We start from the raw sequence: 67340 nt of genomic DNA on the forward strand, positions 1-67340 counted from the left end.
GGCCATGCTGGGTCCTGCCCCTGGCCTGTGGGGCCTCTGAGCACAACCGGCCCTCTCCCGCTGGAAGACCTCCCCGGCTGCCTCCAAAGGCCGGTTTGCAAGCACTCTCGCCCGCTGTTCCCGCCAGCCCCGCACAATGCTCCCAAGCCCGGGAGAAAAGCGCTTCGGGGTGGTGCTCTCTCCGGGCCCTTGCCCCTGAGCCTGGGGGCCACCCAGGGGTTCCAGACTCCCAGGCCAAGCAAGAACCACATGCACACGTCTGTTCCTGCCCCCGGCACCGGCAGAGAGCTCGGGGGAGCCAGAGTCTGTGAGGCAGCTGCTGGGCTGGCCACCTGTGTGGGAAGGGGCAGAGCCGACCTAGGGGCACAGTGGACCTCTTGCTCTCCCTGCTGCCCTGAGGCTGCTGGGCCAAAGAGGTCTTGGGCATCCAGCCCCTTGCTGGTCCCTTCCCTCTGACGAGGCCCTCTGAGCTCAAGCACCTTGCAGTGTGGAGACAGCCCCTGCCAGCAACCTCCTCTCCAAGGAGGCCTCAAGCGAGGCCTAGGCCCAGGGGAAAGGCACCAGCGGGGATGAGCCTGGGGAGGCGCCTGGGCATGTCTGGACACAGTCCCCGCAGCCTGCCCCTTGGTGGGGCAGTACCCTCGGAGGCCAGGAAGGTCTGGGCAAGGCTGGCCAGGGGCAGGGGCCCTGCTGGGTCCTGCCCCTGGCCTGTGGGGCCTCTGAGCACAACCGGCCCTCTCCCGCTGGAAGACCTCCCCGGCTGCCTCCAAAGGCCGGTTTGCAAGCACTCTCGCCCGCTGTTCCTGCCAGCCGCGCACAATGTTCCCAAGCCCGGGAGAAAAGCGCTTCGGGGTGGTGCTCTCTCCGGGCCCTTGCCCCTGAGCCTGGGGGCCAAGCATGGGGTCCACACTCCCAGGCCAAGGCAGAACCACATGCACACGTCTGTTCCTGCCCCCGCACCGGCAGAGAGATGGGGGAGCAGGAGTATTTCAGGCAGCTGCTGGGCTGGCCGCCTGTGTGGGAAGGGGCAGTGCCGACCTAGGGGCACAGTGGACCTCTTGCTCTCCCTGCTGCCCTGAGGCTGCTGGGCCAAAGAGGTCTTGGGCATCCAGCCCCTTGCTGGTCCCTTCCCTCTGACGAGGCCCTCTGAGCTCAAGCACCTTGCAGTGTGGAGACAGCCCTTGCCAGCAACGTCCTCTCCAAGGAGGCCTCAAGCGAGGCCTAGGCCCAGGGGAAAGGCACCAGCGGGGATGAGCCTGGGGAGGCGCCTGGGCATGTCTGGACACAGTCCCCGCAGCCTGACCCTTGGTGGGGCAGTACCCCCGGAGGCCAGGAAGGTCTGGGCAAGGCTGGCCAGGGGCAGGGGCCCTGCTGGGTCCTGCCCCTGGCCTGTGGGGCCTCTGAGCACAACCGGCCCTCTCCCGCTGGAAGACCTCCCCGGCTGCCTCCAAAGGCCGGTTTGCAAGCACTCTCGCCCGCTGTTCCCGCCAGCCGCGCACAATGCTCCCAAGCCCGGGAGAAAAGCGCTTCGGGGTGGTGCTCTCTCCGGGCCCTTGCCCCTGAGCCTGGGGGCCACCCAGGGAGTCCAGACTCCCAGGCCAAGGCAGAACCACATGCACACGTCTGTTCCTGCCCCCGCACCGGCAGAGAGCTTGGGGGAGCAGGAGTATTTCAGGCAGCTGCTGGGCTGGCCGCCTGTGTGGGAAGGGGCAGAGCCGACCTAGGGGCACAGTGGACCTCTTGCTCTCCCTGCTGCCCTGAGGCTGCTGGACCAAAGAGGTCTTGGGCATCCAGCCCCTTGCTGGTCCCTTCCCTCTGACGAGGCCCTCTGAGCTCCAGCACCTTGCAGTGTGGAGACAGCCCCTGCCAGCAACCTCCTCTCCAAGGAGGCCTCAAGCGAGGCCTAGGCCCAGGGGAAAGGCACCAGCGGGGATGAGCCTGGGGAGGCGCCCGGGCATGTCTGGACACAGTCCCCGCAGCCTGCCTCTTGGTGGGGCAGTACCCTCGGAGGCCAGGAAGGTCTGGGCAAGGCTGGCCAGGGGCAGGGGCCCTGCTGGGTCCTGCCCCTGGCCTGTGGGGCCTCTGAGCACAACTGGCCCTCACGCGCTGGAAGACCTCCCCGGCTGCCTCCAAAGTCCGGTTTGCAAGCACTCTCGCCCGCTGTTCCCGCCAGCCGCGCACAATGCTCCCAAAGCCCGGGAGAAAAGCGTTTCGGGGTGGTGCTCTCTCCGGGCCCTTGCCCCTGAGCCTGGGGGCCAAGCATGGGGTCCACACTCCCAGGCCAAGGCAGAACCACATGCACACGTCTGTTCCTGCCCCCGGCACCGGCAGAGAGCTTGGGGGAGCAGGAGTATTTCAGGCAGCTGCTCGGCTGGCCGCCTGTGTGGGAAGGGGCAGAGCCGACGTAGGGGCACAGTGGACCTCTTGCTCTCCCTGCTGCCCTGAGGCTGCTGGGCCAAAGAGGTCTTGGGCATCCAGCCCCTTGCTGGTCCCTTCCCTCTGACGAGGCCCTCTGAGCTCAAGCACCTTGCAGTGTGGAGACAGCCCCTGCCAGCAACCTCCTCTCCAAGGAGGCCTCAAGCGAGGCCTAGGCCCAGGGGAAAGGCACCAGCGGGGATGAGCCTCGGGAGGCGCCCGGGCATGTCTGGACACAGTCCCCACAGCCTGCCCCTTGGTGGGGCAGTACCCCCGGAGGCCAGGAAGGTCTGGGCAAGGCTGGCCAGGTGCAGGGGCCCTGCTGGGTCCTGCCCCTGCACTGAGGGGCCTCTGAGCACAACCGGCCCTCTCCCGCTGGAAGACCTCCCCGGCTGCCTCCAAAGGCCGGTTTGCAAGCACTCTCGCCCGCTGTTCCCGCCAGCCGCGCACAATGCTCCCAAGCCCGGGAGAAAAGCGCTTCGGGGTGGTGCTCTCTCCGGGCCCTTGCCCCTGAGCCTGGGGGCCAAGCATGGGGTCCACACTCCCAGGCCAAGGCAGAACCACATGCACACGTCTGTTCCTGCCCCCGCACCGGCAGAGAGCTTGGGGGAGCAGGAGTATTTCAGGCAGCTGCTGGGCTGGCCGCCTGTGTGGGAAGGGGCAGAGCCGACCTAGGGGCACAGTGGACCTCTTGCTCTCCCTGCTGCCCTGAGGCTGCTGGGCCAAAGAGGTCTTGGGCATCCAGCCCCTTGCTGGTCCCTTCCCTCTGACGAGGCCCTCTGAGCTCCAGCACCTTGCAGTGTGGAGACAGCCCCTGCCAGCAACCTCCTCTCCAAGGAGGCCTCAAGCGAGGCCTAGGCCCAGGGGAAAGGCACCAGCGGGGATGAGCCTGGGGAGGCGCCCGGGCATGTCTGGACACAGTCCCCGCAGCCTGCCTCTTGGTGGGGCAGTACCCTCGGAGGCCAGGAAGGTCTGGGCAAGGCTGGCCAGGGGCAGGGGCCCTGCTGGGTCCTGCCCCTGGCCTGTGGGGCCTCTGAGCACAACTGGCCCTCACCCGCTGGAAGACCTCCCCGGCTGCCTCCAAAGTCCGGTTTGCAAACACTCTCGCCCGCTGTTCCCGCCAGCCGCGCACAATGCTCCCAAGCCCGGGAGAAAAGCGCTTCGGGGTGGTGCTCTCTCCGGGCCCTTGCCCCTGAGCCTGGGGGCCAAGCATTGGGTCCACACTCCCAGGCCAAGGCAGAACCACATGCACACGTCTGTTCCTGCCCCCGCACCGGCAGAGAGCTCGGGGGAGCCAGAGTCTGTGAGGCAGCTGCTCGGCTGGCCGCCTGTGTGGGAAGGGGCAGAGCCGACCTAGGGGCACAGTGGACCTCTTGCTCTCCCTGCTGCCCTGAGGCTGCTGGGCCAAAGAGGTCTTGGGCATCCAGCCCCTTGCTGGTCCCTTCCCTCTGACGAGGCCCTCTGAGCTCCAGCACCTTGCAGTGTGGAGACAGCCCCTGCCAGCAACCTCCTCTCCAAGGAGGCCTCAAGCGAGGCCTAGGCCCAGGGGAAAGGCACCAGCGCTGATGAGCCTGGGGAGGCGCCCGGGCATGTCTGGACACAGTCCCCGCAGCCTGCCTCTTGGTGGGGCAGTACCCTCGGAGGCCAGGAAGGTCTGGGCAAGGCTGGCCAGGGGCAGGGGCCCTGCTGGGTCCTGCCCCTGGCCTGTGGGGCCTCTGAGCACAACTGGCCCTCACCCGCTGGAAGACCTCCCCGGCTGCCTCCAAAGTCCGGTTTGCAAGCACTCTCGCCCGCTGTTCCCGCCAGCCGCGCACAATGCTCCCAAGCCCGGGAGATAAGCGCTTCGGGGTGGTGCTCTCTCCGGGCCCTTGCCCCTGAGCCTGGGGGCCAAGCATGGGGTCCACACTCCCAGGCCAAGGCAGAACCACATGCACACGTCTGTTCCTGCCCCCGGCACCGGCAGAGAGCTTGGGGGAGCAGGAGTATTTCAGGCAGCTGCTGGGCTGGCCGCCTGTGTGGGAAGGGGCAGAGCCGACCTAGGGGCTCAGTGGACCTCTTGCTCTCCCTGCTGCCCTGAGGCTGCTGGGCCAAAGAGGTCTTGGGCATCCAGCCCCTTGCTGGTCCCTTCCCTCTGACGAGGCCCTCTGAGCTCAAGCACCTTGCAGTGTGGAGACAGCCCCTGCCAGCAACCTCCTCTCCAAGGAGGCCTCAAGCGAGGCCTAGGCCCAGGGGAAACGCACCAGCGGGGATGAGCCTGGGGAGGCGCCCGGGCATGTCTGGACATACTCCCCGCAGCCTGACCCTTGGTGGGGCAGTACCCCCGGAGGCCAGGAAGGTCTGGGCAAGGCTGGCCAGGGGCAGGGGCCCTGCTGGGTCCTGCCCCTGGCCTGTGGGGCCTCTGAGCACAACCGGCCCTCTCCCGCTGGAAGACGTCCCCGGCTGCCCCCAAAGGCCGGTTTGCAAGCACTCTCGCCCGCTGTTCCCGCCAGCCGCGCGCAATGCTCCCAAGCCCGGGAGAAAAGCGCTTCTGGGTGGTGCTCTCTCCGGGCCCTTGCCCCTGAGCCTGGTGGCCACCCAGGGGGTCCAGACTCCCAGGCCAAGCAAGAACCACATGCACACGTCTGTTCCTGCCCCCGGCACCGGCAGAGAGCTCGGGGGAGCAGGAGTATTTCAGGCAGCTGCTGGGCTGGCCGCCTGTGTGGGAAGGGGCAGAGCCGACCTAGGGGCACAGTGGACCTCTTGCTCTCCCTGCTGCCCTGAGGCTGCTGGGCCAAAGAGGTCTTGGGCATCCAGCCCCTTGCTGGTCCCTTCCCTCTGACGAGGCCCTCTGAGCTCCAGCACCTTGCAGTGTGGAGACAGCCCCTGCCAGCAACCTCCTCTCGAAGGAGGCCTCAAGTAAGGCCTAGGCCCAGGGGAAAGGCACCAGCGGGGATGAACCAGGGGAGGCGCCCAGGCATGTCTGGACCCAGTACCCGCAGCCTGCCCGTTTGTGGGGCAGTACCCTCGGAGGCCAGGAAGGTCTGGGCAAGGCTGGCCAGGGGCAGGGGCCCTGCTGGGTCCTGCCCCTGGCCTGTGGGGCCTCTGAGCACAACCGGCCCTCTCCCGCTGGAAGACCTCCCCGGCTGCCTCCAAAGGCCGGTTTGCAAGCACTCTCTCCCGCTGTTCCCGCCAGCCACGCACAATGCTCCCAAGCCCGGGAGAAAAGCGCTTCGGGGTGGTGCTCTCTCCGGGCCCTTGCCCCTGAGCCTGGGGGCCAAGCATGGGGTCCACACTCCCAGGCCAAGGCAGAACCACATGCACACGTCTGTTCCTGCCCCCGCACCGGCAGAGAGCTTGGGGGAGCAGGAGTATTTCAGGCAGCTGCTGGGCTGGCCGCCTGTGTGGGAAGGGGCAGAGCCGACCTAGGGGCACAGTGGACCTCTTGCTCTCCCTGCTGCCCTGAGGCTGCTGGGCCAAAGAGGTCTTGGGCATCCAGCCCCTTGCTGGTCCCTTCCCTCTGACGAGGCCCTCTGAGTTCAAGCACCTTGCAGTATGGAGACAGCCCCTGCCAGCAACCTCCTCTCCAAGGAGGCCTCAAGCGAGGCCTAGGCCCAGGGGAAAGGCACCAGCGGGGATGAGCCTGGGGAGCGCCCGGGCATGTCTGGACACAGTCCCCGCAGCCTGACCCTTGGTGGGGCAGTACCCCCGGAGGCCAGGAAGGTCTGGGCAAGGCTGGCCAGGGGCAGGGGCCCTGCTGGGTCCTGCCCCTGGCCTGTGGGGCCTCTAAGCACAACCGGCCCTCTCCCGCTGGAAGACCTCCCTGGCTGCCTCCAAAGGCCGGTTTCCAAGCACTCTCGCCCGCTGTTCCCGCCAGCCCCGCACAATGCTCCCAAGCCCGGGAGAAAAGCGCTTCGGGGTGGTGCTCTCTCCGGGCCCTTGCCCCTGAGCCTGGGGGCCAGCCAGGGGGTCCAGACTCCCAGGCCAAGCAAGAACCACATGCACACGTCTGTTCCTGCCCCCGGCACCGGCAGAGAGCTCGGGGGAGCAAGAGTCTGTGAGGCAGCTGCTGGGCTGGCCGCCTGTGTGGGAAGGGGCAGAGCCGACCTAGGGGCACAGTGGACCTCTTGCTCTCCCTGCTGCCCTGAGGCTGCTGGGCCAAAGAGGTCTTGGGCATCCAGCCCCTTGCTGGTCCCTTCCCTCTGACGAGGCCCTCTGAGCTCAAGCACCTTGCAGTGTGGAGACAGCCCCTGCCAGCAACCTCCTCTCCAAGGAGGCCTCAAGCGAGGCCTAGGCCCAGGGGAAAGGCACCAGCGGGGATGAGCCTGGGGAGGCGCCCGGGCATGTCTGGACACAGTCCCCGCAGCCTGCCCCTTGGTGGGGCAGTACCCTCGGAGGCCAGGAAGGTCTGGGCAAGGCTGGCCAGGGGCAGGGGCCCTGCTGGGTCCTGCCCCTGGCCTGTGGGGCCTCTGAGCACAACTGGCCCTCACCCGCTGGAAGACCTCCCCGGCTGCCTCCAAAGTCCGGTTTGCAAGCACTCTCGCCCGCTGTTCCCGCCAGCCGCGCACAATGCTCCCAAGCCCGGGAGAAAAGCGCTTCGGGGTGGTGCTCTCTCCGGGCCCTTGCCCCTGAGCCTGGGGGCCAAGCATGGGGTCCACACTCCCAGGCCAAGGCAGAACCACATGCACACGTCTGTTCCTGCCCCCGGCACCGGCAGAGAGCTTGGGGGAGCAGGAGTATTTCAGGCAGCTGCTGGGCTGGCCGCCTGTGTGGGAAGGGGCAGAGCCGACCTAGGGGCACAGTGGGCCTCTTGCTCTCCCTGCTGCCCTGAGGCTGCTGGGCCAAAGAGGTCTTGGGCATCCAGCCCCTTGCTGGTCCCTTCCCTCTGACGAGGCCCTCTGAGCTCCAGCACCTTGCAGTGTGGAGACAGCCCCTGCCAGCAACCTCCTCTCCAAGGAGGCCTCAAGCGAGGCCTAAGCCCAGGGGAAAGGCACCAGCGGGGATGAGCCTGGGGAGGCGCCCGGGCATGTCTGGACACAGTCCCCGCAGCCTGCCCCTTGGTGGGGCAGTACCCTCGGAGGCCAGGAAGGTCTGGGCAAGGCTGGCCATGTGCAGGGGCCCTGCTGGGTCCTGCCCCTGGCCTGTGGGGCCTCTGAGCACAACCGGCCCTCTCCTTTGGAAGACCTCCCTGGCTGCCTCCAAAGGCCGGTTTGCAAGCACTCTCGCCCGCTGTTCCCGCCAGCCGCGCACAATGCTCCCAAGCCCGGGAGAAGAGCGCTTCGGGGTGGTGCTCTCTCCGGGCCCTTGGCCCTGAGCCTGGGGTCCAAGCATGGGGTCCACACTCCCAGGCCAAGGCAGAACCACATGCACACGTCTGTTCCTGCCCCCGCACCGGCAGAGAGCTTGGGGGAGCAGGAGTATTTCAGGCAGCTGCTGGGCTGGCCGCCTGTGTGGGAAGGGGCAGAGCCGACCTAGGGGCACAGTGGGCCTCTTGCTCTCCCTGCTGCCCTGAGGCTGCTGGGCCAAAGAGGTCTTGGGCATCCAGCCCCTTGCTGGTCCCTTCCCTCTGACGAGGCCCTCTGAGCTCAAGCACCTTGCAGTGTGGAGACAGCCCCTGCCAGCAACCTCCTCTCCAAGGAGGCCTCAAGCGAGGCCTAGGCCCAGGGGCAAGGCACCAGCGGGGATAAGCCTGGGGAGGCACCCGGGCATGTCTGGACACAGTCCCCGCAGCCTGACCCTTGGTGGGGCAGTACCCCCGGAGGCCAGGAAGGTCTGGGCAAGGCTGGCCAGGGGCAGGGGCCCTGCTGGGTCCTGCCCCTGGCCTGTGGGGCCTCTGAGCACAACCGGCCCTCTCCCGCTGGAAGACGTCCCCGGCTGCCCCCAAAGGCCGGTTTGCAAGCACTCTCGCCCGTTGTTCCCGCCAGCCGCGCACAATGCTCCCAAGCCCGGGAGAAAAGCGCTTCGGGGTGGTGCTCTCTCCGGGCCCTTGCCCCTGAGCCTGGGGGCCACCCAGGGGGTCCAGACTCCCAGGCCAAGCCAGAACCACATGCACACGTCTGTTCCTGCCCCCGGCACCGGCAGAGAGCTCGGGGAGCCAGAGTATTTCAGGCAGCTGCTGGGCTGGCCGCCTGTGTGGGAAGGGGCAGAGCCGACCTAGGGGCACAGTGGACCTCTTGCTCTCCCTGCTGCCCTGAGGCTGCTGGGCCAAAGAGGTCTTGGGCATCCAGCCCCTTGCTGGTCCCTTCCCTCTGACGAGGCCCTCTGAGCTCCAGCACCTTGCAGTGTGGAGACAGCCCCTGCCAGCAACCTCCTCTCGAAGGAGGCCTCAAGCAAGGCCTAGGCCCAGGGGAAAGGCACCAGCAGTGATGAGCCAGGGGAGGCGCCCACGCATGTCTGGACCCAGTACCCGCAGCCTGCCCCTTTGTGGGGCAGTACCCTCGGAGGCCAGGAAGGTCTGGGCAAGGCTGGCCAGGGGCAGGGGCCCTGCTGGGTCCTGCCCCTGGCCTGTGGGGCCTCTGAGCACAATCGGCCCTCTCCCGCTGGAAGACCTCCCCGGCTGCCTCCAAAGGCCGGTTTGCAAGCACTCTCTCCCGCTGTTCCCGCCAGCCGCGCACAATGCTCCCAAGCCCGTGAGAAAAGCGCTTCGGGGTGGTGCTCTCTCCGGGCCCTTGCCCCTGAGCCTGGGGGCCAAGCATGGGGTCCACACTCCCAGGCCAAGGCAGAACCACATGCACACGTCTGTTCCTGCCCCCGCACCGGCAGAGAGCTTGGGGGAGCAGGAGTATTTCAGGCAGCTGCTGGGCTGGCCGCCTGTGTCGGAAGGGGCAGAGCCGACCTTGGGGCACAGTGGACCTCTTGCTCTCCCTGCTGCCCTGAGGCTGCTGGGCCAAAGAGGTCTTGGGCATCCAGCCCCTTGCTGGTCCCTTCCCTCTGACGAGGCCCTCTGAGCTCAAGCACCTTGCAGTGTGGAGACAGCCCCTGCCAGCAACCTCCTCTCCAAGGAGGCCTCAAGCGAGGCCTAGGCCCAGGGGAAAGGCACCAGCGGGGATGAGCCTGGGGAGGCGCCCGGGCATGTCTGGACACAGTCCCCGCAGCCTGCCCCTTGGTGGGGCAGTACACTCGGAGGCCAGGCAGGTCTGGGCAAGGCTGGCCAGGTGCAGGGGCCCTGCTGGGTCCTGCCCCTGGCCTGTGGGGCCTCTGAGCACAACCGGCCCTCTCCCGCTGGAAGACCTCCCCGGCTGCCTCCAAAGGCCGGTTTGCAAGCACTCTCGCCCGCTGTTCCCGCCAGCCGCGCACAATGCTCCCAAGCCCGGGAGAAAAGCGCTTCGGGGTGGTGCTCTCTCCGGGCCCTTGCCCCTGAGCCTGGGGGCCAAGCATGGGGTCCACACTCCCAGGCCAAGGCAGAACCACATGCACACGTCTGTTCCTGCCCCCGCACCGGCAGAGAGCTTGGGGGAGCAGGAGTATTTCAGGCAGCTGCTGGGCTGGCCGCCTGTGTGGGAAGGGGCAGAGCCGACCTAGGGGCACAGTGGACCTCTTGCTCTCCCTGCTGCCCTGAGGCTGCTGGGCCAAAGAGGTCTTGGGCATCCAGCCCCTTGCTGGTTCCTTCCCTCTGACGAGGCCCTCTGAGCTCAAGCACCTTGCAGTGTGGAGACAGCCCCTGCCAGCAACCTCCTCTCCAAGGAGGCCTCAAGCGAGGCCTAGGCCCAGGGGAAAGGCACCAGCGAGGATGAGCCTGGGGAGGCGCCCGGGCATGTCTGGACACAGTCCCCGCAGCCTGACACTTGGTGGGGCAGTACCCCCGGAGGCCAGGAAGGTCTGGGCAAGGCTGGCCATGTGCAGGCGCCATGCTGGGTCCTGCCCCTGGCCTGTGGGGCCTCTAAGCACAACCGGCCCTCTCTCGCTGGAAGACCTCCCCGGCTGCCTCCAAAGGCCGGTTTCCAAGCACTCTCGCCCGCTGTTCCCGCCAGCCGCGCACAATGCTCCCAAGCCCGGGAGAAAAGCGCTTCGGGGTGGTGCTCTCTCCGGGCCCTTGCCCCTGAGCCTGGGGGCCACCCAGGGGGTCCAGACTCCCAGGCCAAGCAAGAACCACATGCACACGTCTGTTCCTGCCCCCGGCACCGGCAGAGAGCTCGGGGGAGCCAGAGTCTGTGAGGCAGCTGCTGGGCGGGCCACCTGTGTGGGAAGGGGCAGAGCCGACCTAGGGGCACAGTGGACCTCTTGCTCTCCCTGCTGCCCTGAGGCTGCTGGGCCAAAGAGGTCTTGGGCATCCAGCCCCTTGCTGGTCCCTTCCCTCTGACGAGGCCCTCTGAGCTCAAGCACCTTGCAGTGTGGAGACAGCCCCTGCCAGCAACCTCCTCTCCAAGGAGGCCTCAAGCGAGGCCTAGGCCCAGGGGAAAGGCACCAGCGGGGATGAGCCTGGGGAGGCGCCCGGGCATGTCTGGACACAGTCCCCGCAGCCTGCCCCTTGGTGGGGCAGTACCCTCGAAGGCCAGGCAGGTCTGGGCAAGGCTGGCCAGTTGCAGGGGCCCTGCTGGGTCCTGCCCCTGGCCTGTGGGGCCTCTGAGCACAACCGGCCCTCTCCCGCTGGAAGACCTCCCCGGCTGCCTCCAAAGGCCGGTTTGCAAGCACTCTCTCCCGCTGTTCCCGCCAGCCACGCACAATGCTCCCAAGCCCGGGAGAAAAGCGCTTCGGGGTGGTGCTCTCTCCGGGCCCTTGCCCCTGAGCCTGGGGGCCAAGCATGGGGTCCACACTCCCAGGCCAAGGCAGAACCACATGCACACGTCTGTTCCTGCCCCCGCACTGGCAGAGAGCTTGGGGGAGCAGGAGTATTTCAGGCAGCTGCTGGGCTGGCCGCCTGTGTGGGAAGGGGCAGAGCCGACCTAGGGGCACAGTGGACCTCTTGCTCTCCCTGCTGCCCTGAGGCTGCTGGGCCAAAGAGGTCTTGGGCATCCAGCCCCTTGCTGGTCCCTTCCCTCTGACGAGGCCCTCTGAGTTCAAGCACCTTGCAGTATGGAGACAGCCCCTGCCAGCAACCTCCTCTCCAAGGAGGCCTCAAGCGAGGCCTAGGCCCAGGGGAAAGGCACCAGCGGGGATGAGCCTGGGGAGCGCCCGGGCATGTCTGGACACAGTCCCCGCAGCCTGACCCTTGGTGGGGCAGTACCCCCGGAGGCCAGGAAGGTCTGGGCAAGGCTGGCCAGGGGCAGGGGCCCTGCTGGGTCCTGCCCCTGGCCTGTGGGGCCTCTAAGCACAACCGGCCCTCTCCCGCTGGAAGACCTCCCTGGCTGCCTCCAAAGGCCGGTTTCCAAGCACTCTCGCCCGCTGTTCCCCGCCAGCCCCGCACAATGCTCCCAAGCCCGGGAGAAAAGCGCTTCGGGGTGGTGCTCTCTCCGGGCCCTTGCCCCTGAGCCTGGGGGCCAGCCAGGGGGTCCAGACTCCCAGGCCAAGCAAGAACCACATGCACACGTCTGTTCCTGCCCCCGGCACCGGCAGAGAGCTCGGGGGAGCAAGAGTCTGTGAGGCAGCTGCTGGGCTGGCCGCCTGTGTGGGAAGGGGCAGAGCCGACCTAGGGGCACAGTGGACCTCTTGCTCTCCCTGCTGCCCTGAGGCTGCTGGGCCAAAGAGGTCTTGGGCATCCAGCCCCTTGCTGGTCCCTTCCCTCTGACGAGGCCCTCTGAGCTCAAGCACCTTGCAGTGTGGAGACAGCCCCTGCCAGCAACCTCCTCTCCAAGGAGGCCTCAAGCGAGGCCTAGGCCCAGGGGAAAGGCACCAGCGGGGATGAGCCTGGGGAGGCGCCCGGGCATGTCTGGACCACAGTCCCCGCAGCCTGCCCCTTGCTGGGGCAGTACCCTCGGAGGCCAGGAAGGTCTGGGCAAGGCTGGCCAGGGGCAGGGGCCCTGCTGGGTCCTGCCCCTGGCCTGTGGGGCCTCTGAGCACAACTGGCCCTCACCCGCTGGAAGACCTCCCCGGCTGCCTCCAAAGTCCGGTTTGCAAGCACTCTCGCCCGCTGTTCCCGCCAGCCGCGCACAATGCTCCCAAGCCCGGGAGAAAAGCGCTTCGGGGTGGTGCTCTCTCCGGGCCCTTGCCCCTGAGCCTGGGGGCCAAGCATGGGGTCCACACTCCCAGGCCAAGGCAGAACCACATGCACACGTCTGTTCCTGCCCCCGGCACCGGCAGAGAGCTTGGGGGAGCAGGAGTATTTCAGGCAGCTGCTGGGCTGGCCGCCTGTGTGGGAAGGGGCAGAGCCGACCTAGGGGCACAGTGGGCCTCTTGCTCTCCCTGCTGCCCTGAGGCTGCTGGGCCAAAGAGGTCTTGGGCATCCAGCCCCTTGCTGGTCCCTTCCCTCTGACGAGGCCCTCTGAGCTCCAGCACCTTGCAGTGTGGAGACAGCCCCTGCCAGCAACCTCCTCTCCAAGTAGGCCTCAAGCGAGGCCTAAGCCCAGGGGAAAGGCACCAGCGGGGATGAGCCTGGGGAGGCGCCCGGGCATGTCTGGACACAGTCCCCGCAGCCTGCCCCTTGGTGGGGCAGTACCCTCGGAGGCCAGGAAGGTCTGGGCAAGGCTGGCCATGTGCAGGGGCCCTGCTGGGTCCTGCCCCTGGCCTGTGGGGCCTCTGAGCACAACCGGCCCTCTCCTTTGGAAGACCTCCCTGGCTGCCTCCAAAGGCCGGTTTGCAAGCACTCTCGCCCGCTGTTCCCGCCAGCCGCGCACAATGCTCCCAAGCCCGGAGAAGAGCGCTTCGGGGTGGTGCTCTCTCCGGGCCCTTGGCCCTGAGCCTGGGGTCCAAGCATGGGTCCACACTCCCAGGCCAAGGCAGAACCACATGCACACGTCTGTTCCTGCCCCCGCACCGGCAGAGAGCTTGGGGGAGCAGGAGTATTTCAGGCAGCTGCTGGGCTGGCCGCCTGTGTGGGAAGGGGCAGAGCCGACCTAGGGGCACAGTGGGCCTCTTGCTCTCCCTGCTGCCCTGAGGCTGCTGGGCCAAAGAGGTCTTGGGCATCCAGCCCCTTGCTGGTCCCTTCCCTCTGACGAGGCCCTCTGAGCTCAAGCACCTTGCAGTGTGGAGACAGCCCCTGCCAGCAACCTCCTCTCCAAGGAGGCCTCAAGCGAGGCCTAGGCCCAGGGGCAAGGCACCAGCGGGGATAAGCCTGGGGAGGCACCCGGGCATGTCTGGACACAGTCCCCGCAGCCTGACCCTTGGTGGGGCAGTACCCCCGGAGGCCAGGAAGGTCTGGGCAAGGCTGGCCAGGGGCAGGGGCCCTGCTGGGTCCTGCCCCTGGCCTGTGGGGCCTCTGAGCACAACCGGCCCTTTCCCGCTGGAAGACGTCCCCGGCTGCCCCCAAAGGCCGGTTTGCAAGCACTCTCGCCCGTTGTTCCCGCCAGCCGCGCACAATGCTCCCAAGCCCGGGAGAAAAGCGCTTCGGGGTGGTGCTCTCTCCGGGCCCTTGCCCCTGAGCCTGGGGGCCACCCAGGGGGTCCAGACTCCAGGCCAAGCCAGAACCACATGCACACGTCTGTTCCTGCCCCCGGCACCGGCAGAGAGCTCGGGGAGCCAGAGTATTTCAGGCAGCTGCTGGGCTGGCCGCCTGTGTGGGAAGGGGCAGAGCCGACCTAGGGGCACAGTGGACCTCTTGCTCTCCCTGCTGCCCTGAGGCTGCTGGGCCAAAGAGGTCTTGGGCATCCAGCCCCTTGCTGGTCCCTTCCCTCTGACGAGGCCCTCTGAGCTCCAGCACCTTGCAGTGTGGAGACAGCCCCTGCCAGCAACCTCCTCTCGAAGGAGGCCTCAAGCAAGGCCTAGGCCCAGGGGAAAGGCACCAGCAGTGATGAGCCAGGGGAGGCGCCCACGCATGTCTGGACCCAGTACCCGCAGCCTGCCCCTTTGTGGGGCAGTACCCTCGGAGGCCAGGAAGGTCTGGGCAAGGCTGGCCAGGGGCAGGGGCCCTGCTGGGTCCTGCCCCTGGCCTGTGGGGCCTCTGAGCACAATCGGCCCTCTCCCGCTGGAAGACCTCCCCGGCTGCCTCCAAAGCCGGTTTGCAAGCACTCTCTCCCGCTGTTCCCGCCAGCCGCGCACAATGCTCCCAAGCCCGTGAGAAAAGCGCTTCGGGGTGGTGCTCTCTCCGGGCCCTTGCCCCTGAGCCTGGGGCCAAGCATGGGGTCCACACTCCCAGGCCAAGGCAGAACCACATGCACACGTCTGTTCCTGCCCCCGCACCGCAGAGAGCTTGGGGGAGCAGGAGTATTTCAGGCAGCTGCTGGGCTGGCCGCCTGTGTCGGAAGGGGCAGAGCCGACCTTGGGGCACAGTGGACCTCTTGCTCTCCCCTGCTGCCCTGAGGCTGCTGGGCCCAAAGAGGTCTTGGGCATCCAGCCCCTTGCTGGTCCCTTCCCTCTGACGAGGCCCTCTGAGCTCAAGCACCTTGCAGTGTGGAGACAGCCCCTGCCAGCAACCTCCTCTCCAAGGAGGCCTCAAGCGAGGCCTAGGCCCAGGGGAAAGGCACCAGCGGGGATGAGCCTGGGGAGGCGCCCGGGCATGTCTGGACACAGTCCCCGCAGCCTGCCCCTTGGTGGGGCAGTACACTCGGAGGCCAGGCAGGTCTGGGCAAGGCTGGCCAGGTGCAGGGGCCCTGCTGGGTCCTGCCCCTGGCCTGTGGGGCCTCTGAGCACAACCGGCCCTCTCCCGCTGGAAGACCTCCCCGGCTGCCTCCAAAGGCCGGTTTGCAAGCACTCTCGCCCGCTGTTCCCGCCAGCCGCGCACAATGCTCCCAAGCCCGGGAGAAAAGCGCTTCGGGGTGGTGCTCTCTCCGGGCCCTTGCCCCTGAGCCTGGGGGCCAAGCATGGGGTCCACACTCCCAGGCCAAGGCAGAAACACATGCACACGTCTGTTCCTGCCCCCGCACCGGCAGAGAGCTTGGGGGAGCAGGAGTATTTCAGGCAGCTGCTGGGCTGGCCGCCTGTGTGGGAAGGGGCAGAGCCGACCTAGGGGCACAGTGGACCTCTTGCTCTCCCTGCTGCCCTGAGGCTGCTGGGCCAAAGAGGTCTTGGGCATCCAGCCCCTTGCTGGTTCCTTCCCTCTGACGAGGCCCTCTGAGCTCAAGCACCTTGCAGTGTGGAGACAGCCCCTGCCAGCAACCTCCTCTCCAAGGAGGCCTCAAGCGAGGCCTAGGCCCAGGGGAAAGGCACCAGCGAGGATGAGCCTGGGGAGGCGCCCGGGCATGTCTGGACACAGTCCCCGCAGCCTGACCCTTGGTGGGGCAGTACCCCCGGAGGCCAGGAAGGTCTGGGCAAGGCTGGCCATGTGCAGGCGCCATGCTGGGTCCTGCCCCTGGCCTGTGGGGCCTCTAAGCACAACCGGCCCTCTCTCGCTGGAAGACCTCCCCGGCTGCCTCCAAAGGCCGGTTTGCAAGCACTCTCGCCCGCTGTTCCCGCCAGCCGCGCACAATGCTCCCAAGCCCGGGAGAAAAGCGCTTCGGGGTGGTGCTCTCTCCGGGCCCTTGCCCCTGAGCCTGGGGGCCACCCAGGTGGTCCAGACTCCCAGGCCAAGCAAGAACCACATGCACACGTCTGTTCCTGCCCCCGGCACCGGCAGAGAGCTCGGGGGAGCCAGAGTCTGTGAGGCAGCTGCTGGGCGGGCCACCTGTGTGGGAAGGGGCAGAGCCGACCTAGGGGCACAGTGGACCTCTTGCTCTCCCTGCTGCCCTGAGGCTGCTGGGCCAAAGAGGTCTTGGGCATCCAGCCCCTTGCTGGTCCCTTCCCTCTGACGAGGCCCTCTGAGCTCAAGCACCTTGCAGTGTGGAGACAGCCCCTGCCAGCAACCTCCTCTCCAAGGAGGCCTCAAGCGAGGCCTAGGCCCAGGGGAAAGGCACCAGCGGGGATGAGCCTGGGGAGGCGCCCGGGCATGTCTGGACACAGTCCCCGCAGCCTGCCCCTTGGTGGGGCAGTACCCTCGAAGGCCAGGCAGGTCTGGGCAAGGCTGGCCAGTTGCAGTGGCCCTGCTGGGTCCTGCCCCTGGCCTGTGGGGCCTCTGAGCACAACCGGCCCTCTCCCGCTGGAAGACCTCCCCGGCTGCCTCCAAAGGCCGGTTTGCAAGCACTCTCGCCCGCTGTTCCCGCCAGCCGCGCACAATGCTCCCAAGCCCGGGAGAAAAGCGCTTCGGGGTGGTGCTCTCTCCGGGCCCTTGCCCCTGAGCCTGGGGGCCAAGCATGGGGTCCACACTCCCAGGCCAAGGCAGAACCACATGCACACGTCTGTTCCTGCCCCCGCACCGGCAGAGAGCTTGGGGGAGCTGGAGTATTTCAGGCAACTGCTGGGCTGGCCGCCTGTGTGGGAAGGGGCAGAGCCGACCTAGGGGCACAGTGGACCTCTTGCTCTCCCTGCTGCCCTGAGGCTGCTGGGCCAAAGAGGTCTTGGGCATCCAGCCCCTTGCTGGTTCCTTCCCTCTGACGAGGCCCTCTGAGCTCAAGCACCTTGCAGTGTGGAGACAGCCCTTGCCAGCAACCTCCTCTCCAAGGAGGCCTCAAGCGAGGCCTAGGCCCAGGGGAAAGGCACCAGCGGGGATGAGCCTGGGGAGGCGCCCGGGCATGTCTGGACACAGTCCCCGCAGCCTGACCCTTGGTGGGGCAGTACCCCCGGAGGCCAGGAAGGTCTGGGCAAGGCTGGCCAGGGGCAGGGGCCCTGCTGGGTCCTGCCCCTGGCCTGTGGGGCCTCTGAGCACAACCGGCCCTCTCCCGCTGGAAGACCTCCCCGGCTGCCTCCAAAGGCCGGTTTGCAAGCACTCTCGCCCGCTGTTCCCGCCAGCCGCGCACAATGCTCCCAAGCCCGGGAGAAAAGCGCTTCGGGGTGGTGCTCTCTCCGGGCCCTTGCCCCTGAGCCTGGGGGCCACCCAGGGGGTCCAGACTCCCAGGCCAAGCAAGAACGACATGCACACGTCTGTTCCTGCCCCCGCACCGGCAGAGAGCTCGGGGGAGCCAGAGTCTGTGAGGCAGCTGCTGGGCTGGCCGACTGTGTGGGAAGGGGCAGAGCCGACCTAGGGGCACAGTGGACCTCTTGCTCTCCCTGCTGCCCTGAGGCTGCTGGGCCAAAGAGGTCTTGGGCATCCAGCCCCTTGCTGGTCCCTTCCCTCTGACGAGGCCCTCTGAGCTCCAGCACCTTGCAGTGTGGAGACAGCCCCTGCCAGCAACCTCCTCTCCAAGGAGGCCTCAAGCGAGGCCTAGGCCCAGGGGAAAAGCACCAGCGGGGATGAGCCTGGGGAGGCGCCCGGGCATGTCTGGACACAGTCCCCGCAGCCTGCCTCTTGGTGGGGCAGTACCCTCGGAGGCCAGGAAGGTCTGGGCAAGGCTGGCCAGGGGCAGGGGCCCTGCTGGGTCCTGCCCCTGGCCTGTGGGGCCTCTGAGCACAACTGGCCCTCACCCGCTGGAAGACCTCCCCGGCTGCCTCCAAAGTCCGGTTTGCAAGCACTCTCGCCCGCTGTTCCCGCCAGCCGCGCACAATGCTCCCAAGCCCGGGAGAAAAGCGCTTCGGGGTGGTGCTCTCTCCGGGCCCTTGCCCCTGAGCCTGGGGGCCAAGCATGGGGTCCACACTCCCAGGCCAAGGCAGAACCACATGCACACGTCTGTTCCTGCCCCCGGCACCGGCAGAGAGCTTGGGGGAGCAGGAGTATTTCAGGCAGCTGCTGGGCTGGCCGCCTGTGTGGGAAGGGGCAGAGCCGACCTAGGGGCACAGTGGACCTCTTGCTCTCCCTGCTGCCCTGAGGCTGCTGGGCCAAAGAGGTCTTGGGCATCCAGCCCCTTGCTGGTCCCTTCCCTCTGACGAGGCCCTCTGAGCTCAAGCACCTTGCAGTGTGGAGACAGCCCCTGCCAGCAACCTCCTCTCCAAGGAGGCCTCAAGCGAGGCCTAGGCCCAGGGGAAAGGCACCAGCGGGGATGAGCCTGGGGAGGCGCCCGGGCATATCTGGACATACTCCCCGCAGCCTGCCCCTTGGTGGGGCAGTACCCTCGGAGGCCAGGAAGGTCTGGGCAAGGCTGGCCATGTGCAGGGGCCCTGCTGGGTCCTGCCCCTGGCCTGTGGGGCCTCTGAGCACAACCGGCCCTCTCCCGCTGGAAGACCTCCCCGGCTGCCTCCAAAGGCCGGTTTCCAAGCACTCTCGCCCGCTGTTCCCGCCAGCCCCGCACAATGCTCCCAAGCCCGGGAGAAAAGCGCTTCGGGGTGGTGCTCTCTCCGGGCCCTTGCCCCTGAGCCTGGGGGCCACCCAGGGGGTCCAGACTCCCAGGCCAAGCAAGAACCACATGCACACGTCTGTTCCTGCCCCCGGCACCGGCAGAGAGCTCGGGGGAGCCAGAGTCTGTGAGGCAGCTGCTGGGCTGGCCGCCTGTGTGGGAAGGGGTAGAGCCCACCTAGGGGCACAGTGGACCTCTTGCTCTCCCTGCTGCCCTGAGGCTGCTGGGCCAAAGAGGTCTTGGGCATCCAGCCCCTTGCTGGTCCCTTCCCTCTGACGAGGCCCTCTGAGCTCCAGCACCTTGCAGTGTGGAGACAGCCCCTGCCAGCAACCTCCTCTCCAAGGAGGCCTCAAGCAAGGCCTAGGCCCAGGGGAAAGGCACCAGCGGGGATGAGCCTGGGGAGGCGCCCGGGCATGTCTGGACACAGTCCCCGCAGCCTGCCCCTTGGTGGGGCAGTACCCTCGGAGGCCAGGAAGGTCTGGGCAAGGCTGGCCAGGTGCAGGGGCCCTGCTGGGTCCTGCCCCTGGCCTGTGGGGCCTCTGAGCACAACCGGCCCTCTCCCGCTGGAAGACCTCCCCGGCTGCCTCCAAAGGCCGGTTTGCAAGCACTCTCGCCCGCTGTTCCCGCCAGCCGCGCACAATGCTCCCAAGCCCGGGAGAAAAGCGCTTCTGGGTGGTGCTCTCTCCGGGCCCTTGCCCCTGAGCCTGGGGGCCAAGCATGGGGTCCACACTCCCAGGCCAAGGCAGAACCACATGCACACGTCTGTTCCTGCCCCCGCACCGGCAGAGAGCTTGGGGGAGCAGGAGTATTTCAGGCAGCTGCTGGGCTGGCCGCCTGTGTGGGAAGGGGCAGAGCCGACCTAGGGGCACAGTGGACCTCTTGCTCTCCCTGCTGCCCTGAGGCTGCTGGGCCAAAGAGGTCTTGGGCATCCAGCCCCTTGCTGGTTCCTTCCCTCTGACGAGGCCCTCTGAGCTCAAGCACCTTGCAGTGTGGAGACAGCCCCTGCCAGCAACCTCCTCTCCAAGGAGGCCTCAAGCGAGGCCTAGGCCCAGGGGAAAGGCACCAGCGGGGATGAGCCTGGGGAGGCGCCCGGGCATGTCTGGACACAGTCCCCGCAGCCTGACCCTTGGTGGGGCAGTACCCCGGGAGGCCAGGAAGGTCTGGGCAAGGCTGGCCATGTGCAGGGGCCCTGCTGGGTCCTGCCCCTGGCCTGTGGGGCCTCTGAGCACAACCGGCCCTCTCCCGCTGGAAGACCTCCCCGGCTGCCTCCAAAGGCCGGTTTCCAAGCACTCTCGCCCGCTGTTCCCGCCAGCCCCGCACAATGCTCCCAAGCCCGGGAGAAAAGCGCTTCGGGGTGGTGCTCTCTCCGGGCCCTTGCCCCTGAGCCTGGGGGCCACCCAGGGGGTCCAGACACCCAGGCCAAGCAAGAACCACATGCACACGTCTGTTCCTGCCCCCGGAACCGGCAGAGAGCTCGGGGGAGCCAGAGTCTGTGAGGCAGCTGCTGGGCTGGCCGCCTGTGTGGGAAGGGGCAGAGCCGACCTAGGGGCACAGTGGACCTCTTGCTCTCCCTGCTGCCCTGAGGCTGCTGGGCCAAAGAGGTCGTGGGCATCCAGCCCCTTGCTGGTCCCTTCCCTCTGACGAGGCCCTCTGAGCTCCAGCACCTTGCAGTGTGGAGACAGCCCCTGCCAGCAACCTCCTCTCCAAGGAGGCCTCAAGCAAGGCCTAGGCCCAGGGGAAAGGCACCAGCGGGGATGAGCCTGGGGAGGCGCCCGGGCATGTCTGGACACAGTCCCCGCAGCCTGCCTCTTGGTGGGGCAGTACCCTCGGAGGCCAGGAAGGTCTGGGCAAGGCTGACCAGGTGCAGGGGCCCTGATGGGTCCTGCCCCTGGCCTGTGGGGCCTCTGAGCACAACCGGCCCTCTCCCGCTGGAAGACCTCCCTGGCTGCCTCCAAAGGCCGGTTTGCAAGCACTCTCGCCCGCTGTTCCCGCCAGCCGCGCACAATGCTCCCAAGCCCGGGAGAAAAGCGCTTCGGGGTGGTGCTCTCTCCGGGCCCTTGCCCCTGAGCCAGGGGGCCAAGCATGGGGTCAACACTCCCAGGCCAAGGCAGAACAGCATGCACACGTCTGTTCCTGCCCCCGCACCGGCAGAGAGCTCGGGGGAGCCAGAGTATTTCAGGCAGCTGCTGGGCTGGCCGCCTGTGAGGGAAGGAGCAGAGCCGACCTAGGGGCACAGAGGGCCTCTTGCTCTCCCTGCTGCCCTGAGGCTGCTGGGCCAAAGAGGTCTTGGGCATCCAGCCCCTTGCTGGTCCCTTCCCTCTGACGAGGCCCTCTGAGCTCCAGCACCTTGCAGTGTGGAGACAGCCCCTGCCAGCAACCTCCTCTCCAAGGAGGCCTCAAGCGAAGCCTAGGCCCAGGGGAAAGGCACCAGCGGGGATGAGCCTGGGGAGGCGCCCGAGCATGTCTGGACCCAGTCCCCGCAGCCTGCCCCTTGGTGGGGCAGTACCCCCGGAGGCCAGGAAGGTCTGGGCAAGCCTGGCCAGGGGCAGGGTCCCTCCTGGGTCCTGCCCCTGGCCTGTGGGACCTCTGAGCACAACCAGCCCTCTCCCGCTGGAAGACCTCCCCGGCTGCCTCCAAAGGCCGGTTTGCAAGCACTCTTGTCCACTGGTCCCGCCAGCTGTGCACAATGCTCCCAAGCCCGGAAGAAAATCGCTTCGGGGTGTTGCTCTCTCCGGGCCCTTGCCCCTGAGCCTGGGGGCCACCCAGGGGGTCCAGACTCCCAGGCCAAGCAAGAACCACATGCACACGTCTGTTCCTGCCCCCGGCACCGGCAGAGAGCTCGCGGGAGCCAGAGTCTGTGAGGCAGCTGCTGGGCTGGCCGCCTGTGTGGGAAGGGGCAGAGCCGACCTAGGGGCACAGTGGACCTCTTGCTCTCCCTGCTGCCCTGAGGCTGCTGGGCCAAAGAGGTCTTGGGCATCCAGCCCCTTGCTGGTCCCTTCCCTCTGACGAGGCCCTCTGAGCTCCAGCACCTTGCAGTGTGGAGACAGCCCCTGCCAGCAACCTCCTCTCGAAGGAGGACTCAAGCGAGGCCTAGGCCCAGGGGAAAGGCACCAGCGGGGATGAGCCTGGGGAGGCCCCCGGGCATGTCTGGACACAGTCCCCGCAGCCTGCCCCTTGGTGGGGCAGTACCCTCGGAGTCCAGGAAGTTCTGGGCAAGGCTGGCCAGGTGCAGGGGCCCTGCTGGGTCCTGCCCCTGGCCTGTGGGGCCTCTGAGCACAACCGGCCCTCTCCCGCTGGAAGACCTCCCCGGCTGCCTCCAAAGGCCGGTTTGCAAGCACTCTCGCCCGCTGTTCCCGCCAGCCGCGCACAATGCTCCCAAGCCCGGGAGAAAAGCGCTTCGGGGTGGTGCTCTCTCCGGGCCCTTGCCCCTGAGCCTGGGGGCGACCCAGGGGGTCCAGACTCCCAGGCCAAGCAAGAACCACATGCACACGTCTGTTCCTGCCCCCGGCACCGGCAGAGAGCTCGGGGGAGCCAGAGTCTGTGATGCAGCTGCTGGGCTGGCCGCCTGCGTGGGAAGGGGCAGAGCCGACCTAGGGGCACAGTGGACCTCTTGCTCTCCCTGCTGCCCTGAGGCTGCTGGGCCAAAGAGGTGTTGGGCATCCAGCCCCTTGCTGGTCCCTTCCCTCTGACGAGGCCCTCTGAGCTCCAGCACCTTGCAGTGTGGAGACAGCCCCTGCCAGCAACCTCCTCTCCAAGGAGGCCTCAAGCGAGGCCTAGGCCCAGGGGAAAGGCACCAGCGGGGATGAGCCTGGGGAGGCGCCCGGGCATGTCTGGACACAGTCCCCGCAGCCTGCCTCTTGGTGGGGCAGTACCCTCGGAGGCCAGGAAGGTCTGGGCAAGGCTGGCCAGGGGCAGGGGCCCTGCTGGGTCCTGCCCCTGGCCTGTGGGGCCTCTGAGCACAACTGGCCCTCACCCGCTGGAAGACCTCCCCGGCTGCCTCCAAAGTCCGGTTTGCAAGCACTCTCGCCCGCTGTTCCCGCCAGCCGCGCACAATGCTCCCAAGCCCGGGAGAAAAGCGCTTCGGGGTGGTGCTCTCTCCGGGCCCTTGCCCCTGAGCCTGGGGCCCAAGCATGGGGTCCACACTCCCAGGCCAAGGCAGAACCACATGCACACGTCTGTTCCTGCCCCCGGCACCGGCAGAGAGCTTGGGGGAGCAGGAGTATTTCAGGCAGCTGCTGGGCTGGCCGCCTGTGTGGGAAGGGGCAGAGCCGACCTAGGGGCACAGTGGACCTCTTGCTCTCCCTGCTGCCCTGAGGCTGCTGGGCCAAAGAGGTCTTGGGCATCCAGCCCCTTGCTGGTCCCTTCCCTCTGACGAGGCCCTCTGAGCTCAAGCACCTTGCAGTGTGGAGACAGCCCCTGCCAGCAACCACCTCTCCAAGGAGGCCTCAAGCGAGGCCTAGGCCCAGGGGAAAGGCACCAGCGGGGATGAGCCTGGGGAGGCGCCCGGGCATGTCTGGACATACTCCCCGCAGCCTGACCCTTGGTGGGGCAGTAGCCCCGGAGGCCAGGAAGGTCTGGGCAAGGCTGGCCAGGGGCCGGGGCCCTGCTGGGTCCTGCCCCTGGCCTGTGGTGCCTCTGAGCACAACTGGCCCTCACCCGCTGGAAGACCTCCCCGGCTGCCTCCAAAGGCCGGTTTGCAAGCACTCTCGCCCGCTGTTCCCGCCAGCCGCGCACAATGCTCCCAAGCCCGGGAGAAAAGCGCTTCGGGGTGGTGCTCTCTCCGGGCCCTTGCCCCTGAGCCTGGGGGCCAGCCAGGGGGTCCAGACTCCCAGGCCAAGGCAGAACCACATGCACACGTCTGTTCCTGCCCCCGGCACCGGCAGAGAGCTCGGGGAGCCAGAGTATTTCAGGCAGCTGCTGGGCTGGCCGCCTGTGTGGGAAGGGGCAGAGCCGACCTAGGGGCACAGTGGGCCTCTTGCTCTCCCTGCTGCCCTGAGGCTGCTGGGCCAAAGAGGTCTTGGGCACCCAGCCCCTTGCTGGTCCCTTCCCTCTGACGAGGACCTCTGAGCTCAAGCACCTTGCAGTGTGGAGACAGCCCCTGCCAGCAACCTCCTCTCCAAGGAGGCCTCAAGCGAGGCCTAGGCCCAGGGGAAAGGCACCAGCGGGGATAAGCCTGGGGAGGCGCCCGGGCATGTCTGGACACAGTCCCCGCAGCCTGACCCTTGGTGGGGCAGTACCCCCGGAGGCCAGGAAGGTCTGGGCAAGGCTGGCCAGGGGCAGGGGCCCTGCTGGGTCCTGCCCCTGGGCTGTGGGACCTCTGAGCACAACCGGCCCTCTCCCGCTGGAAGACGTCCCTGGCTGCCCCCAAAGGCCGGTTTGCAAGCACTCTCGCCCGCTGTTCCCGCCAGCCGCGCACAATGCTCCCAAGCCCGGGAGAAAAGCGCTTCGGGGTGGTGCTCTCTCCGGGCCCTTGCCCCTGAGCCTGGGGGCCACCCAGGGGGTCCAGACTCCCAGGCCAAGCCAGAACCACATGCACACGTCTGTTCCTGCCCCCGGCACTGGCAGAGAGCTCGGGGAGCCAGAGTATTTCAGGCAGCTGCTGGGCTGGCCGCCTGTGTGGGAAGGGGCAGAGCCGACCTAGGGGCACAGTGGACCTCTTGCTCTCCCTGCTGCCCTGAGGCTGCTGGGCCAAAGAGGTCTTGGGCATCCAGCCCCTTGCTGGTCCCTTCCCTCTGACGAGGCCCTCTGAGCTCCAGCACCTTGCAGTGTGGAGACAGCCCCTGCCAGCAACCTCCTCTCGAAGGAGGCCTCAAGCGAGGCCTAGGCCCAGGGGAAAGGCACCAGCAGTGATGAGCCAGGGGAGGCGCCCACGCATGTCTGGACCCAGTACCCGCAGCCTGCCCCTTTGTGGGGCAGTACCCTCGGAGGCCAGGAAGGTCTGGGCAAGGCTGGCCAGGGGCAGGGGCCCTGCTGGGTCCTGCCCCTGGCCTGTGGGGCCTCTGAGCACAACCGGCCCTCTCCCGCTGGAAGACCTCCCCGGCTGCCTCCAAAGGCCGGTTTGCAAGCACTCTCTCCCGCTGTTCCCGCCAGCCGCGCACAATGCTCCCAAGCCCGGGAGAAAAGCGCTTTGGGGTGGTGCTCTCTCCGGGCCCTTGCCCCTGAGCCTGGGGGCCAAGCATGGGGTCCACACTCCCAGGCCAAGGCAGAACCACATGCACACGTCTGTTCCTGCCCCCGCACCGGCAGAGAGCTTGGGGGAGCAGGAGTATTTCAGGCAGCTGCTGGGCTGGCCGCCTGTGTGGGAAGGGGCAGAGCCGACCTAGGGGCACAGTGGACCTCTTGCTCTCCCTGCTGCCCTGAGGTTGCTGGGCCAAAGAGGTCTTGGGCATCCAGCCCCTTGCTGGTCCCTTCCCTCTGACGAGGCCCTCTGAGTTCAAGCACCTTGCAGTGTGGAGACAGCCCCTGCCAGCAACCTCCTCTCCAAGGAGGCCTCAAGCGAGGCCTAGGCCCAGGGGAAAGGCACCAGCGGGGATGAGCCTGGGGAGCGCCCGGGCATGTCTGGACACAGTCCCCGGAGCCTGACCCTTGGTGGGGCAGTACCCCCGGAGGCCAGGAAGGTCTGGGCAAGGCTGGCCAGGGGCAGGGGCCCTGCTGGGTCCTGCCCCTGCCCTGTGGGGCCTCTAAGCACAACCGGCCCTCTCCGGCTGGAAGACCTCCCCGGTTGCCTCCAAAGGCCGGTTTCCAAGCACTCTCGCCCACTGTTCCCGCCAGCCGCGCACAATGCTCCCAAGCCCGGGAGAAAAGCGCTTCGGGGTGGTGCTCTCTCCGGGCCCTTGCCCCTGAGCCTGGGGGCCACCCAGGGGGTCCAGACTCCCAGGCCAAGCAAGAACCACATGCACACGTCTGTTCCTGCCCCCGGCACCGGCAGAGAGCTCGGGGGAGCCAGAGTCTGTGAGGCAGCTGCTGGGCTGGCCACCTGTGTGGGAAGGGGCAGAGCCGACCTAGGGGCACAGTGGACCTCTTGCTCTCCCTGCTGCCCTGAGGCTGCTGGGCCAAAGAGGTCTTGGGCATCCAGCCCCTTGCTGGTCCCTTCCCTCTGACGAGGCCCTCTGAGCTCAAGCACCTTGCAGTGTGGAGACAGCCCCTGCCAGCAACCTCCTCTCCAAGGAGGCCTCAAGTGAGGCCTAGGCCCAGGGGAAAGGCACCAGCGGGGATAAGCCTGGGGAGGCACCCGGGCATGTCTGGACACAGTCCCCGCAGCCTGACCCTTGGTGGGGCAGTACCCCCGGAGGCCAGGAAGGTCTGGGCAAGGCTGGTCAGGGGCAGGGGCCCGGCTGGGTCCTGCCCCTGGCCTGTGGGGCCTCTGAGCACAACCGGCCCTCTCCCGCTGGAAGACGTCCCCGGCTGCCCCCAAAGGCCGGTTTGCAAGCACTCTCGCCCACTGTTCCCGCCAGCCGCGCACAATGCTCCCAAGCCCGGGAGAAAAGCGCTTCGGGGTGGTGCTCTCTCCGGGCCCTTGCCCCTGAGCCTGGGGGCCACCCAGGGGGTCCAGACTCCCAGGCCAAGCCAGAACCACATGCACACGTCTGTTCCTGCCCCCGGCACCGGCAGAGAGCTCGGGGAGCCAGAGTATTTCAGGCAGCTGCTGGGCTGGCCGCCTGTGTGGGAAGGGGCAGAGCCGACCTAGGGGCACAGTGGACCTCCTGCTCTCCCTGCTGCCCTGAGGCTGCTGGGCCAAAGAGGTCTTGGGCATCCAGCCCCTTGCTGTTCCCTTCCCTCTGACGAGGCCCTCTGAGCTCCAGCACCTTGCAGTGTGGAGACAGCCCCTGCCAGCAACCTCCTCTCGAAGGAGGCCTCAAGCAAGGCCTAGGCCCAGGGGAAAGGCACCAGCAGTGATGAGCCAGGGGAGGCGCCCACGCATGTCTGGACCCAGTACCCGCAGCCTGCCCCTTGGTGGGGCAGACCCTCGGAGGCCAGGAAGGTCTGGGCAAGGCTGGCCAGGGGCAGGGGCCCTGCTGGGTCCTGCCCCTGGCCTGTGGGGCCTCTGAGCACAATCGGCCCTCTCCCGCTGGAAGACCTCCCCGGCTGCCTCCAAAGGCCGGTTTGCAAGCACTCTCTCTCGCTGTTCCCGCCAGCCGTGCACAATGCTCCCAAGCCCGGGAGAAAAGCGCTTCGGGGTGGTGCTCTCTCCGGGCCCTTGCCCCTGAGCCTGGGGGCCAAGCATGGGGTCCACACTCCCAGGCCAAGGCAGAACCACATGCACACGTCTGTTCCTGCCCCCGCACCGGCAGAGAGCTTGGGGGAGCAGGAGTATTTCAGGCAGCTGCTGGGCTGGCCGCCTGTGTCGGAAGGGGCAGAGCCGACCTTGGGGCACAGTGGACCTCTTGCTCTCCCTGCTGCCCTGAGGCTGCTGGGCCAAAGAGGTCTCGGGCATCCAGCCCCTTGCTGGTCCCTTCCCTCTGACGAGGCCCTCTGAGCTCAAGCACCTTGCAGTGTGGAGACAGCCCCTGCCAGCAACCTCCTCTCCAAGGAGGCCTCAAGCGAGGCCTAGGCCCAGGGGAAAGGCACCAGCGGGGATGAGCCTGGGGAGGCGCCCGGGCATGTCTGGACACAGTCCCCGCAGCCTGCCCCTTGGTGGGGCAGTACACTCGGAGGCCAGGCAGGTCTGGGCAAGGCTGGCCAGGTGCAGGGGCCCTGCTGGGTCCTGCCCCTGGCCTGTGGGGCCTCTGAGCACAACCGGCCCTCTCCCGCTGGAAGACCTCCCCGGCTGCCTCCAAAGGCCGGTTTGCAAGCACTCTCGCCCGCTGTTCCCGCCAGCCGCGCACAATGCTCCCAAGCCCGGGAGAAAAGCGCTTCGGGGTGGTGCTCTCTCCGGGCCCTTGCCCCTGAGCCTGGGGGCCAAGCATGGGGTCCACACTCCCAGGCCAAGGCAGAACCACATGCACACGTCTGTTCCTGCCCCCGCACCGGCAGAGAGCTTGGGGGAGCAGGAGTATTTCAGGCAGCTGCTGGGCTGGCCGCCTGTGTGGGAAGGGGCAGAGCCGACCTAGGGGCACAGTGGACCTCTTGCTCTCCCTGCTGCCCTGAGGCTGCTGGGCCAAAGAGGTCTTGGGCATCCAGCCCCTTGCTGGTTCCTTCCCTCTGACGAGGCCCTCTGAGCTCAAGCACCTTGCAGTGTGGAGACAGCCCCTGCCAGCAACCTCCTCTCCAAGGAGGCCTCAAGCGAGGCCTAGGCCCAGGGGAAAGGCACCAGCGGGGATGAGCCTGGGGAGGCGCCCGGGCATGTCTGGACACAGACCCCGCAGCCTGACCCTTGGTGGGGCAGTACCCCCGGAGGCCAGGAAGGTCTGGGCAAGGCTGGCCATGTGCAGGCGCCATGCTGGGTCCTGCCCCTGGCCTGTGGGGCCTCTAAGCACAACCGGCCCTCTCCCGCTGGAAGACCTCCCCGGCTGCCTCCAAAGGCCGGTTTGCAAGCACTCTCGCCCGCTGTTCCCGCCAGCCGCGCACAATGCTCCCAAGCCCGGGAGAAAAGCGCTTCGGGGTGGTGCTCTCTCCGGGCCCTTGCCCCTGAGCCTGGGGGCCACCCAGGGGGTCCAGACTCCCAGGCCAAGCAAGAACCACATGCACACGTCTGTTCCTGCCCCCGGCACCGGCAGAGAGCTCGGGGGAGCCAGAGTCTGTGAGGCAGCTGCTGGGCTGGCCACCTGTGTGGGAAGGGGCAGAGCCGACCTAGGGGCACAGTGGACCTCTTGCTCTCCCTGCTGCCCTGAGGCTGCTGGGCCAAAGAGGTCTTGGGCATCCAGCCCCTTGCTGGTCCCTTCCCTCTGACGAGGCCCTCTGAGCTCAAGCACCTTGCAGTGTGGAGACAGCCCCTGCCAGCAACCTCCTCTCCAAGGAGGCCTCAAGTGAGGCCTAGGCCCAGGGGAAAGGCACCAGCGGGGATAAGCCTGGGGAGGCACCCGGGCATGTCTGGACACAGTCCCCGCAGCCTGACCCTTGGTGGGGCAGTATCCCCGGAGGCCAGGAAGGTCTGGGCAAGGCTGGCCAGGGGCAGGGGCCCGGCTGGGTCCTGCCCCTGGCCTGTGGGGCCTCTGAGCACAACCGGCCCTCTCCCGCTGGAAGACGTCCCCGGCTGCCCCCAAAGGCCGGTTTGCAAGCACTCTCGCCCGCTGTTCCCGCCAGCCGCGCACAATGCTCCCAAGCCCGGGAGAAAAGCGCTTCGGGGTGGTGCTCTCTCCGGGCCCTTGCCCCTGAGCCTGGGGGCCACCCAGGGGGTCCAGACTCCCTGGCCAAGCCAGAACCACATGCACACGTCTGTTCCTGCCCCCGGCACCGGCAGAGAGCTCGGGGAGCCAGAGTATTTCAGGCAGCTGCTGGGCTGGCCGCCTGTGTGGGAAGGGGCAGAGCCGACCTAGGGGCACAGTGGACCTCTTGCTCTCCCTGCTGCCCTGAGGCTGCTGGGCCAAAGAGGTCTTGGGCATCCAGCCCCTTGCTGTTCCCTTCCCTCTGACGAGGCCCTCTGAGCTCCAGCACCTTGCAGTGTGGAGACAGCCCCTGCCAGCAACCTCCTCTCCAAGGAGGCCTCAAGCAAGGCCTAGGCCCAGGGGAAAGGCACCAGCGGGGATGAGCCTGGGGAGGCGCCCGGGCATGTCTGGACACAGTCCCCGCAGCCTGCCCCTTGGTGGGGCAGTACACTCGGAGGCCAGGCAGGTCTGGGCAAGGCTGGCCAGGTGCAGGGGCCCTGCTGGGTCCTGCCCCTGGCCTGTGGGGCCTCTGAGCACAACCGGCCCTCTCCCGCTGGAAGACCTCCCCGGCTGCCTCCATAGGCCGGTTTGCAAGCACTCTCGCCCGCTGTTCCCGCCAGCCGCGCACAATGCTCCCAAGCCCGGGAGAAAAGCGCTTCGGGGTGGTGCTCTCTCCGGGCCCTTGCCCCTGAGCCTGGGGGCCAAGCATGGGGTCCACACTCCCAGGCCAAGGCAGAACCACATGCACACGTCTGTTCCTGCCCCCGCACCGGCAGAGAGCTTGGGGGAGCAGGAGTATTTCAGGCAGCTGCTGGGCTGGCCGCCTGTGTGGGAAGGGGCAGAGCCGACCTAGGGGCACAGTGGACCTCTTGCTCTCCCTGCTGCCCTGAGGCTGCTGGGCCAAAGAGGTCTTGGGCATCCAGCCCCTTGCTGGTTCCTTCCCTCTGACGAGGCCCTCTGAGCTCAAGCACCTTGCAGTGTGGAGACAGCCCCTGCCAGCAACCTCCTCTCCAAGGAGGCCTCAAGCGAGGCCTAGGCCCAGGGGAAAGGCACCAGCGGGGATGAGCCTGGGGAGGCGCCCGGGCATGTCTGGACACAGTCCCCGCAGCCTGACCCTTGGTGGGGCAGTACCCCCGGAGGCCAGGAAGGTCTGGGCAAGGCTGGCCATGTGCAGGCGCCATGCTGGGTCCTGCCCCTGGCCTGTGGGGCCTCTAAGCACAACCGGCCCTCTCCCGCTGGAAGACCTCCCCGGCTGCCTCCAAAGGCCGGTTTGCAAGCACTCTCGCCCGCTGTTCCCGCCAGCCGCGCACAATGCTCCCAAGCCCGGGAGAAAAGCGCTTCGGGGTGGTGCTCTCTCCGGGCCCTTGCCCCTGAGCCTGGGGGCCACCCAGGGGGTCCAGACTCCCAGGCCAAGCAAGAACCACATGCACACGTCTGTTCCTGCCCCCGGCACCGGCAGAGAGCTCGGGGGAGCCAGAGTCTGTGAGGCAGCTGCTGGGCGGGCCACCTGTGTGGGAAGGGGCAGAGCCGACCTAGGGGCACAGTGGACCTCTTGCTCTCCCTGCTGCCCTGAGGCTGCTGGGCCAAAGAGGTCTTGGGCATCCAGCCCCTTGCTGGTCCCTTCCCTCTGACGAGGCCCTCTGAGCTCAAGCACCTTGCAGTGTGGAGACAGCCCAGCCAGCAACCTCCTCTCCAAGGAGGCCTCAAGCGAGGCCTAGGCCCAGGGGAAAGGCACCAGCGGGGATGAGCCTGGGGAGGCGCCCGGGCATGTCTGGACACAGTCCCCGCAGCCTGCCCCTTGGTGGGGCAGTACCCTCGGAGGCCAGGCAGGTCTGGGCAAGGCTGGCCAGTTGCAGGGGCCCTGCTGGGTCCTGCCCCTGGCCTGTGGGGCCTCTGAGCACAACCGGCCCTCTCCCGCTGGAAGACCTCCCCGGCTGCCTCCAAAGGCCGGTTTGCAAGCACTCTCGCCCGCTGTTCCCGCCAGCCGCGCACAATGCTCCCAAGCCCGGGAGAAAAGCGCTTCGGGGTGGTGCTCTCTCCGGGCCCTTGCCCCTGAGCCTGGGGGCCAAGCATGGGGTCCACACTCCCAGGCCAAGGCAGAACCACATGCACACGTCTGTTCCGTCCCCCGCACCGGCAGAGAGCTTGGGGGAGCAGGAGTATTTCAGGCAGCTGCTGGGCTGGCCGCCTGTGTGGGAATGGGCAGAGCCGACCTAGGGGCACAGTGGACCTCTTGCTCTCCCTGCTGCCCTGAGGCTGCTGGGCCAAAGAGGTCTTGGGCATCCAGCCCCTTGCTGGTTCCTTCCCTCTGACGAGGCCCTCTGAGCTCAAGCACCTTGCAGTGTGGAGACAGCCCTTGCCAGCAACCTCCTCTCCAAGGAGGCCTCAAGCGAGGCCTAGGCCCAGGGGAAAGGCACCAGCGGGGATGAGCCTGGGGAGGCGCCCGGGCATGTCTGGACACAGTCCCCGCAGCCTGACCCTTGGTGGGGCAGTACCCCCAGAGGCCAGGAAGGTCTGGGCAAGGCTGGCCAGGGGCAGGGGCCCTGCTGGGTCCTGCCCCTGGCCTGTGGGGCCTCTGAGCACAACCGGCCCTCTCCCGCTGGAAGACCTCCCCGGCTGCCTCCAAAGGCCGGTTTGCAAGCACTCTCGCCCGCTGTTCCCGCCAGCCGCGCACAATGCTCCCAAGCCCGGGAGAAAAGCGCTTTGGGGTGGTGCTCTCTCCGGGCCCTTGCCCCTGAGCCTGGGGGCCACCCAGGGGGTCCAGACTCCCAGGCCAAGCAAGAACGACATGCACACGTCTGTTCCTGCCCCCGCACCGGCAGAGAGCTCGGGGGAGCCAGAGTCTGTGAGGCAGCTGCTGGGCTGGCCGACTGTGTGGGAAGGGGCAGAGCCGACCTAGGGGCACAGTGGACCTCTTGCTCTCCCTGCTGCCCTGAGGCTGCTGGGCCAAAGAGGTCTTGGGCATCCAGCCCCTTGCTGGTCCCTTCCCTCTGACGAGGCCCTCTGAGCTCCAGCACCTTGCAGTGTGGAGACAGCCCCTGCCAGCAACCTTCTCTCCAAGGAGGCCTCAAGCGAGGCCTAGGCCCAGGGGAAAAGCACCAGCGGGGATGAGCCTGGGGAGGCGCCCGGGCATGTCTGGACACAGTCCCCGCAGCCTGCCTCTTGGTGGGGCAGTACCCTCGGAGGCCAGGAAGGTCTGGGCAAGGCTGGCCAGGGGCAGGGGCCCTGCTGGGTCCTGCCCCTGGCCTGTGGGGCCTCTGAGCACAACTGGCCCTCACCCGCTGGAAGACCTCCCCGGCTGCCTCCAAAGTCCGGTTTGCAAGCACTCTCGCCCGCTGTTCCCGCCAGCCGCGCACAATGCTCCCAAGCCCGGGAGAAAAGCGCTTCGGGGTGGTGCTCTCTCCGGGCCCTTGCCCCTGAGCCTGGGGGCCAAGCATGGGGTCCACACTCCCAGGCCAAGGCAGAACCACATGCACACGTCTGTTCCTGCCCCCGGCACCGGCAGAGAGCTTGGGGGAGCAGGAGTATTTCAGGCAGCTGCTGGGCTGGCCGCCTGTGTGGGAAGGGGCAGAGCCGACCTAGGGGCACAGTGGACCTCTTGCTCTCCCTGCTGCCCTGAGGCTGCTGGGCCAAAGAGGTCTTGGGCATCCAGCCCCTTGCTGGTCCCTTCCCTCTGACGAGGCCCTCTGAGCTCAAGCACCTTGCAGTGTGGAGACAGCCCCTGCCAGCAACCTCCTCTCCAAGGAGGCCTCAAGCGAGGCCTAGGCCCAGGGGAAAGGCACCAGCGGGGATGAGCCTGGGGAGGCGCCCGGGCATGTCTGGACACAGTCCCCGCAGCCTGACCCTTGGTGGGGCAGTACCCCCGGAGGCCAGGAAGGTCTGGGCAAGGCTGGCCATGTGCAGGCGCCATGCTGGGTCCTGCCCCTGGCCTGTGGGGCCTCTAAGCACAACCGGCCCTCTCCCGCTGGAAGACCTCCCCGGCTGCCTCCAAAGGCCGGTTTGCAAGCACTCTCGCCCGCTGTTCCCGCCAGCCGCGCACAATGCTCCCAAGCCCGGGAGAAAAGCGCTTCGGGGTGGTGCTCTCTCCGGGCCCTTGCCCCTGAGCCTGGGGGCCACCCAGGGGGTCCAGACTCCCAGGCCAAGCAAGAACGACATGCACACGTCTGTTCCTGCCCCCGGCACCGGCAGAGAGCTCGGGGGAGCCAGAGTCTGTGAGGCAGCTGCTGGGCGGGCCACCTGTGTGGGAAGGGGCAGAGCCGACCTAGGGGCACAGTGGACCTCTTGCTCTCCCTGCTGCCCTGAGGCTGCTGGGCCAAAGAGGTCTTGGGCATCCAGCCCCTTGCTGGTCCCTTCCCTCTGACGAGGCCCTCTGAGCTCAAGCACCTTGCAGTGTGGAGACAGCCCAGCCAGCAACCTCCTCTCCAAGGAGGCCTCAAGCGAGGCCTATGCCCAGGGGAAAGGCACCAGCGGGGATGAGCCTGGGGAGGCGCCCGGGCATGTCTGGACACAGTCCCCGCAGCCTGCCCCTTGGTGGGGCAGTACCCTCGGAGGCCAGGCAGGTCTGGGCAAGGCTGGCCAGTTGCAGGGGCCCTGCTGGGTCCTGCCCCTGGCCTGTGGGGCCTCTGAGCACAACCGGCCCTCTCCCGCTGGAAGACCTCCCCGGCTGCCTCCAAAGGCCGGTTTGCAAGCACTCTCGCCCGCTGTTCCCGCCAGCCGCGCACAATGCTCCCAAGCCCGGGAGAAAAGCGCTTCGGGGTGGTGCTCTCTCCGGGCCCTTGCCCCTGAGCCTGGGGGCCAAGCATGGGGTCCACACTCCCAGGCCAAGGCAGAACCACATGCACACGTCTGTTCCGTCCCCCGCACCGGCAGAGAGCTTGGGGGAGCAGGAGTATTTCAGGCAGCTGCTGGGCTGGCCGCCTGTGTGGGAATGGGCAGAGCCGACCTAGGGGCACAGTGGACCTCTTGCTCTCCCTGCTGCCCTGAGGCTGCTGGGCCAAAGAGGTCTTGGGCATCCAGCCCCTTGCTGGTTCCTTCCCTCTGACGAGGCCCTCTGAGCTCAAGCACCTTGCAGTGTGGAGACAGCCCTTGCCAGCAACCTCCTCTCCAAGGAGGCCTCAAGCGAGGCCTAGGCCCAGGGGAAAGGCACCAGCGGGGATGAGCCTGGGGAGGCGCCCGGGCATGTCTGGACACAGTCCCCGCAGCCTGACCCTTGGTGGGGCAGTACCCCCAGAGGCCAGGAAGGTCTGGGCAAGGCTGGCCAGGGGCAGGGGCCCTGCTGGGTCCTGCCCCTGGCCTGTGGGGCCTCTGAGCACAACCGGCCCTCTCCCGCTGGAAGACCTCCCCGGCTGCCTCCAAAGGCCGGTTTGCAAGCACTCTCGCCCGCTGTTCCCGCCAGCCGCGCACAATGCTCCCAAGCCCGGGAGAAAAGCGCTTCGGGGTGGTGCTCTCTCCGGGCCCTTGCCCCTGAGCCTGGGGGCCACCCAGGGGGTCCAGACTCCCAGGCCAAGCAAGAACGACATGCACACGTCTGTTCCTGCCCCCGCACCGGCAGAGAGCTCGGGGGAGCCAGAGTCTGTGAGGCAGCTGCTGGGCTGGCCGACTGTGTGGGAAGGGGCAGAGCCGACCTAGGGGCACAGTGGACCTCTTGCTCTCCCTGCTGCCCTGAGGCTGCTGGGCCAAAGAGGTCTTGGGCATCCAGCCCCTTGCTGGTCCCTTCCCTCTGACGAGGCCCTCTGAGCTCCAGCACCTTGCAGTGTGGAGACAGCCCCTGCCAGCAACCTTCTCTCCAAGGAGGCTTCAAGCGAGGCCTAGGCCCAGGGGAAAAGCACCAGCGGGGATGAGCCTGGGGAGGCGCCCGGGCATGTCTGGACACAGTCCCCGCAGCCTGCCTCTTGGTGGGGCAGTACCCTCGGAGGCCAGGAAGGTCTGGGCAAGGCTGGCCAGGGGCAGGGGCCCTGCTGGGTCCTGCCCCTGGCCTGTGGGGCCTCTGAGCACAACTGGCCCTCACCCGCTGGAAGACCTCCCCGGCTGCCTCCAAAGTCCGGTTTGCAAGCACTCTCGCCCGCTGTTCCCGCCAGCCGCGCACAATGCTCCCAAGCCCGGGAGAAAAGCGCTTCGGGGTGGTGCTCTCTCCGGGCCCTTGCCCCTGAGCCTGGGGGCCAAGCATGGGGTCCACACTCCCAGGCCAAGGCAGAACCACATGCACACGTCTGTTCCTGCCCCCGGCACCGGCAGAGAGCTTGGGGGAGCAGGAGTATTTCAGGCAGCTGCTGGGCTGGCCGCCTGTGTGGGAAGGGGCAGAGCCGACCTAGGGGCACAGTGGACCTCTTGCTCTCCCTGCTGCCCTGAGGCTGCTGGGCCAAAGAGGTCTTGGGCATCCAGCCCCTTGCTGGTCCCTTCCCTCTGACGAGGCCCTCTGAGCTCAAGCACCTTGCAGTGTGGAGACAGCCCCTGCCAGCAACCTCCTCTCCAAGGAGGCCTCAAGCGAGGCCTAGGCCCAGGGGAAAGGCACCAGCGGGGATGAGCCTGGGGAGGCGCCCGGGCATGTCTGGACATACTCCCCGCAGCCTGACCCTTGGTGGGGCAGTACCCCCGGAGGCCAGGAAGGTCTGGGCAAGGCTGGCAAGGGGCAGGGGCCCGGCTGGGTCCTGCCCCTGGCCTGTGGGGCCTCTGAGCACAACTGGCCCTCACCCTCTGGAAGACCTCCCCGGCTGCCTCCAAAGGCCGGTTTGCAAGCACTCTCGCCCGCTGTTCCCGCCAGCCGCGCACAATGCTCCCAAGCCCGGGAGAAAAGCGCTTCGGGGTGGTGCTCTCTCCGGGCCCTTGCCCCTGAGCCTGGGGGCCAGCCAGGGGGTCCAGACTCCCAGGCCAAGCCAGAACCACATGCACATGTCTGTTCCTGCCCCCGGCACTGGCAGAGAGCTCGGGGAGCCAGAGTATTTCAGGCAGCTGCTGGGCTGGCCGCCTGTGTGGGAAGGGGCAGAGCCGACCTAGGGGCACAGTGAACCTCTTGCTCTCCCTGCTGCCCTGAGGCTGATGGGCCAAAGAGGTCTTGGGCATCCAGCCCTTTGCTGGTCCCTTCCCTCTGACGAGGCCCTCTGAGCTCCAGCACCTTGCAGTGTGGAGACAGCCCCTGCCAGCAACCTCCTCTCGAAGGAGGCCTCAAGCAAGGCCTAGGCCCAGGGGAAAGGCACCAGCGGTGATGAGCCAGGGGAGGCGCCCAGGCATGTCTGGACCCAGTACCCGCAGCCTGCACCTTTGTGGGGCAGTACCCTCGGAGGCCAGGAAGGTCTGGGCAAGGCTGGCCAGGTGCAGGGGCCCTGCTGGGTCCTGCCCCTGGCCTGTGGGGCCTCTGAGCACAACCGGCCCTCTCCCGCTGGAAGAACTCCCCGGCTGCCTCCAAAGGCCGGTTTGCAAGCACTCTCGCCCGCTGTTCCCGCCAGCCGCGCACAATGCTCCCAAGCCCGGGAGAAAAGCGCTTCGGGGTGGTGCTCATTCCGGGCCCTTGCCCCTGAGCCTGGGGGCCAAGCATGGGGTCCACACTCCCAGGCCAAGGCAGAACCACATGCACACGTCTGTTCCTGCCCCCCGCACCGGCAGAGAGCTTGGGGGAGCAGGAGTATTTCAGGCAGCTGCTGGGCTGGCCGCCTGTGTGGGAAGGGGCAGAGCCGACCTAGGGGCACAGTGGACCTCTTGCTCTCCCTGCTGCCCTGAGGCTGCTGGGCCAAAGAGGTCTTGGGCATCCAGCCCCTTGCTGGTCCCTTCCCTCTGACGAGGCCCTCTGAGTTCAAGCACCTTGCAGTGTGGAGACAGCCCCTGCCAGCAACCTCCTCTCCAAGGAGGCCTCAAGCGAGGCCTAGGCCCAGGGGAAAGGCTCCAGCGGGGATGAGCCTGGGGAGCGCCCGGGCATGTTTGGACACAGTCCCCGCAGCCTGACCCTTGGTGGGGCAGTACCCCCGGAGGCCAGGAAGGTCTGGGCAAGGCTGGCCAGGGGCAGGGGCCCTGCTGGGTCCTGCCCCTGGCCTGTGGGGCCTCTAAGCACAACCGGCCCTCTCCCGCTGGAAGACCTCCCCGGCTGCCTCCAAAGGCCGGTTTCCAAGCACTCTCGCCCGCTGTTCCCGCCAGCCGCGCACAATGCTCCCAAGCCCGGGAGAAAAGCGCTTCGGGGTGGTGCTCTCTCCGGGCCCTTGCCCCTGAGCCTGGGGGCCACCCAGGGGGTCCAGACTCCCAGGCCAAGCAAGAACCACATGCACACGTCTGTTCCTGCCCCCGGCACCGGCAGAGAGCTCGGGGGAGCAAGAGTCTGTGAGGCAGCTGCTGGGCTGGCCACCTGTGTGGGAAGGGGCAGAGCCGACCTAGGGGCACAGTGGACCTCTTGCTCTCCCTGCTGCCCTGAGGCTGCTGGGCCAAAGAGGTCTTGGGCATCCAGCCCCTTGCTGGTCCCTTCCCTCTGACGAGGCCCTCTGAGCTCCAGCAGCTTGCAGTGTGGAGACAGCCCCTGCCAGCAACCTCCTCTCCAAGGAGGCCTCAAGCGAGGCCTAGGCCCAGGGGAAAGGCACCAGCGGGGATGAGCCTGGGGAGGCGCCCTGGCATGTCTGGACACAGTCCCCGCAGCCTGCCCCTTGGTGGGGCAGTACACTCGGAGGCCAGGTAGGTCTGGGCAAGGCTGGCCAGGTGCAGGGGCCCTGCTGGGTCCTGCCCCTGGCCTGTGGGGCCTCTGAGCACAACCGGCCCTCTCCCGCTGGAAGACCTCCCCAGCTGCCTCCAAAGGCCGGTTTGCAAGCACTCTCGCCCGCTGTTCCCGCCAGCCGCGCACAATGCTCCCAAGCCCGGGAGAAAAGCGCTTCGGGGTGGTGCTCTCTCCGGGCCCTTGCCCCTGAGCCTGGGGGCCAAGCATGGGGTCCACACTCCCAGGCCAAGGCAGAACCACATGCACACGTCTGTTCCTGCCCCCGCACCGGCAGAGAGCTTGGGGGAGCAGGAGTATTTCAGGCAGCTGCTGGGCTGGCCGCCTGTGTGGGAAGGGGCAGAGCCGACCTAGGGGCACAGTGGACCTCTTGCTCTCCCTGCTGCCCTGAGGCTGCTGGGCCAAAGAGGTCTTGGGCATCCAGTCCCTTGCTGGTTCCTTCCCTCTGACGAGGCCCTCTGAGCTCCAGCACCTTGCAGTGTGGAGACAGCCCCTGCCAGCAACCTCCTCTCCAAGGAGGCCTCAAGCGAGGCCTAGGCCCAGGGGAAAGGCACCAGCGGGGATGAGCCTGGGGAGGCGCCCGGGCATGTCTGGACACAGTCCCCGCAGCCTGACCCTTGGTGGGGCAGTACCCTCGGAGGCCAGGAAGGTCTGGGCAAGGCTGGCCATGTGCAGGGGCCCTGCTGGGTCCTGCCCCTGGCCTGTGGGGCCTCTGAGCACAACCGGCCCTCTCCCGCTGGAAGACCTCCCCGGCTGCCTCCAAAGGCCGGTTTCCAAGCACTCTCGCCCGCTGTTCCCGCCAGCCCCGCACAATGCTCCCAAGCCCGGGAGAAAAGCGCTTCGGGGTGGTGCTCTCTCCGGGCCCTTGCCCCTGAGCCTGGGGGCCACCCAGGGGGTCCAGACTCCCAGGCCAAGCAAGAACCACATGCACACGTCTGTTCCTGCCCCCGGCACCGGCAGAGAGCTCGGGGGAGCCAGAGTCTGTGAGGCAGCTGCTGGGCTGGCCGCCTGTGTGGGAAGGGGTAGAGCCGACCTAGGGGCACAGTGGACCTCTTGCTCTCCCTGCTGCCCTGAGGCTGCTGGGCCAAAGAGGTCTTGGGCATCCAGCCCCTTGCTGGTCCCTTCCCTCTGACGAGGCCCTCTGAGCTCCAGCACCTTGCAGTGTGGAGACAGCCCCTGCCAGCAACCTCCTCTCCAAGGAGGCCTCAAGCAAGGCCTAGGCCCAGGGGAAAGGCACCAGCGGGGATGAGCCTGGGGAGGCGCCCGGGCATGTCTGGACACAGTCCCCGCAGCCTGCCCCTTGGTGGGGCAGTACCCTCGGAGGCCAGGAAGGTCTGGGCAAGGCTGGCCAGGTGCAGGGGCCCTGCTGGGTCCTGCCCCTGGCCTGTGGGGCCTCTGAGCACAACCGGCCCTCTCCCGCTGGAAGACCTCCCCAGCTGCCTCCAAAGGCCGGTTTGCAAGCACTCTCGCCCGCTGTTCCCGCCAGCCGCGCACAATGCTCCCAAGCCCGGGAGAAAAGCGCTTCTGGGTGGTGCTCTCTCCGGGCCCTTGCCCCTGAGCCTGGGGGCCAAGCATGGGGTCCACACTCCCAGGCCAAGGCAGAACCACATGCACACGTCTGTTCCTGCCCCCGCACCGGCAGAGAGCTTGGGGGAGCAGGAGTATTTCAGGCAGCTGCTGGGCTGGCCGCCTGTGTGGGAAGGGGCAGAGCCGACCTAGGGGCACAGTGGACCTCTTGCTCTCCCTGCTGCCCTGAGGCTGCTGGGCCAAAGAGGTCTTGGGCATCCAGCCCCTTGCTGGTTCCTTCCCTCTGACGAGGCCCTCTGAGCTCAAGCACCTTGCAGTGTGGAGACAGCCCCTGCCAGCAACCTCCTCTCCAAGGAGGCCTCAAGCGAGGCCTAGGCCCAGGGGAAAGGCACCAGCGGGGATGAGCCTGGGGAGGCGCCCGGGCATGTCTGGACACAGTCCCCGCAGCCTGACCCTTGGTGGGGCAGTACCCTCGGAGGCCAGGAAGGTCTGGGCAAGGCTGGCTATGTGCAGGGGCCCTGCTGGGTCCTGCCCCTGCCCTGTGGGGCCTCTGAGCACAACCGGCCCTCTCCCGCTGGAAGACCTCCCCGGCTGCCTCCAAAGGCCGGTTTGCAAGCACTCTCGCCCGCTGTTCCCGCCAGCCGCGCACAATGCTCCCAAGCCCGGGAGAAAAGCGCTTCGGGGTGGTGCTCTCTCCGGGCCCTTGCCCCTGAGCCTGGGGGCCAAGCATGGGGTCCACACTCCCAGGCCAAGGCAGAACCACATGCACACGTCTGTTCCTGCCCCCGCACCGGCAGAGAGCTTGGGGGAGCAGGAGTATTTCAGGCAGCTGCTGGGCTGGCCGCCTGTGTGGGAAGGGGCAGAGCCGACCTAGGGGCACAGTGGACCTCTTGCTCTCCCTGCTGCCCTGAGGCTGCTGGGCCAAAGAGGTCTTGGGCATCCAGTCCCTTGCTGGTTCCTTCCCTCTGACGAGGCCCTCTGAGCTCAAGCACCTTGCAGTGTGGAGACAGCCCCTGCCAGCAACCTCCTATCCAAGGAGGCCTCAAGCGAGGCCTAGGCCCAGGGGAAAGGCACCAGCGGGGATGAGCCTGGGGAGGCGCCCGGGCATGTCTGGACACAGTCCCCGCAGCCTGACCCTTGGTGGGGCAGTACCCTCGGAGGCCAGGAAGGTCTGGGCAAGGCTGGCCATGTGCAGGGGCCCTGCTGGGTCCTGCCCCTGGCCTGTGGGGCCTCTGAGCACAACCGGCCCTCTCCCGCTGGAAGACCTCCCCGGCTGCCTCCAAAGGCCGGTTTCCAAGCACTCTCGCCCGCTGTTCCCGCCAGCCGCGCACAATGCTCCCAAGCCCGGGAGAAAAGCGCTTCGGGGTGGTGCTCTCTCCGGGCCCTTGCCCCTGAGCCTGGGGGCCACCCAGGGGGTCCAGACTCCCAGGCCAAGCAAGAACCACATGCACACGTCTGTTCCTGCCCCCGGCACCGGCAGAGAGCTCGGGGGAGCCAGAGTCTGTGAGGCAGCTGCTGGGCTGGCCGCCTGTGTGGGAAGGGGTAGAGCCGACCTAGGGGCACAGTGGACCTCTTGCTCTCCCTGCTGCCCTGAGGCTGCTGGGCCAAAGAGGTCTTGGGCATCCAGCCCCTTGCTGGTCCCTTCCCTCTGACGAGGCCCTCTGAGCTCCAGCACCTTGCAGTGTGGAGACAGCCCCTGCCAGCAACCTCCTCTCCAAGGAGGCCTCAAGCAAGGCCTAGGCCCAGGGGAAAGGCACCAGCGGGGATGAGCCTGGGGAGGCGCCCGGGCATGTCTGGACACAGTCCCCGCAGCCTGCCCCTTGGTGGGGCAGTACCCTCGGAGGCCAGGAAGGTCTGGGCAAGGCTGGCCAGGTGCAGGGGCCCTGCTGGGTCCTGCCCCTGGCCTGTGGGGCCTCTGAGCACAACCGGCCCTCTCCCGCTGGAAGACCTCCCCGGCTGCCTCCAAAGGACGGTTTGCAAGCACTCTCGCCCGCTGTTCCCGCCAGCCGCGCACAATGCTCCCAAGCCCGGGAGAAAAGCGCTTCTGGGTGGTGCTCTCTCCGGGCCCTTGCCCCTGAGCCTGGGGGCCAAGCATGGGGTCCACACTCCCAGGCCAAGGCAGAACCACATGCACACGTCTGTTCCTGCCCCCGCACCGGCAGAGAGCTTGGGGGAGCAGGAGTATTTCAGGCAGCTGCTGGGCTGGCCGCCTGTGTGGGAAGGGGCAGAGCCGACCTAGGGGCACAGTGGACCTCTTGCTCTCCCTGCTGCCCTGAGGCTGCTGGGCCAAAGAGGTCTTGGGCATCCAGCCCCTTGCTGGTTCCTTCCCTCTGACGAGGCCCTCTGAGCTCAAGCACCTTGCAGTGTGGAGACAGCCCCTGCCAGCAACCTCCTCTCCAAGGAGGCCTCAAGCGAGGCCTAGGCCCAGGGGAAAGGCACCAGCGGGGATGAGCCTGGGGAGGCGCCCGGGCATGTCTGGACACAGTCCCCGCAGCCTGACCCTTGGTGGGGCAGTACCCTCGGAGGCCAGGAAGGTCTGGGCAAGGCTGGCCATGTGCAGGGGCCCTGCTGGGTCCTGCCCCTGGCCTGTGGGGCCTCTGAGCACAACCGGCCCTCTCCCGCTGGAAGACCTCCCCGGCTGCCTCCAAAGGCCGGTTTCCAAGCACTCTCGCCCGCTGTTCCCGCCAGCCCCGCACAATGCTCCCAAGCCCGGGAGAAAAGCGCTTCGGGGTGGTGCTCTCTCCGGGCCCTTGCCCCTGAGCCTGGGGGCCACCCAGGGGGTCCAGACTCCCAGGCCAAGCAAGAACCACATGCACACGTCTGTTCCTGCCCCCGGCACCGGCAGAGAGCTCGGGGGCGCCAGAGTCTGTGAGGCAGCTGCTGGGCTGGCCGCCTGTGTGGGAAGGGGCAGAGCCGACCTAGGGGCACAGTGGACCTCTTGCTCTCCCTGCTGCCCTGAGGCTGCTGGGCCAAAGAGGTCTTGGGCATCCAGCCCCTTGCTGGTCCCTTCCCTCTGACGAGGCCCTCTGAGCTCCAGCACCTTGCAGTGTGGAGACAGCCCCTGCCAGCAACCTCCTCTCCAAGGAGGCCTCAAGCGAGGCCTAGGCCCAGGGGAAAGGCACCAGCGGGGATGAGCCTGGAGATGCGCCCGGGCATTCTGGACACAGCTCCCGCACCTACCCCCTGGTGGGGCAGTACCCCCGGAGGCCAGGAAGGTCTGGGCAAGGCTGACCAGGTGCAGGGGCCCTGATGGGTCCTGCCCCTGGCCTGTGGGGCCTCTGAGCACAACCGGCCCTCTCCCGCTGGAAGACCTCCCTGGCTGCCTCCAAAGGCCGGTTTGCAAGCACTCTCGCCCGCTGTTCCCGCCAGCCGCGCACAATGCTCCCAAGCCCGGGAGAAAAGCGCTTCGGGGTGGTGCTCTCTCCGGGCCCTTGCCCCTGAGCCAGGGGGCCAAGCATGGGGTCAACACTCCCAGGCCAAGGCAGAACAGCATGCACACGTCTGTTCCTGCCCCCGCACCGGCAGAGAGCTCGGGGGAGCCAGAGTATTTCAGGCAGCTGATAGGCTGGCCGCCTGTGAGGGAAGGAGCAGAGCCGACCTAGGGGCACAGAGGGCCTCTTGCTCTCCCTGCTGCCCTGAGGCTGCTGGGCCAAAGAGGTCTTGGGCATTCAGCCCCTTGCTGGTCCCTTCCCTCTGACGAGGCCCTCTGAGCTCCAGCACCTTGCAGTGTGGAGACAGCCCCTGCCAGCAACCTCCTCTCCAAGGAGGCCTCAACCGAAGCCTAGGCCCAGGGGAAAGGCACCAGCGGGGATGAGCCTGGGGAGGCGCCCGGGCATGTCTGGACCCAGTCCCCGCAGCCTGCCCCTTGGTGGGGCAGTACCCCCGGAGGCCAGGAAGGTCTGGGCAAGCCTGGCCAGGGGCAGGGTCCCTCCTGGGTCCTGCCCCTGGCCTGTGGGACCTCTGAGCACAACCAGCCCTCTCCCGCTGGAAGACCTCCCCGGCTGCCTCCAAAGGCCGGTTTGCAAGCACTCTTGTCCACTGGTCCCGCCAGCTGTGCACAATGCTCCCAAGCCCGGAAGAAAATCGCTTCGGGGTGGTGCTCTCTCCGGGCCCTTGCCCCTGAACCTGGGGGCCAGCCAGGGGGTCCAGACTCCCAGGCCAAGGCAGAACCACATCCACACGTCTGTTCCTGCCCCCGGCACCGGCAGAGAGCTCGGGGGAGCCAGAGTCTGTGAGGCAGCTGCTGGGCTGGCCGCCTGTGTGGGAAGGGGCAGAGCCGACCTAGGGGCACAGTGGGCCTCTTGCTCTCCCTGCTGCCCTGAGGCTGCTGGGCCAACGAGGTCTTGGGCATCCAGCCCCTTGCTGGTCCCTTCCCTCTGACGAGGCCCTCTGAGCTCCAGCACCTTGCAGTGTGGAGACAGCCCCTGCCAGCAACCTCCTCTCCAAGGAGGCCTCAAGCGAGGCCTAGGCCCAGGGGAAAGGCACCAGTGGGGTTGAGCCAGGGGAGGCGCCCAGGAATGTCTGGACCCAGTACCCGCAGCCTGCCCCTTTGTGGGGAGGTACCCTCGGAGGCCAGGAAGGTCTGGGCAAGGCTGGCTATGTGAAGGGGCGCTGCTGGATCCTGCCCCTGGCCTGTGGGGCCTCTGAGCACAACCGGCCCTCTCCCGCTGGAAGACCTCCCCGGCTGCCTCCAAAGGCCGGTTTGCAAGCACTCTCGCCCGCTGTTCCCGCCAGCCGCGCACAATGCTCCCAAGCCCGTGAGAAAAGCGCTTCGGGGTGGTGCTCTCTCCGGGCCCTTGCCCCTGAGCCTGGGGGCCAAGCATGGGGTCCAGACTCCCAGGCCAAGGCAGAACCACATGCACCCGTCTGTTCCTGCCCCCGGCACCGGCAGAGAGCTTGGGGGAGCAGGAGTATTTCAGGCAGCTGCTGGGCTGGCCGCCTGTGTGGGAAGGGGCAGAGCCGACCTAGGGGCACAGTGGGCCTCTTGCTCTCCCTGCTGCCCTGAGGCTGCTGGGCCAAAGAGGTCTTGGGCATCCAGCCCCTTGCTGGTCCCTTCCCTCTGACGAGGCCCTCTGAGCTCCAGCACCTTGCAGTGTGGAGACAGCCCCTGCCAGCAACCTCCTCTCCAAGGAGGCCTCAAGCGAGGCCTAGGCCCAGGGGAAAGGCACCAGCGGGGATGAGCCTGGAGATGCGCCCGGGCATGTCTGGACACAGCTCCCGCACCTGCCCCTTGGTGGGGCAGTACCCCCGGAGGCCAGGAAGGTCTGGGCAAGGCTGACCAGGTGCAGGGGCCCTGATGGGTCCTGCCCCTGGCCTGTGGGGCCTCTGAGCACAACCGGCCCTCTCCCGCTGGAAGACCTCCCCGGCTGCCTCCAAAGGCCGGTTTGCAAGCACTCTCGCCCGTTGTTCCCGCCAGCCGTGCACAATGCTTCCAAGCCCGGGAGAAAAGCGCTTCGGGGTGGTGCTCTCTCCGGGCCCTTGCCCCTGAGCCAGGGGGCCAAGCATGGGGTCAACACTCCCAGGCCAAGGCAGAACAGCATGCACACGTCTGTTCCTGCCCCCGCACCGGCAGAGAGCTCGGGGGAGCCAGAGTATTTCAGGCAGCTGCTGGGCTGGCCGCCTGTGAGGAAAGGAGCAGAGCCGACCTAGGGGCACAGAGGGCCTCTTGCTCTCCCTGCTGCCCTGAGGCTGCTGGGCCAAAGAGGTCTTGGCCATCCAGCCCCTTGCTGGTCCCTTCACTCTGACGAGGCCCTCTGAGCTCCAGCACCTTGCAGTGTGGAGACAGCCCCTGCCAGCAACCTCCTCTCCAAGGAGGCCTCAACCGAAGCCTAGGCCCAGGGGAAAGGCACCAGCGGGGATGAGCCTGGGGAGGCGCCCGGGCATGTCTGGACCCAGTCCCCGCAGCCTGCCCCTTGGTGGGGCAGTACCCCCGGAGGCCAGGAAGGTCTGGGCAAGGCTGGCCAGGGGCAGGGTCCCTCCTGGGTCCTGCCCCTGGCCTGTGGGACCTCTGAGCACAACCAGTCCTCTCCCGCTGGAAGACCTCCCCGGCTGCCTCCAAAGGCCGGTTTGCAAGCACTCTCGTCCACTGGTCCCGCCAGCTGTGCACAATGCTCCCAAGCCCGGAAGAAAATCGCTTCGGGGTGGTGCTCTCTCCGGGCCCTTGCCCCTGAGCCTGGGGGCCAGCCAGGGGGTCCAGACTCCCAGGCCAAAGCAGAACCACATCCACACGTCTGTTCCTGCCCCCGGCACCGGCAGAGAGCTCGGGAGAGCCAGAGTCTGTGAGGCAGCTGCTGGGCTGGCCGCCTGTGTGGGAAGGGGCAGAGCCGACCTAGGGGCACAGTGGACCTCTTGCTCTCCCTGCTGCCCTGAGGCTGCTGGGCTAAATAGGTCTTGGGCATCCAGCCCCTTGCTGGTCCCTTCCCTCTGACGAGGCCCTGTGAGCTCAAGCACCTTGCAGTGTGGAGACAGCCCCTGCCAGCAACCTCCTCTCCAAGGAGGCCTCAAGCGAGGCCTAGGACCAGGGGAAAGGCACCAGCGGGGATGAGCCTGGGGAGGCGCCCGGGCATGTCTGGACACAGTCCCCGCAGCCTGCCCCTTGGTGGGGCATTACCCTCGGAGGCCAGGAAGGTCTGGGCACGGCTGGCCAGGTGCAGGGGCCCTGCTGGGTCCTGCCCCTGGCCTGTGGGGCCTCTGAGCACAACCGGCCCTCTCCCGCTGGAAGACCTCCCCGGCTGCCTCCAAAGGCCGGTTTGCAAGCACTCTCGCCCGCTGTTCCCGCCAGCCGCGCACAATGCTCCCAAGCCCGGGAGAAAAGCGCTTCTGGGTGGTGCTCTCTCCGGGCCCTTGCCCCTGAGCCTGGGGGCCAAGCATGGGGTCCACACTCCCAGGCCAAGGCAGAACCACATGCACACGTCTGTTCCTGCCCCCGCACCGGCAGAGAGCTTGGGGGAGCAGGAGTATTTCAGGCAGCTGCTGGGCTGGCCGCCTGTGTGGGAAGGGGCAGAGCCGACCTAGGGGCACAGTGGACCTCTTGCTCTCCCTGCTGCCCTGAGGCTGCTGGGCCAAAGAGGTCTTGGGCATCCAGCCCCTTGCTGGTTCCTTCCCTCTGACGAGGCCCTCTGAGCTCAAGCACCTTGCAGTGTGGAGACAGCCCCTGCCAGCAACCTCCTCTCCAAGGAGGCCTCAAGCGAGGCCTAGGCCCAGGGGAAAGGCACCAGCGGGGATGAGCCTGGGGAGGCGCCCGGGCATGTCTGGACACAGTCCCCGCAGCCTGACCCTTGGTGGGGCAGTACCCTCGGAGGCCAGGAAGGTCTGGGCAAGGCTGGCCATGTGCAGGGGCCCTGCTGGGTCCTGCCCCTGGCCTGTGGGGCCTCTGAGCACAACCGGCCCTCTCCCGCTGGAAGACCTCCCCGGCTGCCTCCAAAGGCCGGTTTCCAAGCACTCTCGCCCGCTGTTCCCGCCAGCCCCGCACAATGCTCCCAAGCCCGGGAGAAAAGCGCTTCGGGGTGGTGCTCTCTCCGGGCCCTTGCCCCTGAGCCTGGGGGCCACCCAGGGGGTCCAGACTCCCAGGCCAAGCAAGAACCACATGCACACGTCTGTTCCTGCCCCCGGCACCGGCAGAGAGCTCGGGGGCGCCAGAGTCTGTGAGGCAGCTGCTGGGCTGGCCGCCTGTGTGGGAAGGGGCAGAGCCGACCTAGGGGCACAGTGGACCTCTTGCTCTCCCTGCTGCCCTGAGGCTGCTGGGCCAAAGAGGTCGTGGGCATCCAGCCCCTTGCTGGTCCCTTCCCTCTGACGAGGCCCTCTGAGCTCCAGCACCTTGCAGTGTGGAGACAGCCCCTGCCAGCAACCTCCTCTCGAAGGAGGCCTCAAGCAAGGCCTAGGCCCAGGGGAAAGGCACCAGCGGGGATGAGCCTGGGGAGGCGCCCGGGCATGTCTGGACACAGTCCCCGCAGCCTGCCCCTTGGTGGGGCAGTACCCTCGGAGGCCAGGAAGGTCTGGGCAAGGCTGGCCAGGTGCAGGGGCCCTGATGGGTCCTGCCCCTGGCCTGTGGGGCCTCTGAGCACAACCGGCCCTCTCCCGCTGGAAGACCTCCCCGGCTTCCTCCAAAGGCCGGTTTGCAAGCACTTTCGCCCGCTGTTCCCGCCAGCCGCGCACAATGCTCCCAAGCCCGGGAGAAAAACGCTTCGGGGTGGTGCTCTCTCCGGGCCCTTGCCCCTGAGCCTGGGGGCCAAGCATGGGGTCCACACTCCCAGGCCAAGGCAGAACCACATGCACACGTCTGTTCCTGCCCCCGGCACCGGCAGAGAGCTCGGGGGAGCCAGAGTCTGTGAGGCAGCTGCTGGGCTGGCCGCCTGTGTGGGAAGGGGCAGAGCCGACCTAGGGGCACAGTGGACCTCTTGCTCTCCCTGCTGCCCTGAGGCTGCTGGGCCAAAGAGGTCTTGGGCATCCAGCCCCTTGCTGGTCCCTTCCCTCTGACGAGGCCCTCTGAGCTCCAGCACCTTGCAGTGTGGAGACAGCCCCTGCCAGCAACCTCCTCTCCAAGGAGGCCTCAAGCGAGGCCTAGGCCCAGGGGAAAGGCACCAGCGGGGATGAGCCTGGAGATGCGCCCGGGCATTCTGGACACAGCTCCCGCACCTACCCCTTGGTGGGGCAGTACCCCCGGAGGCCAGGAAGGTCTGGGCAAGGCTGACCAGGTGCAGGGGCCCTGATGGGTCCTGCCCCTGGCCTGTGGGGCCTCTGAGCACAACCGGCCCTCTCCCGCTGGAAGACCTCCCTGGCTGCCTCCAAAGGCCGGTTTGCAAGCACTCTCGCCCGCTGTTCCCGCCAGCCGCGCACAATGCTCCCAAGCCCGGGAGAAAAGCGCTTCGGGGTGGTGCTCTCTCCGGGCCCTTGCCCCTGAGCCAGGGGGCCAAGCATGGGGTCAACACTCCCAGGCCAAGGCAGAACAGCATGCACACGTCTGTTCCTGCCCCCGCACCGGCAGAGAGCTCGGGGGAGCCAGAGTATTTCAGGCAGCTGATAGGCTGGCCGCCTGTGAGGGAAGGAGCAGAGCCGACCTAGGGGCACAGAGGGCCTCTTGCTCTCCCTGCTGCCCTGAGGCTGCTGGGCCAAAGAGGTCTTGGGCATCCAGCCCCTTGCTGGTCCCTTCACTCTGACGAGGCCCTCTGAGCTCCAGCACCTTGCAGTGTGGAGACAGCCCCTGCCAGCAACCTCCTCTCCAAGGAGGCCTCAACCGAAGCCTAGGCCCAGGGGAAAGGCACCAGCGGGGATGAGCCTGGGGAGGCGCCCGGGCATGTCTGGACCCAGTCCCCGCAGCCTGCCCCTTGGTGGGGCAGTACCCCCGGAGGCCAGGAAGGTCTGGGCAAGCCTGGCCAGGGGCAGGGTCCCTCCTGGGTCCTGCCCCTGGCCTGTGGGACCTCTGAGCACAACCAGCCCTCTCCCGCTGGAAGACCTCCCCGGCTGCCTCCAAAGGCCGGTTTGCAAGCACTCTTGTCCACTGGTCCCGCCAGCTGTGCACAATGCTCCCAAGCCCGGAAGAAAATCGCTTCGGGGTGGTGCTCTCTCCGGGCCCTTGCCCCTGAACCTGGGGGCCAGCCAGGGGGTCCAGACTCCCAGGCCAAGGCAGAACCACATCCACACGTCTGTTCCTGCCCCCGGCACCGGCAGAGAGCTCGGGGGAGCCAGAGTCTGTGAGGCAGCTGCTGGGCTGGCCGCCTGTGTGGGAAGGGGCAGAGCCGACCTAGGGGCACAGTGGGCCTCTTGCTCTCCCTGCTGCCCTGAGGCTGCTGGGCCAACGAGGTCTTGGGCATCCAGCCCCTTGCTGGTCCCTTCCCTCTGACGAGGCCCTCTGAGCTCCAGCACCTTGCAGTGTGGAGACAGCCCCTGCCAGCAACCTCCTCTCCAAGGAGGCCTCAAGCGAGGCCTAGGCCCAGGGGAAAGGCACCAGTGGGGTTGAGCCAGGGGAGGCGCCCAGGAATGTCTGGACCCAGTACCCGCAGCCTGCCCCTTTGTGGGGAGGTACCCTCGGAGGCCAGGAAGGTCTGGGCAAGGCTGGCTATGTGAAGGGGCGCTGCTGGATCCTGCCCCTGGCCTGTGGGGCCTCTGAGCACAACCGGCCCTCTCCCGCTGGAAGACCTCCCCGGCTGCCTCCAAAGGCCGGTTTGCAAGCACTCTCGCCCGCTGTTCCCGCCAGCCGCGCACAATGCTCCCAAGCCCGTGAGAAAAGCGCTTCGGGGTGGTGCTCTCTCCGGGCCCTTGCCCCTGAGCCTGGGGGCCAAGCATGGGGTCCAGACTCCCAGGCCAAGGCAGAACCACATGCACACGTCTGTTCCTGCCCCCGGCACCGGCAGAGAGCTTGGGGGAGCAGGAGTATTTCAGGCAGCTGCTGGGCTGGCCGCCTGTGTGGGAAGGGGCAGAGCCGACCTAGGGGCACAGTGGGCCTCTTGCTCTCCCTGCTGCCCTGAGGCTGCTGGGCCAAAGAGGTCTTGGGCATCCAGCCCCTTGCTGGTCCCTTCCCTCTGACGAGGCCCTCTGAGCTCCAGCACCTTGCAGTGTGGAGACAGCCCCTGCCAGCAACCTCCTCTCCAAGGAGGCCTCAAGCGAGGCCTAGGCCCAGGGGAAAGGCACCAGCGGGGATGAGCCTGGAGATGCGCCCGGGCATGTCTGGACACAGCTCCCGCACCTGCCCCTTGGTGGGGCAGTACCCCCGGAGGCCAGGAAGGTCTGGGCAAGGCTGACCAGGTGCAGGGGCCCTGATGGGTCCTGCCCCTGGCCTGTGGGGCCTCTGAGCACAACCGGCCCTCTCCCGCTGGAAGACCTCCCCGGCTGCCTCCAAAGGCCGGTTTGCAAGCACTCTCGCCCGTTGTTCCCGCCAGCCGTGCACAATGCTTTCAAGCCCGGGAGAAAAGCGCTTCGGAGTGGTGCTCTCTCCGGGCCCTTGCCCCTGAGCCAGGGGGCCAAGCATGGGGTCAACACTCCCAGGCCAAGGCAGAACAGCATGCACACGTCTGTTCCTGCCCCCGCACCGGCAGAGAGCTCGGGGGAGCCAGAGTATTTCAGGCAGCTGCTGGGCTGGCCGCCTGTGAGGGAAGGAGCAGAGCCGACCTAGGGGCACAGAGGGCCTCTTGCTCTCCCTGCTGCCCTGAGGCTGCTGGGCCAAAGAGGTCTTGGCCATCCAGCCCCTTGCTGGTCCCTTCACTCTGACGAGGCCCTCTGAGCTCCAGCACCTTGCAGTGTGGAGACAGCCCCTGCCAGCAACCTCCTCTCCAAGGAGGCCTCAACCGAAGCCTAGGCCCAGGGGAAAGGCACCAGCGGGGATGAGCCTGGGGAGGCGCCCGGGCATGTCTGGACCCAGTCCCCGCAGCCTGCCCCTTGGTGGGGCAGTACCCCCGGAGGCCAGGAAGGTCTGGGCAAGGCTGGCCAGGGGCAGGGTCCCTCCTGGGTCCTGCCCCTGGCCTGTGGGACCTCTGAGCACAACCAGTCCTCTCCCGCTGGAAGACCTCCCCGGCTGCCTCCAAAGGCCGGTTTGCAAGCACTCTCGTCCACTGGTCCCGCCAGCTGTGCACAATGCTCCCAAGCCCGGAAGAAAATCGCTTCGGGGTGGTGCTCTCTCCGGGCCCTTGCCCCTGAGCCTGGGGGCCAGCCAGGGGGTCCAGACTCCCAGGCCAAAGCAGAACCACATCCACACGTCTGTTCCTGCCCCCGGCACCGGCAGAGAGCTCGGGAGAGCCAGAGTCTGTGAGGCAGCTGCTGGGCTGGCCGCCTGTGTGGGAAGGGGCAGAGCCGACCTAGGGGCACAGTGGACCTCTTGCTCTCCCTGCTGCCCTGAGGCTGCTGGGCTAAATAGGTCTTGGGCATCCAGCCCCTTGCTGGTCCCTTCCCTCTGACGAGGCCCTGTGAGCTCAAGCACCTTGCAGTGTGGAGACAGCCCCTGCCAGCAACCTCCTCTCCAAGGAGGCCTCAAGCGAGGCCTAGGACCAGGGGAAAGGCACCAGCGGGGATGAGCCTGGGGAGGCGCCCGGGCATGTCTGGACACAGTCCCCGCAGCCTGCCCCTTGGTGGGGCATTACCCTCGGAGGCCAGGAAGGTCTGGGCACGGCTGGCCAGGTGCAGGGGCCCTGCTGGGTCCTGCCCCTGGCCTGTGGGGCTTCTGAGCACAACCGGCCCTCTCCCGCTGGAAGACCTCCCCGGCTACATCCAAAGGCCGGTTTGCAAGCACTCTCGCCCGCTGTTCCCGCCAGCCGCGCACAATGCTCCCAAGCCCGGGAGAAAAGATCTTTGGGGTGGTGCTCTCTCCGGGCCCTTGCCCCTGAGCCTGGGGGCCAAGCATGGGGTCCACACTCCCAGGCCAAGGCAGAACCACATGCACACGTCTGTTCCTGCCCCCGCACCGGCAGAGAGGTTGGGGGAGCAGGAGTATTTCAGGCAGCTGCTGGGCTGGCTGCCTGTGTGGGAAGGGGCAGAGCCGACCTAGGGGCACAGTGGACCTCTTGCTCTCCCTGCTGTCCTGAGGCTGCTGGGCCAAAGAGGTCTTGGGCATCCAGCCCCTTGCTGGTCCCTTCCCTCTGACGAGGCCCTCTGAGCTCAAGCACCTTGCAGTGTGGAGACAGCCCCTACCAGCAACCTCCTCTCCAAGGAGGCCTCAAGCGAGGCCTAGGCCCAGGGGAAAGGCACCAGCGGGGATGAGCCTGGGGAGGCGCCCGGGCATGTCTGGACACAGTCCCCGCAGCCTGACCCTTGGTGGGGCAGTACCCCCGGAGGCCAGGAAGGTCTGGGCAAGGCTGGCCAGGGGCAGGGGCCCTGCTGGGTCCTGCCCCTGGCCTGTGGGGCCTCTAAGCACAACCGGCCCTCTCCCGCTGGAAGACCTCCCCGGCTGCCTCCAAAGGCCGGTTTCTAAGCACTCTCCCCCGCTGTTCCCGCCAGCCGCGCACAATGCTCCCAAGCCCGGGAGAAAAGCGCTTTGGGGTGTTGCTCTCTCCGGGCCCTTGCCCCTGAGCCTGGGGGCCACCCAGGGGGTCCAGACTCCCAGGCCAAGCCAGAACCACATGCACACGTCTGTTCCTGCCCCCGGCACCGGCAGAGAGCTCGGGGGAGCCAGAGTCTGTGAGGCAGCTGCTGGGATGGCCGCCTGTGTGGGAAGGGGCAGAGACGACCTAGGGGCACAGTGGACCTCTTGCTCTCCCTGCTGCCCTGAGGCTGCTGGGCCAAAGAGGTCTTGGGCATCCAGCCCCTTGCTGGTCCCTTCCCTCTGACGAGGCCCTGTGAGCTCCAGCACCTTGCAGTGTGGAGACAGCCCCTGCCAGCAACCTCCTCTCGAAGGAGGACTCAAGCGAGGCCTAGGCCCAGGGGAAAGGCACCAGCGGAGATGAGCCTGGGGAGGCGCCCGGGCATGTCTGGACACAGTCCCCGCAGCCTGCCCCTTGGTGGGGCAGTACCCTCGGAGGCCAGGAAGTTCTGGGCAAGGCTGGCCAGGTGCAGGGGCCCTGCTGGGTCCTGCCCCTGGCCTGTGGGGCCTCTGAGCACAACCGGCCCTCTCCCGCTGGAAGACCTCCCCGGCTGCCTCCAAAGGCCGGTTTGCAAGCACTCTCGCCCGCTGTTCCCGCCAGCCGCGCACAATGCTCCCAAGCCCGGGAGAAAAGCGCTTCGGGGTGGTGCTCTCTCCGGGCCCTTGCCCCTGAGCCTGGGGGCGACCCAGGGGGTCCAGACTCCCAGGCCAAGCAAGAACCACATGCACACGTCTGTTCCTGCCCCCGGCACTGGCAGAGAGCTCGGGGGAGCCAGAGTCTGTGAGGCAGCTGCTGGGCTGGCCGCCTGTGTGGGAAGGGGCAGAGCCGACCTAGGGGCACAGTGGACCTCTTGCTCTCCCTGCTGCCCTGAGGCTGCTGGGCCAAAGAGGTCTTGGGCATCCAGCCCCTTGCTGGTCCCTTCCCTCTGACGAGGCCCTCTGAGCTCAAGCACCTTGCAGTGTGGAGACAGCCCCTGCCAGCAACCTCCTCTCCAAGGAGGCCTCAACCGAGGCCTAGGCCCAGGGGAAAGGCACCAGCGGGGATGAGCCTGGGGAGGCGCCCGGGCATGTCTGGACACAGTCCCCGCAGCCTGCCCCTTGGTGGGGCAGTACCCTCGGAGGCCAGGAAGGTCTGGGCAAGGCTGGCCATGTGCAGGGGCCTGCTGGGTCCTGCCCCTGGCCTGTGGGGCCTCTGAGCACAACCGGCCCTCTCCCGCTGGAAGACCTCCCCGGCTGCCTCCAAAGGCCGGTTTGCAAGCACTCTCGCCCGCTGTTCCCGCCAGCCCCGCACAATGCTCCCAAGCCCGGGAGAAAAGCGCTTCGGGGTGGTGCTCTCTCCGGGCCCTTGCCCCTGAGCCTGGGGGCCACCCAGGGGGTCCAGACTCCCAGGCCAAGCAAGAACGACATGCACACGTCTGTTCCTGCCCCCGCACCGGCAGAGAGCTCGGGGGAGCCAGAGTCTGTGAGGCAGCTGCTGGGCTGGCCGCCTGCGTGGGAAGGGGCAGAGCCGACCTAGGGGCACAGTGGACCTCTTGCTCTCCCTGCTGCCCTGAGGCTGCTGGGCCAAAGAGGTGTTGGGCATCCAGCCCCTTGCTGGTCCCTTCCCTCTGACGAGGCCCTCTGAGCTCCAGCACCTTGCAGTGTGGAGACAGCCCCTGCCAGCAACCTCCTCTCCAAGGAGGCCTCAAGCGAGGCCTAGGCCCAGGGGAAAGGCACCAGCGGGGATGAGCCTGGGGAGGTGCCCGGGCATGTCTGGACACAGTCCCCGCAGCCTGCCTCTTGGTGGGGCAGTACCCTCCGAGGCCAGGAAGGTCTGGGCAAGGCCGGCCAGGGGCAGGAGCCCTGCTGGGTCCTGCCCGTGGCCTGTGGGGCCTCTGAGCACAACTGGCCCTCACCCGCTGGAAGACCTCCCCGGCTGCCTCCAAAGTCCGGTTTGCAAGCACTCTCGCCCGCTGTTCCCGCCAGCCGCGCACAATGCTCCCAAGCCCGGGAGAAAAGCGCTTCGGGGTGGTGCTCTCTCCGGGCCCTTGCCCCTGAGCCTGGGGGCCAAGCATGGGGTCCACACTCCCAGGCCAAGGCAGAACCACATGCACACGTCTGTTCCTGCCCCCGGCACCGGCAGAGAGCTTGGGGGAGCAGGAGTATTTCAGACAGCTGCTGGGCTGGCCGCCTGTGTGGGAAGGGGCAGAGCCGACCTAGGGGCACAGTGGATCTCTTGCTCTCCCTGCTGCCCTGAGGCTGCTGGGCCAAAGAGGTCTTGGGCATCCAGCCCCTTGCTGGTCCCTTCCCTCTGACGAGGCCCTCTAAGCTCCAGCACCTTGCAGTGTGGAGACAGCCCCTGCCAGCAACCTCCTCTCCAAGGAGGCCTCAAGCGAGGCCTAGGCCCAGGGGAAAGGCACCAGCGGGGATGAGCCTGGGGAGGCGCCCGGGCATGTCTGGACATACTCCCCGCAGCCTGACCCTTGGTGGGGCAGTACCCCCGGAGGCCAGGAAGGTCTGGGCAAGGCTGGCCAGGGGCCGGGGCCCTGCTGGGTCCTGCCCCTGGCCTGTGGGGCCTCTGAGCACAACTGGCCCTCACCCGCTGGAAGACCTCCCCGGCTGCCTCCAAAGGCCGGTTTGCAAGCACTCTCGCCCGCTGTTCCCGCCAGCCGCGCACAATGCTCCCAAGCCCGGGAGAAAAGCGCTTCGGGGTGGTGCTCTCTCCGGGCCCTTGCCCCTGAGCCTGGGGGCCAGCCAGGGGGTCCAGACTCCCAGGCCAAGGCAGAACCACATGCACACGTCTGTTCCTGCCCCCGGCACCGGCAGAGAGCTCGGGGAGCCAGAGTATTTCAGGCAGCTGCTGGGCTGGCCGCCTGTGTGGGAAGGGGCAGAGCCGACCTAGGGGCACAGTGAACCTCTTGCTCTCCCTGCTGCCCTGAGGCTGATGGGCCAAAGAGGTCTTGGGCATCCAGCCCTTTGCTGGTCCCTTCCCTCTGACGAGGCCCTCTGAGCTCCAGCACCTTGCAGTGTGGAGACAGCCCCTGCCAGCAACCTCCTCTCGAAGGAGGCCTCAAGCGAGGCCTAGGCCCAGGGGAAAGGCACCAGCGGTGATGAGCCAGGGGAGGCGCCGGGGCATGTCTGGACACAGTACCCGCAGCCTGCCCCTTTGTGGGGCTGTACCCTCGGAGGCCAGGAAGGTCTGGGCAAGGCTGGCCAGGTGCAGGGGCCCTGCTGGGTCCTGCCCCTGGCCTGTGGGGCCTCTGAGCACAACCGGCCCTCTCCCGCTGGAAGACCTCCCCGGCTGCCTCCAAAGGCCGGTTTGCAAGCACTCTCGCCCGCTGTTCCCGCCAGCCGCGCACAATGCTCCCAAGCCCGGGAGAAATCGCTTCGGGGTGGTGCTCTCTCCGGGCCCTTGCCCCTGAGCCTGGGGGCCACCCAGGGGGTCCACACTCCCAAGCCAAGGCAGAACCACATGCACACGTCTGTTCCTGCCCCCCGCACCGGCAGAGAGCTTGGGGGAGCAGGAGTATTTCAGGCAGCTGCTGGGCTGGCCGCCTGTGTGGGAAGGGGCAGAGCCGACCTAGGGGCACAGTGGACCTCTTGCTCTCCCTGCTGCCCTGAGGCTGCTGGGCCAAAGAGGTCTTGGGCATCCAGCCCCTTTCTGGTCCCTTCCGTCTGACGAGGCCCTCTGAGCTCCAGCACCTTGCAGTGTGGAGACAGCCACTGCCAGCAACCTCCTCTCCAAGGAGGCCTCAAGCGAGGCCTAAGCCCAGGGGAAAGGCACCAGCGGGGATGAGCCGGGGGAGGCGCCCGGGCATGTCTGGACACAGTCCCCGCAGCCTGCCCCTTGGTGGGGCAGTACCCTCGGAGGCCAGGAAGGTCTGGGCAAGGCTGGCCATGTGCAGGGGCCCTGCTGGGTCCTGCCCCTGGCCTGTGGGGCCTCTGAGCACAACCGGCCCTCTCCTTTGGAAGACCTCCCTGGCTGCCTCCAAAGGCCGGTTTACAAGCACTCTCGCCCGCTGTTCCCGCCAGCCGCGCACAATGCTCCCAAGCCCGGGAGAAGAGCGCTTCGGGGTGGTGCTCTCTCCGGGCCCTTGGCCCTGAGCCTGGGGGCCAAGCATGGGGTCCACACTCCCAGGCCAAGGCAGAACCACATGCACACGTCTGTTCCTGCCCCCGCACCGGCAGAGAGCTTGGGGGAGCAGGAGTATTTCAGGCAGCTGCTGGGCTGGCCGCCTGTGTGGGAAGGGGCAGAGCCGACCTAGGGGCATAGTGGGCCTCTTGCTCTCCCTGCTGCCCTGAGGCTGATGGGCCAAAGAGGTCTTGGGCACCCAGCCCCTTGCTGGTCCCTTCCCTCTGACGAGGCCCTCTGAGCTCAAGCACCTTGCAGTGTGGAGACAGCCCCTGCCAGCAACCTCCTCTCCAAGGAGGCCTCAAGCGAGGCCTAGGCCCAGGGGAAAGGCACCAGCGGGGATGAGCCTGGGGAGGCGCCCGGGCATGTCTGGACACAGTCCCCGCAGCCTGATCCTTGGTGGGGCAGTACCCCCGGAGGCCAGGAAGGTCTGGGCAAGGCTGGCCAGGGGCAGGGGCCCTGCTGGGTCCTGCCCCTGGCCTGTGGGACCTCTGAGCACAACCGGCCCTCTCCCGCTGGAAGACGTCCCTGGCTGCCCTCAAAGGCCGGTTTGCAAGCACTCTCGCCCGCTGTTCCCGCCAGCCGCGCACAATGCTCCCAAGCCCGGGAGAAAAGCGCTTCGGGGTGGTGCTCTCTCCGGGCCCTTGCCCCTGAGCCTGGGGGCCAGCCAGGGGGTCCAGACTCCCAGGCTAAGCCAGAACCACATGCACACGTCTGTTCCTGCCCCCGGCACCGGCAGAGAGCTCGGGGAGCCAGAGTATTTCAGGCAGCTCCTGGGCTGGCCGCCTGTGTGGGAAGGGGCAGAGCCGACCTAGGGGCACAGTGGACCTCTTGCTCTCCCTGCTGCCCTGAGGCTGCTGGGCCAAAGAGGTCTTGGGCATCCAGCCCCTTGCTGGTCCCTTCCCTCTGACGAGGCCCTCTGAGCTCCAGCACCTTGCAGTGTGGAGACAGCCCCTGCCAGCAACCTCCTCTCGAAGGAGGCCTCAAGCAAGGCCTAGGCCCAGGGGAAAGGCACCAGCAGTGATGAGCCAGGGGAGGCGCCCACGCATGTCTGGACCCAGTACCCGCAGCCTGCCCCTTTGTGGGGCAGTACGCTCGGAGGCCAGGAAGGTCTGGGCAAGGCTGGCCAGGGGCAGGGGCCCTGCTGGGTCCTGCCCCTGGCCTGTGGGGCCTCTGAGCACAACCGGCCCTCTCCCGCTGGAAGACCTCCCCGGCTGCCTCCAAAGGCCGGTTTCCAAGCACTCTCGCCCGCTGTTCCCGCCAGCCGCGCACAATGCTCCCAAGCCCGGGAGAAAAGCGCTTTGGGGTGGTGCTCTCTCCGGGCCCTTGCCCCTGAGCCTGGGGGCCAAGCATGGGGTCCACACTCCCAGGCCAAGGCAGAACCACATGCACACGTCTGTTCCTGCCCCCGCACCGGCAGAGAGCTTGGGGGAGCAGGAGTATTTCAGGCAGCTGCTGGGCTGGCCGCCTGTGTGGGAAGGGGCAGAGCCGACCTAGGGGCACAGTGGACCTCTTGCTCTCCCTGCTGCCCTGAGGCTGCTGGGCCAAAGAGGTCTTGGGCATCCAGCCCCTTGCTGGTCCCTTCCCTCTGACGAGGCCCTCTGAGTTCAAGCACCTTGCAGTGTGGAGACAGCCCCTGCCAGCAACCTCCTCTCCAAGGAGGCCTCAAGCGAGGCCTAGGCCCAGGGGAAAGGCACCAGCGGGGATGAGCCTGGGGAGCCCCCGGGCATGTCTGGACACAGTCCCCGGAGCCTGACCCTTGGTGGGGCAGTACCCCCGGAGGCCAGGAAGGTCTGGGCAAGGCTGGCCAGGGGCAGGGGCCCTGCTGGGTCCTGCCCCTGGCCTGTGGGGCCTCTAAGCACAACCGGCCCTCTCCCGCTGGAAGACCTCCCCGGTTGCCTCCAAAGGCCGGTTTCCAAGCACTCTCGCCCACTGTTCCCGCCAGCCGCGCACAATGCTCCCAAGCCCGGGAGAAAAGCGCTTCGGGGTGGTGCTCTCTCCGGGCCCTTGCCCCTGAGCCTGGAGGCCACCCAGGGGGTCCAGACTCCCAGGCCAAGCAAGAACCACATGCACACGTCTGTTCCTGCCCCCGGCACCGGCAGAGAGCTCGGGGGAGCCAGAGTCTGTCAGGCAGCTGCTGGGCTGGCCACAAGTGTGGGAAGGGGCAGAGCCGACCTAGGGGCACAGTGGACCTCTTGCTCTCCCTGCTGCCCTGAGGCTGCTGGGCCAAAGAGGTCTTGGGCATCCAGCCCCTTGCTGGTCCCTTCCCTCTGACGAGGCCCTCTGAGCTCCAGCAGCTTGCAGTGTGGAGACAGCCCCTGCCAGCAACCTCCTCTCGAAGGAGGCCTCAAGCGAGGCCTAGGCCCAGGGGAAAGGCACCAGCGGGGATGAGCCTGGGGAGGCGCCCGGGCATGTCTGGACACAGTCCCCGCAGCCTGCCCCTTGGTGGGGCAGTACCCTCGGAGTCCAGGCAGGTCTGGGCAAGGCTGGCCTGGTGCAGGGGCCCTGCTGGGTCCTGCCCCTGGCCTGTGGGGCCTCTGAGCACAACCGGCCCTCTCCCGCTGGAAGACCTCCCCGGCTGCCTCCAAAGGCCGGTTTGCAAGCACTCTCGCCCGCTGTTCCCGCCAGCTGCGCACAATGCTCCCAAGCCCGGGAGAAAAGCGCTTCGGGGTGGTGCTCTCTCCGGGCCCTTGCCCCTGAGCCTGGGGGCCAAGCATGGGGTCCACACTCCCAGGCCAAGGCAGAACCACATGCACACGTCTGTTCCTGCCCCCGCACCGGCAGAGAGCTTGGGGGAGCAGGAGTATTTCAGGCAGCTGCTGGGCTGGCCGCCTGTGTGGGAAGGGGCAGAGCCGACCTAGGGGCACAGTGGACCTCTTGCTCTCCCTGCTGCCCTGAGGCTGCTGGGCCAAAGAGGTCTTGGGCATCCAGCCCCTTGCTGGTTCCTTCCCTCTGACGAGGCCCTCTGAGCTCAAGCACCTTGCAGTGTGGAGACAGCGCCTGCCAGCAACCTCCTCTCCAAGGAGGCCTCAAGCGAGGCCTAGGCCCAGGGGAAAGGCACCAGCGGGGATGAGCCTGGGGAGGCGCCCGGGCATGTCTGGACACAGTCCCCGCAGCCTGACCCTTGGTGGGGCAGTACCCTCGGAGGCCAGGAAGGTCTGGGCAAGGCTGGCCATGTGCAGGGGCCCTGCTGGGTCCTGCCCCTGGCCTGTGGGGCCTCTGAGCACAACCGGCCCTCTCCCGCTGGAAGACCTCCCCGGCTGCCTCCAAAGGCCGGTTTCCAAGCACTCTCGCCCGCTGTTCCCGCCAGCCCCGCACAATGCTCCCAAGCCCGGGAGAAAAGCGCTTCGGGGTGGTGCTCTCTCCGGGCCCTTGCCCCTGAGCCTGGGGGCCACCCAGGGGGTCCAGACTCCCAGGCCAACCAAGAACCACATGCACACGTCTGTTCCTGCCCCCGGCACCGGCAGAGAGCTCGGGGGAGCCAGAGTCTGTGAGGCAGCTGCTGGGCTGGCCGCCTGTGTGGGAAGGGGTAGAGCCGACCTAGGGGCACAGTGGACCTCTTGCTCTCCCTGCTGCCCTGAGGCTGCTGGGCCAAAGAGGTCTTGGGCATCCAGCCCCTTGCTGGTCCCTTCCCTCTGACGAGGCCCTCTGAGCTTCAGCACCTTGCAGTGTGGAGACAGCCCCTGCCAGCAACCTCCTCTCCAAGGAGGCCTCAAGCAAGGCCTAGGCCCAGGGGAAAGGCACCAGCGGGGATGAGCCTGGGGAGGCGCCCGGGCATGTCTGGACACAGTCCCCGCAGCCTGCCCCTTGGTGGGGCAGTACCCTCGGAGGCCAGGAAGGTCTGGGCAAGGCTGGCCAGGTGCAGGGGCCCTGCTGGGTCCTGCCCCTGGCCTGTGGGGCCTCTGAGCACAACCAGCCCTCTCCCGCTGGAAAACCTCCCCGGCTGCCTCCAAAGGCCGGTTTGCAAGCACTCTCGCCCGCTGTTCCCGCCAGCCGCGCACAATGCTCCCAAGCCCGGGAGAAAAACGCTTCGGGGTGGTGCTCTCTCCGGGCCCTTGCCCCTGAGCCTGGGGACCAAGCATGGGGTCCACACTCCCAGGCCAAGGCAGAACCACATGCACACGTCTGTTCCTGCCCCCGCACCGGCAGAGAGCTTGGGGGAGCAGGAGTATTTCAGGCAGCTGCTGGGCTGGCCGCCTGTGTGGGAAGGGGCAGAGCCGACCTTGGGGCACAGTGGACCTCTTGCTCTCCCTGCTGCCCTGAGGCTGATGGGCCAAAGAGGTCTTGGGCATCCAGCCCCTTGCTGGTCCCTTCCCTCTGACGAGGCCCTCTGAGTTCAAGCACCTTGCAGTGTGGAGACAACCCCTGCCAGCAACCTCCTCTCCAAGGAGGCCTCAAGCGAGGCCTAGGCCCAGGGGAAAGGCACCAGCGGGGATGAGCCTGGGGAGGCGCCCGGGCATGTCTGGACACAGTCCCCGCAGCCTGCCCCTTGGTGGGGCAGTACCCCCGGAGGCCAGGAAGGTCTGGGCAAGGCTGGCCAGGTGCAGGGGCCCTGCTGGGTCCTGCCCCTGGCCTGTGGGGCCTCTAAGCACAACCGGCCCTCTCCCGCTGGAAGACCTCCCCGGCTGCCTCCAAAGGCCGGTTTGCAAGCACTCTCGCCCGCTGTTCCCGCCAGCCGCGCACAATGCTCCCAAGCCCGGGAGAAAAGCGCTTCGGGGTGGTGCTCTCTCCGGGCCCTTGCCCCTGAGCCTGGGGGCCACCCAGGGGGTCCAGACTCCCAGGCCAAGCAAGAACCACATGCACACGTCTGTTCCTGCCCCCGGCACCGGCAGAGAGCTCGGGGGAGCCAGAGTCTGTGAGGCAGCTGCTGGGCTGGCCGCCTGTGTGGGAAGGGGAAGAGCCGACCTAGGGGCACAGTGGACCTCTTGCTCTCCCTGCTGCCCTGAGGCTGCTGGGCCAAAGAGGTCTTGGGCATCCAGCCCCTTGCTGGTCCCTTCCCTCTGACGAGGCCCTCTGAGCTCCAGCACCTTGCAGTGTGGAGACAGCCCCTGCCAGCAACCTCCTCTCCAAGGAGGCCTCAAGCGAGGCCTAGGCCCAGGGGAAAGGCACCAGCGGGGATGAGCCTGGGGAGGCGCCCGGGCATGTCTGGACACAGTCCCCGCAGCCTGCCTCTTGGTGGGGCAGTACCCTCGGAGGCCAGGAAGGTCTGGGCAAGGCTGGCCATGTGAAGGGGCGCTGCTGGGTCCTGCCCCTGGCCTGTGGGGCCTCTGAGCACAACCGGCCCTCTCCCGCTTGAAGACCTCCCCGGCTGCCTCCAAAGGCCGGTTTGCAAGCACTCTCGCCCGCTGTTCCCGCCAGCCGCGCACAATGCTCCCAAGCCCGGGAGAAAAGCGCTTCGGGGTGGTGCTCTCTCCGGGCCCTTGCCCCTGAGCCTGGGGGCCAAGCATGGGGTCCACACTCCCAGGCCAAGGCAGAACCACATGCACACGTCTGTTCCTGCCCCCGGCACCGTCAGAGAGCTTGGGGGAGCAGGAGTATTTCAGGCAGCTGCTGGGCTGGCCGCCTGTGTGGGAAGGGGCAGAGCCGACCTAGGGGCACAGTGGACCTCTTGCTCTCCCTGCTGCCCTGAGGCTGCTGGGCCAAAGAGGTCTTGGGCATCCAGCCCCTTGCTGGTCCCTTCCCTCTGACGAGGCTCTCTGAGCTCCAGCACCTTGCAGTGTGGAGACAGCCCCTGCCAGCAACCTCCTCTCCAAGGAGGCCTCAAGCGAGGCCTAGGCCCAGGGGAAAGGCACCAGCGGGGATGAGCCTGGGGAGGCGCCCGGGCATGTCTGGACACAGTCCCCGCAGCCTGCCCCTTGGTGGGGCAGTACCCTCCGAGGCCAGGAAGGTCTGGGCAAGGCTGGCCATGTGCAGGGGCCCTGCTGGGTCCTGCCCCTGGCCTGTGGGGCCTCTGAGCACAACCGGCCCTCTCCCGCTGGGAGACCTCCCCGGCTGCCTCCAAAGGCCGGTTTGCAAGCACTCTCGCCCGCTGTTCCCGCCAGCCGCGCACAATGCTCCCAAGCCCGGGAGAAAAGCGCTTCGGGGTGGTGCTCTCTCCGGGCCCTTGCCCCTGAGCCTGGGGGCCAAGCATGGGGTCCACACTCCCAGGCCAAGGCAGAACCACATGCACACGTCTTTTCCTGCCCCCGGCACCGGCAGAGAGCTTGGGGGAGCAGGAGTATTTCAGGCAGCTGCTGGGCTGGCCGCCTGTGTGGGAAGGGGCAGAGCCGACCTAGGGGCACAGTGGACCTCTTGCTCTCCCTGCTGCCCTGAGGCTGCTGGGCCAAAGAGGTCTTGGGCATCCAGCCCCTTGCTGGTCCCTTCCCTCTGACGAGGCCCTCTGAGCTCCAGCACCTTGCAGTGTGGAGACAGCCCCTGCCAGCAACCTCCTCTCCAAGGAGGCCTCAAGCGAGGCCTAGGCCCAGGGGAAAGGCACCAGCGGGGATGAGCCTGGAGATGCGCCCGGGCATGTCTGGACACAGCTCCCGCACCTACCCCTTGGTGGGGCAGTACCCCCGGAGGCCAGGAAGGTCTGGGCAAGGCTGACCAGGTGCAGGGGCCCTGCTGGGTCCTGCCCCTGGCCTGTGGGGCCTCTGAGCACAACCGGCCCTCTCCCGCTGGAAGACCTCCCTGGCTGCCTCCAAAGGCCGGTTTGCAAGCACTCTCGCCCGTTGTTCCCGCCAGCCGCGCACAATGATCCCAAGCCCGGGAGAAAAGCGCTTCGGGGTGGTGCTCTCTCCGGGCCCTTGCCCCTGAGCCAGGGGGCCAAGCATGGGGTCCACACTCCCAGGCCAAGGCAGAACAGCATGCACACGTCTGTTCCTGCCCCCGCACCGGCAGAGAGCTCGGGGGAGCCAGAATATTTCAGGCAGCTGCTGGGCTGGCCGCCTGTGAGGGAAGGAGCAGAGCCGACCTAGGGGCACAGAGGGCCTCTTGCTCTCCCTGCTGCCCTGAGGCTGCTGGGCCAAAGAGGTCTTGGCCATCCAGCCCCTTGCCGGTCCCTTCACTCTGACGAGGCCCTCTGAGCTCCAGCACCTTGCAGTGTGGAGACAGCCCCTGCCAGCAACCTCCTCTCCAAGGAGGCCTCAACGGAAACCTAGGCCCAGGGGAAAGGCACCAGCGGGGATGAGCCTGGGGAGGCGCCCGGGCATGTCTGGACCCAGTCCCCGCAGCCTGCCCCTTGGTGGGGCAGTACCCCCGGAGGCCAGGAAGGTCTGGGCAAGGCTGGCCAGGGGCAGGGTCCCTCCTGGGTCCTGCCCCTGGCCTGTGGGACCTCTGAGCACAACCATTCCTCTCCCGCTGGAAGACCTCCTGGGCTGCCTCCAAAGGCCGGTTTGCAAGCACTCTCGTCCACTGGTCCCGCCAGCTGTGCACAATGCTCCCAAGCCCGGAAGAAAATCGCTTCGGGGTGGTGCTCTCTCCGGGCCCTTGCCCCTGAACCTGGGGGCCAGCCAGGGGGTCCAGACTCCCAGGCCAAAGCAGAACCACATCCACACGTCTGTTCCTGCCCCCGGCACCGGCAGAGAGCTCGGGGGAGCCAGAGTCTGTGAGGCAGCTGCTGGGCTGGCCGCCTGTGTGGGAAGGGGCAGAGCCGACCTAGGGGCACAGTGGGCCTCTTGCTCTCCCTGCTGCCCTGAGGCTGCTGGGCCAAAGAGGTCTTGGGCATCCAGCCCCTTGCTGGTCCCTTCCCTCTGACGAGGCCCTCTGAGCTCCAGCACCTTGCAGTGTGGAGACAGCCCCTGCCAGCAACCTCCTCTCCAAGGAGGCCTCAAGCGAGGCCTAGGCCCAGGGGAAAGGCACCAGCGGGGATGAGCCAGGGGAGGCGCCCAGGCATGTCTGGACCCAGTACCCGCAGCCTGCCCCTTTGTGGGGAGGTACCCTCGGAGGCCAGGAAGGTCTGGGCAAGGCTGGCCAGGTGCAGGGGCCCTGCTGGGTCCTGCCCCTGGCCTGTGGGGCCTCTGAGCACAACCGGCCCTCTCCCCCTGGAAGACCTCCCCGGCTGCCTCCAAAGGCTGGTTTGCAAGCACTCTCGCCCGCTGTTCCCGCCAGCCGCGCACAATGCTCCCAAGCCCGGGAGAAAAGCGCTTTGGGGTGGTGCTCTCTCCGGGCCCTTGCCCCTGAGCCTGGGGGCCAAGCATGGGGTCCACACTCCCAGGCCAAGGCAGAACCACATGCACACGTCTGTTCCTGCCCCCGCACCGGCAGAGAGCTTGGGGGAGCAGGAGTATTTCAGGCAGCTGCTGGGCTGGCCGCCTGTTTGGGAAGGGGCAGAGCCGACCTAGGGGCACAGTGGACCTCTTGCTCTCCCTGCTGCCCTGAGGCTGCTGGGCCAAAGAGGTCTTGGGCATCCAGCCCCTTGCTGGTCCCTTCCCTCTGACGAGGCTCTCTGAGCTCAAGCACCTTGCAGTGTGGAGACAGCCCCTGCCAGCAACCTCCTCTCCAAGGAGGCCTCAAGCGAGGCCTAGGCCCAGGGGAAAGGCACCAGCGGGGATGAGCCTGGGGAGGCGCCCGGGCATGTCTGGACACAGTCCCCGCAGCCTGCCCCTTGGTGGGGCAGTACCCTCGGAGGCCAGGAAGGTCTGGGCAAGGCTGGCCATGTGCAGGGGCCCTGCTGGGTCCTGCCCCTGGCCTGTGGGGCCTCTGAGCACAACCGGCCCTCTCCCGCTGGAAGACCTCCCCGGCTGCCTCCAAAGGCCGGTTTGCAAGCACTCTCGCCCGCTGTTCCCGCCAGCCCCGCACAATGCTCCCAAGCCCGGGAGAAAAGCGCTTCGGGGTGGTGCTCTCTCCGGGCCCTTGCCCCTGAGCCTGGGGCCACCCAGGGCGTCCAGACTCCCAGGCCAAGGCAGAACCACATGCACACGTCTGTTCCTGCCCCCGGCACCGGCAGAGAGCTCGGCGGAGCCAGAGTCTGTCAGGCAGCTGCTGGGCTGGCCGCCTGTGTGGGAAGGGGCAGAGCCGACCTAGGGGCACAGTGGACCTCTTGCTCTCCCTGCTGCCCTGAGGCTGCTGGGCCAAAGAGGTCTTGGGCATCCAGCCCCTTGCTGGTCCCTTCCCTCTGACGAGGCCCTCTGAGCTCAAGCACCTTGCAGTGTGGAGACAGCCCCTGCCAGCAACCTCCTCTCCAAGGAGGCCTCAAGCGAGGCCTAGGCCCAGGGGAAAGGCACCAGCGGGGATGAGCCAGGGGAGGCGCCCGGGCATGTCTGGACACAGTCCCCGCAGCCTGACCCTTGGTGGGGCAGTACCCCCGGAGGCCAAGAAGGTCTGGGCAAGGCTGGCCAGGGGCAGGGGCCCTGCTGGGTCCTGCCCCTGGCCTATGGGGCCTCTGAGCACAACCGGCCCTCTCCCGCTGGAAGACCTCCCCGGCTGCCTCCAAAGGCCGGTTTGCAAGCACTCTCGCCCGCTGTTCCCGCCAGCCGCGCACAATGCTCCCAAGCCCGGGAGAAAAGCGCTTCGGGGTGGTGCTCTCTCCGGGCCCTTGCCCCTGAGCCTGGGGGCCAAGCATGGGGTCCACACTCCCAGGCCAAGGCAGAACCACATGCACACGTCTTTTCCTGCCCCCGGCACCGGCAGAGAGCTTGGGGGAGCAGGAGTATTTCAGGCAGCTGCTGGGCTGGCCGCCTGTGTGGGAAGGGGCAGAGCCGACCTAGGGGCACAGTGGACCTCTTGCTCTCCCTGCTGCCCTGAGGCTGCTGGGCCAAAGAGGTCTTGGGCATCCAGCCCCTTGCTGGTCCCTTCCCTCTGACGAGGCCCTCTGAGCTCCAGCACCTTGCAGTGTGGAGACAGCCCCTGCCAGCAACCTCCTCTCCAAGGAGGCCTCAAGCGAGGCCTAGGCCCAGGGGAAAGGCACCAGCGGGGATGAGCCTGGAGATGCGCCCGGGCATGTCTGGACACAGCTCCCGCACCTACCCCTTGGTGGGGCAGTACCCCCGGAGGCCAGGAAGGTCTGGGCAAGGCTGACCAGGTGCAGGGGCCCTGATGGGTCCTGCCCCTGGCCTGTGGGGCCTCTGAGCACAACCGGCCCTCTCCCGCTGGAAGACCTCCCTGGCTGCCTCCAAAGGCCGGTTTGCAAGCACTCTCGCCCGTTGTTCCCGCCAGCCGCGCACAATGCTCCCAAGCCCGGGAGAAAAGCGCTTTGGGGTGGTGCTCTCTCCGGGCCCTTGCCCCTGAGCCTGGGGGCCAAGCATTGGGTCCACACTCCCAGGCCAAGGCAGAACCACATGCACACGTCTGTTCCTGCCCCCGCACCGGCAGAGAGCTTGGGGGAGCAGAAGTATTTCAGGCAGCTGCTGGGCTGGCCGCCTGTGTGGGAAGGGGCAGAGCCGACCTAGGGGCACAGTGGGCCTCTTGCTCTCCCTGCTGCCCTGAGGCTGCTGGGCCAAAGAGGTCTTGGGCATCCAGCCCCTTGCTGGTCCCTTCCCTCTGACGAGGCCCTCTGAGTTCAAGCACCTTGCAGTGTGGAGACAGCCCCTGCCAGCAACCTCCTCTCCAAGGAGGCCTCAAGCGAGGCCTAGGCCCAGGGGAAAGGCACCATCGGGGATGAGCCTGGGGAGGCGCCCGGGCAGGTCTGGACATAGTCCCCGCAGCCTGACCCTTGGTGGGGCAGTACCCCCGGAGGCCAGGAAGGTCTGGGCAAGGCTGGCCAGGGGCAGGGGCCCTGCTGGTTCCTGCCCCTGGCCTGTGGGGCCTCTGAGCACAACTGGCCCTCACCCGCTGGAAGACCTCCCCGGCTGCCTCCAAAGGCCGGTTTCCAAGCACTCTCGCCCGCTGTTCCCGCCAGCCGCGCACAATGCTCCCAAGCCCGGGAGAAAAGCGCTTCGGGGTGGTGCTCTGTCCGGGCCCTTGCCCCTGAGCCTGGGGGCCACCCAGGGGGTCCAGACTCCCAGGCCAAGCCAGAACCACATGCACACATCTGTTTCTGCCCCCGGCACCGGCAGAGAGCTCGGGGAGCCAGAGTATTTCAGGCAGCTGCTGGGCTGGCCGCCTGGGTGGGAAGGGGCAGAGCCGACCTAGGGGCACAGTGAACCTCTTGCTCTCCCTGCTGCCCTGAGGCTGCTGGGCCAAAGAGGTCTTGGGCATCCAGCCCCTTGCTGGTCCCTTCCCTCTGACGAGGCCCTCTGAGCTCCAGCACCTT

This window comes from Cervus elaphus, chromosome 5 (genome assembly GCF_910594005.1).
Source record: "Cervus elaphus chromosome 5, mCerEla1.1, whole genome shotgun sequence".
In the NCBI taxonomy this organism is placed as follows: Eukaryota; Metazoa; Chordata; class Mammalia; order Artiodactyla; family Cervidae; genus Cervus; species Cervus elaphus.